Source organism: Tupaia chinensis, unplaced genomic scaffold (assembly GCF_000334495.1).
Source record: "Tupaia chinensis unplaced genomic scaffold, TupChi_1.0 Scaffold145093_1, whole genome shotgun sequence".
Lineage (NCBI taxonomy): Eukaryota > Metazoa > Chordata > Mammalia > Scandentia > Tupaiidae > Tupaia > Tupaia belangeri.
In genome coordinates this window covers 25,131-78,282 of record NW_006204954.1, presented here as the reverse complement: position 1 = coordinate 78,282, position 53,152 = coordinate 25,131, and the positions used below count along the sequence as shown (strand labels likewise).

At 42.1% G+C, this 53,152-nt stretch overlaps 1 protein-coding gene across 3 annotated transcripts; it reads left to right on the top strand.

The window, feature by feature from the left end:
* Positions 1–13,780: 13,780 nt before the first annotated feature.
* CRHBP (corticotropin releasing hormone binding protein) lies at positions 13,781–41,727 on the top strand. 3 transcript variants are annotated; one of them, XM_027767989.1, is made up of 8 exons: positions 13,781–14,042; positions 16,154–16,186; positions 26,852–26,948; positions 27,248–27,405; positions 29,363–29,573; positions 32,134–32,282; positions 36,757–36,874; positions 41,023–41,727. In XM_027767989.1, the coding sequence occupies exons 3-8, from the start codon at positions 26,864–26,866 to the stop codon at positions 41,178–41,180; spliced, it is 879 nt and encodes a 292-aa protein (XP_027623790.1). In that variant the 5' UTR covers positions 13,781–14,042; positions 16,154–16,186; positions 26,852–26,863; the 3' UTR covers positions 41,181–41,727. The 3 variants fall into 3 exon arrangements, with proteins under 3 accessions (XP_027623790.1, XP_027623789.1, XP_006167837.1); XM_027767988.1 differs by having other exon boundaries at positions 16,154–16,207; XM_006167775.3 differs by lacking the exons at positions 13,781–14,042; positions 16,154–16,186 and adding an exon at positions 26,129–26,493.
* The last annotated feature ends 11,425 nt before the right edge of the window (positions 41,728–53,152 follow it).

The following is a 53,152-nucleotide window of genomic DNA, read 5'->3' as shown; positions in this document are numbered from 1 at the left end:
ATATATATATATATATATATATATATATATATATATATATATATAAAATCTTGAATGGGCATTCAGACTCTTAATTTCTCAAATGAGGAAACTAAATTCCAGAAGGTAACAGAGATAGAACCAGGCCAACATTTTCATGCTTTTCTTCCTTCCTTTCCTTTTGAGAGTTAATGATTATTTTGAAATATTTTTATAATTTTCAAGTATAAAATAATACCTTGGCAATATGGCATTGCATATCCTAAAATCAAATATTCTTTATTTGTTAAAAGAAAGTGATGACAGGGCCAGCAGTTAGTATGGAGGTTAAGGCACTGGATTCCCACATGGATGACGGTGGTTAAGCCCTGGACCTGGTGGCTTGAAAATCATGTTGGACATGTGTGCATGCATGTCCAAAATCCTGAGAGGGGGATGGAGGAGAAGGGATTGCAGCATGGCTAACCCGTGGGCATAATTTCTTACTTTCCCTTTCTCCAGCGGGTGTACACACCCTATGGCAAAAAAAAAAAAAAAAAAAAGATGTCAATAATCAATTATCAAATTTCTGCCATATTTGCTTCATTCATCTGTTTCCTTTTAAAGCAAATCCTTGGAATCATTTTATTTTATCCCTTTATGTTCTGCATACCATGTTAAAAATATGGACATTTTCATTGAGAACATATGCATCACCATTATCACACCTTGTAATAATAATTCTATGGTATTATTTTATTATCAAAATAAAATTTTCATGATTGTCTCAAAACATCTCTTCTTGCCTTTGGTTTGTTTGAATCAGGAACTAAACACAGCCCATAAATTACATTTGGTGAAATCCTTTCAACCTCCTTTAACCTTCAGCAGTCCTCTCTCATTTGTCCCTTATGCCCATGTTACAGAAATCAGGTAGCCCTGCAGAAAGTTCTGTATTCTGGATTTGTCTGTTTGCGTCCTTGTTACTTCATGTAATTGGTTTATCGCCTATCGCCCAGGCTTCTGTTCAGTAAAGGTAGCTCTGAAGGACGGATTAGAGTCAAGCTGGAGTCTTGTGAAGGGTATTTCACAGCTGGTGCTGTGCAAACCAAACTGCATGAGGAGGGATAAGGTGCCTGGTTGCCCCTTTTAGAGTATGGTGGGCCCTGTGCTGCCCTGTGTGGGACAGGCTGGAAGGATGAGAGGACAATACCAAGAGAAATGCAAAATACCAATACTTTCCCACCCTTGGTGAGGCTTTCAGCTCAGATTCACCCTCAGGGGTGCAGAAACACACTTGGCTGTGAGACAGAGGAGATTTCTTCACATAGCTCAGCCCACACCACCATTACAGCTCCATCTCCGGCAACCTGTTTTCTGCAGTCTTGTTATTTAATGTCTGTGGGCCAGCAGGGTCAGATGCACTGGAGAGCTTACTGGAATGCAGAAATCTTACCACAGAACTCTCATTTTAACAAAATTGCCCCTGTGATTAGTATGCCCTTTAAAATTTAAGAACAGGTCTATAAGACCCCAGAGAAGTTGATTCGGATGAAGGCAGTTGTATTAGTTATCTGTTACTGTATAGTAAGTTGTCCCAAAATTTAGTAGCTTAAAAATAAACACTTATGATTTCTCCTGTACTTTCTGAGACTTAGAAATCAGGAAAGGCTGGCCCTTGGCCTACCAGTTAAGGGAGCTAGATTCCACATGGCCAACTATGGCTTAAATTTTGGCCTTAGCAGCTTGAAAAACATGCCAGGCATGTGTACATGTATGCGCCAATCTCAATATGTGCTGTCAGCCTGTTCTCTCTTTAACACTCTCTGCTCTCTCATTTTTCTGTTCTAGAGTCTAATTTGTTCCTTTCTGTCTCTGGCTTTTCCCTTTTCAAGACTTACAGTTTTCAACCCAAGGCAATAGAGGCAGTTTCTCAAAATGAAAAGGAAAACTCTTCTCCTTGAAGAATTGCAAACTATTTGGTTTATGCTTTCCTTTTTAAATAAATTTCTATAGTAAACAAAGACTAAGTCTTCTCAGTGTCCTGTAATTTCCTTGTTCCTCTGAATGTTTTATGATGGACTTCCTTGTCTCTGGTGTTAAGATAACATCTTTATCACTCAGTGGTTGGGATAATTGCCTGGATTCTCTCTGACTTGATTCTCTTAGGTGTGCATGATGCAGAGATTTTCCTGGTGTTTCCTTCTCATGCTAATGGTAGTAAGAAAAAGGCATCAACACCCAAAGCGAAGGTGCTGACCCTGTCATTTGTACCACTGAGGCTCGGCCTAACTGGGCTCTGTGTTTAGGCAGATAAGAAGAGCTCAGAAAAATCCTCTCCCTCCCACCTGCAGTTGCCCAAGTGCCCTCATTCAAATCAATCAACACATCTGGGGTGGTGTGTTCTGAACTCCTTCATGGTTACAAGTTAGACTTCCACTACCAAGGACGGACATAACCAGTCTGTTTTGAAAAAAAAAATCATTCACATTAAGAGGCCCAAAGATGTGAACAACCCTTCCAACAGTGGTTTAGGCCCCTGAAGAAAGCTTTTAGAAAATATTGGTTGTTGGAAAAGTCAGGATGTATTCTTACACAGAAAAACAGAAAAAAATACGTGACTTTTCAGACACAATAGAAAAAGAAAATCCAAAGATCATTTTCATGAAGAAAATAATAAGAATTGTAATTTTTAAAAATTTATTTATTCTTTTTAAATTTTATTATTATTTATTCAATGTATTTATTATTCTTCCATTTGACCAGAGAGAGACAGAGAGGGAGAGAAGAAGCGTGAGAAAGCAAGCCACCAGGTCTAGGACTTGAACCGTGGTCGGCCATGTGGGAGTCCAGCACCCCAACCACCACACCATCTGCTGGCCCTGTAATTTGGATATATGCAATACGGGTATAGAAAAGGGAGAGTTAACAGGGTGAGGACAAACATTCACTAAGGCCCAGGTACTGTCTCCACGGTTTACCATATTATGACACTGAATCTTTTCTACAAGCCTGTGAAGAAAGAACTAGTATTCTTCCCTTTACAGGTAAGGAAATGAGGCTCAAAATGGTTAAGCAAATTTCTCAGGCCCCAGTAGCTAATAGATGGAAAAGCAGATTGAATGAGGCATGGCCGACTCTAAGCTGCTCAGTGTGTATGTGTGTTGTTCCCAGCCTGCACCCGAGGGCAGGCTCCATGTCTGGAGTTCTCCTTCCTTTCTCCTTCACCTTATCTCCCTGACACCCAGCTACTGGCCTGGATGGGTCTCCTGAGCATCTTGTGACTACGACCTTCATATGGAATTGGCCTATGACTGGGGCCATTTTAGAGGTATGTGTACTCCACCCACAGTAACACCACTAATTTAATACTGGACTCCAAATATATTTGCTGATTCTGCTAATCAATAAGCTAACTTTTACTGTAACCTTCAAGCAAGTGTATACAAGCCAGACCCCTATGTTGGTGACAGGAATCTCCATTGATTTTTTTTTTTTTTGGAGAGGTTTTTGCCATAGGGCACGTGCGCTTGCCAGACAGACAGAGAGAGCCAGAGAGACAGAAAATGAGAAATCACCCCCCAGGGGGGCTGGCCATGCCGCAATCCCTTCTCCTCCATTCTCCTCTCAGGATCTCGGGCACGCACGCCCATCCACCCGGCGTGAGTTTTAAGCCACTGGGTCCAGGACATGAACCACGGTCAACTACGCGGGAGTCCAGCAACATAGCCATTATGCTAACTGCTGGTCCCGATCTTCCATTGATTTAGGAATGTTTTGTTCTTATTGGTATAAAGCCTGACTCTATGCTCATGATGGTAGGGGCCATTCTCCCCCAGCCATTAGTGGAGCATTATTTCCCCAGTGTAAGTAAACGCATGTCTTCTGCTGGCCCTCTTGGTGTGATCTTTGGAATCAGGGAACATTATGGACAAGCCCTCTCAGATTTGGGGCTCCCTAGAACAACATCCCTGTGCTCTCTGCTGTGAGGCCGTGGGGTCAGGATTGGAGACAGGCTGGCATTGCATGAGTGTTAGCAGACCCATGAGAACTAAAGCAAGAACACCTCCCTTGCTCACATCATCTATATTGATTTCACATATCTGAGTCAGAGCTGCCTGCTTAATTTTGAAACAAAGAGTTTAATTCACTGTCATTTTTACACAGTAGGACATCTATAAATTATAGCTTTTTCATATCCAATTGCAAGGAAACAAGGACCATAACTGGGCCATCAATAATCTCCCCAGTGCAGAGGAGGTGAACACACAAGTTGTAAGATGCCCGGAATTTTGGAACTTCATTGCTTCCTGAGTGATCTTTTACTTGGCAGAATTAAATGTAAGTGTTGCTATGCTTGCGGCTTCAGAGCCCATTTTGAAAATGAGATAATGCATCTTCAAGATGGGAGATAGCATCCTTTGTCCCTTTGGACGTATTTTACATAATAATGGAAGAAGCTTGTTTGGAGAAGGGGTGAGCCAGCAGGGTGATGCTACTTAAAGTGGCTGCTGTCTCTCTGCATTATGGTACAGAAAGTGGCAAACTGTCAAGGCCCCATACAGCTTCCATCTACCCTCTCCAAAGGTAGAAAATTAGTTGAAGACAGTAGCAGCTCAGGCTGGGTGAAAAACAAGGAACTCCTTTCCTAAACAGATGGTGCTTTCTAGGCCTCTGCAAACTCCCAGCATCACTTACTGGGTGAGAAGTTGACTATTTGCTATTAGAGTTTGAACCACAGTAGGAGGAACTTAATGATCAACCTTGTTGAAGGATGTGGCAGAGAGAAAATTACAGGGCCTCAACCATGGAATGAAAGTTCCTTGCCGAACAATAGGCCCAACATGTGGAAAAACACAGAAAAGTTGGTCTTTGGGTTATACAACCACGCTGGGTTTTTATAAGACAGAGAAAAGAGTGGATATAAATGTATATGGTATTATTATTATTTTGCTGGAAAACAGTTCATAAGTGAGGCTTTGATGTGTGTGCATGCGTACATGTGTATGTGTCCCCATGTCACCTGGAAACAGCATTACTATTAATGATGCAGGCAGAGAATGCCAATCCCCTTCTACTTAAGGAAGGAGGTTCAGTTAATAGAAGCTACCAGAAATGGGTAAAAGGAAGGAGATAGGTGTGTATGTGTACTAGATGTGTAGTCATGTAAGAGACAATTGGTCATAAAACCCCCAGTGTATCAGCATCCTGAAATGCTGCTCTCAGCTCCTGGTCTGTGTCTCCTGCAACACGGTAAGGAATTTGCAGTAAAGACATCTTCCATTCCCACCCAGAAGACTTTTTCATCTTTAAAATAAAGAAATCTGAGAGTTAGAAAAGAGCCAGCAAGCTCCAAATCCAGTGTTTCCTATTTTTTCTTCCCAGCAGAGTTATCTGAGGTGCTTGTTAAACACAGATTCCCAGACTCCGTCCTCAACCCCGGCAGCATCTGAGCAGTGGCTAGGATCTCTGCTCAAGCTTCCTGCTTGCTCTCAACCTTGGGTAGATCTGGCAATATGATGACTGCAAGTCCAAATCTTACTGAAGAAGTAACCAAGGTAGACAGGGTGGCTGGCATACCCTAGGCCTTTCACGACACAGTAGAGCCAGGACTGAAGTGCATTATAATCTGATCTCATTTAATTTCCATGGTAAGGAGACACAAACCTCACAATGTGGGTTTTAGAGCCACAGAGTCTAAGGTTTTGTTGCCTAGGGCAGGAGGTGACTGGAACAACTCTCTCCAAGGACCCTCATCCCACCCCCACCCCATTCAATCTGCAGCAAGAAGTTCCTTACTAAGTTCAAATCTCTAAAAAAGTTACTATTACCTAGCTTTAAAAGTTTCGATTAGCTTGTCAGCTGGGGCTACTGTAACCTTACCTTAGGTCATAATTCTTTTTAATACCACCCAGCTCTGTTCTATTGATCGCTGGGTCTGACTCACGGCTGGTATTTCTGAGCAATTGACCATTCTGTCTGAAGTGCAGGATAAAGGCAGGATCCAGGGAGAGGAAGGGCGTTTGCAGTCCTATAATTTCCTGGCATACTGTCCATATGGGAAATGGTGTAGGAGTCCGCTGGTGGAAATATTTCTAAAATACAGCCTGGAAGACTAGAAACCAACACCTAAATCAACTTGTGATTGGCCAGCAGAGAGAGGACAGAGTCTGCAAAGTTAAAGAGCTTCCTCGTCTGAAGAGGAGGAGGCAATGAGATTCAGTGAAGTTCTGTGTAACTACAAAACTGTTAAGACAGTCTCTTACAGACTTAGGTGGTGTCCCTTTGGGTCACCCGAATTTGCAAACTGTGATGAAGAGACAGCTGTAGATTTAGTCCCACATGCACCCAGTGTGTTCCTCAGGCCACCAGATCCCAGACTAACTGCACAGTCAGCCATGTGGGATCCAGCTGTCTCAACTACCAAGTCCCAGAGCTGGCCCTGACAGAATCCTACTTTGTACCTAGAAGAAATAAAATTTCTGGCTGACTATCTCAGTTAATTCTCTCGATAACTCAAAAAAGTAGGTAAGATTCCCAATTCACAGTTTATCCCTAAACACAGGAAGGTGAATAAATTGTCCTTATTGTGCAGCTGCAAAATGGAGGAGTCGTAGCTCAGACCACTATAACAAAACACCACAGGCTAGATGGCTTAAACAGCAGACATTTATTTCTCACGGTTCTGGGAGGCTGGGAAGTCCACGGTGAAGGTATTTGCTTCTTTGGTTCCTGGTGAGGGCTTTTTTCTGGCTCACAGGGGGCTGCCTGATTTCACGAAGATACTAATTTCATCAAGGAACCCCACCTTCATGCCCTCATCTAAACCTAATGGCCTTCCAAAAGCCCCATCTTCAAATATCACACTGGGTATAGGGCTTTGACATACGAATTTGATGAGAACACAAACATCCAGATCATGGTAGTAGGTGTCTTCACTTCCAGCCCTGCAGTGTGTTGAACCAAGGTAGGGAAGGAAGCAGAACTGCTCTAAAAAGGGCCAGATGGGTAGGCCACCTGAGAATATCAGAGTTGCGTTAGGCCACTGTTGGTGGGATCCTGATATCCAGAGGCAAGAGATCACTTTTAAGGGGAAAAAAAAAAAATTGGGGGATTTTCTTTCTTTTTCCTTGGATCTGTTTCAGTCTTCTCTTTGCTTTGAAACAAATAAGCCGCAGTCCATAAAATGTGACACCACGGCAGTATGCACACACACTCACATATGTGAAGAGAGACACAGAAGAACAGGGTAGGATTAGAATCTATAATTGTGGTTACCTTTGGGTGGTGAAGTGATAAGTTATTTTATCTTTTTTTGTGGTTGTTGCTGTTTTTCATCACAGAGTTTGATGGTTTCTTGTTTATATATGTAATTTATACTCCAAATCTTCCCAGTATGTCTTTCACTAGAAGCTGGTTGTTTTCAAAGGTCACTCCTGTTGTGTCTGTGTCTTTCGAAACAACAGGTTGTAAATTCAGACGTTTAATGTTAAACATTTGTTTTTCTCCTCACCTCAAGATATGAGATTAGTCGTTAACTTATTTTTTTCTGTAGACTGTTTTGGTACCCTGTGGGCAAAACCTAAGTAACATAATTTGGTGAAGCTGGAAAATAAGTATTTTTCTGAGCTTTCCCTCAGGCTTCAACAGTGAGATTCGTAAGTCCTTCACTTACAAGACAGAAGTGAAGACCATTTTTGAAGTTCCAGTCAGGAAGATGAAGCCCACTGAGCTGCCCACGCATGTCCGTCCCACAAAGGAATGACTTCATCATAGTCCTTCGCAAAGAAAAAGCTCTTGTTTATTCACCAATATTTTAAGAATTAAAACTAAATGAGGCATGACTAATTTTTTTCTGGTGAGGTTTGGAAAGAAAGATTAAAAAAAAAAACAGGAAAAGAAAAGAAAAGCCTTTAATGATTCTTTATAACATTTAAAGTCTAAACAAAGAGGCTTAGTACCAGTGGGAGTTAAGACTAATTAGAAATCAAAATTATATTCGCTTTATCAATGCTAAGACAAATCCAAGGGAAAACAAAGAGGTGCTTTTGTAATTAAACTTAATTTAGTGTAATAATCTTAGTTCTTGCTGTTTGCAACTGTGGGCTTTTTTTTCCTTAAAAGAATGTTTAAGGATGGATTTTTTTTTTTTAAGAGTTAATAATAAGCTGAGTTTTGTGTAGAACTGAGATAAAGAACCCAAAAAAGGGGAGAGAGGTGAGGATGCCAGCGGTGGTGGGGAGATTTGGAACTTCAGGAAAGGCACCTGATGTCAGGCTGGGTCCCAGCTAAGGGATCCCAATCCTGTTCTCTTCTGGTTGCTAGGCTGGGTGTTTTGTCCAAGGGAGAGCATGGAAAGGGGAATGTTTCTCCTAGTGGGATCTTCCCTGTCAGGAGCAGTGGGGCAGGGAGAAGCCCAAGGGGAAGGAGAGCCTCTTCTAGTAGTTCTAGAATTGAGAGCAATTAGGGAAGACATCTCTGGCCAGCATGAATGCACGTTTGAGAATTGAAAAGCCCCTGAGTAGGCCTCAGCTCATCTGAGGACCCTTGGTATACTACTAACTCCCAGAGCAGCCTGTAAAACGCTGCCCTGCAGGAGAGCTGCTACATGGTGCTGGGGTAGTAGCTGCCATCCACTAAACATCGCATTGCCAGGCCCTGTATTAAGCACTTTCCACATGTCGTTGCACTCAGCATTCACAGCCACCTTAGGAAGCAGGAATTATGATCCCCATCTAAAAAATACAATTTGAACATTTACTCTCCTTTCTTATGGCCACACCTTTATCGTTATTGTGTGAAATACACACGACACACAAATTACCATTTTTAAGTGTACGATTCAGTGGTATTAAGTGCATTCTCAATCACCACTGTCCACGTTCAGAACTTTCTCATGATCCCAAACGAAAACTCTGGACCATTAAACAAATACTGCTCCTCCCATCCCCAAATTTGTTACTAAACTCTAACTGAGTTTATTTGCTTGAACTCCACACACCACTGTAATCATGAGTGAAACTAAGGGAAGTACAGCTTTATTGCCATCCCACAGCAGAGAGAGTGGGTAGCTGATGCTGAAAAGTCTGTCTCCCCAGGAAGTCCCTCCATGCATTTTTAAAGGTGTGGGGTCCCAGGTGCATGATTGGTATGAGAGGACATGGTCATTTCGTGGGCTTTCTAGATTGGTGGAGCCTTCGGTAATCAACCTCTGTTGTGGGAGGGAGCAATCACTGGGTTTCTGGCACTGTTCAGTCCAGGGTCTATGTGCTCACAGCCAGCAATTCCTATCCTGCAAAACATCTTGAAGAATTTAAGTTAAAATCTTATCTTTCTTTCAAGTGGTAGTTCTGGGAATCTTAAAACCCTGACTCACCACCCTGTTACTTAATTACTTAACCAGAATCTGGAATCTTACTTTGGGCTATTAAAATTTAAATAGGTCTTGCAATCCAAGTAGCTTAGAAAGACATTTTACTTTTAGTTCAGCCCTTATTAACTAAAGAGAGAAAAAGAATTATTTAACATTATTTATCCATTTGTTTATTTATTTTAATTTAACCAGAGAGGGACAGAGTGAGAGAGAGAGAAAGTGAGAAAGCAAGCCTTCAGGTCCGGGCAGTGGTCAACCATATGGGAGTCCAGCGCCTTTAACCACCATGCCACCTGCCAGCCCCCAGCCCTTATTAATGTTCAATCTGGGCAATTTCTATTTTTTTAACAGTATGGGAAACTGAAAGCCCAGCTCTTTGAGGATCTTGGCTTGATTTCAAATACTACCTCATGTAAGTGGAATCATAAAATATTTGTCCTACTGTGTCTACCTTATTTCACATAGCATAGTGTTTTCAAGGTTCATCCATGTTATAGTATCCCCATTTTATAGACTAGGAAACTGACACATTAAATAACTTTCTGAGGGCCACAGAGAGAATACGTGATGGAGGAGGAATTCAAATTCAGGGATTCACATTCCAAGGTCCATGCTCTTTTTTTTTTTTTTTTTTTTTTTGAGAGAGATTTTTGTTATACAGCATGAGTGCTCAACAGACAGACAGAGAGAAAGAGAGAGACAGACAGAAAGCAAGAAATCACGCCCCAGGGGGATGGCCACACTGCAATCCCTTCTCCTCCATTCTCCTCTCAGGATGCAACTACAAAAGGATGGTGGCAGGAAAAAATGAGGGCATAGTCACATATTCAAAAGTGATTTCACCAGAAGGGAGATATAAATAGACAAAGGCTATGGTTTGAATGATGGTGCTGCCTCTAGAATTCAGGGTGAAATTTAAAACCCAATGAAATGGTATTAAGAGGTGTGACCTTTGTTGGGTGATTAAGTCATGAGAGTTCATTCAGGAATTGGCCTATCTCCCTCATAAACGGGCTTAAGGTAGAAGAGAATATTCTTTGCCCTTCTGCCATGTGAGGATACATCATTCCTTCCCTCTGGAGGATGCAACGACAAGGCGCCATCTTGGAAGCAGGGTAGCCCTCACTAGACATGGACTCTGCTGGCACCTTGACCTTGAACTTCTCAGCCTTCAGATCAGTGAGAACAATTTTCTATTGCTTATAAATTACCCAGCCTGTGGTATTTCTTTTAACAGCACAAACAGACTAAGACAACAAAACTCCAAAGTTACAAAAGCCATTCTGTTGGCATTTCCTGTAATAATTTCCGGTGTGTCCATCCTACCTATAAATCCTTGTGTGATCTTATGACTTATCCTGTTATGAATTGAGAAGATAAATCTTTTATAGTCATGCCATATTTTCCATTCCCATTTTTATAGTTCATGTCAAAGTGTATGATGCATGAAAAAAACCCTAGCTTATTATCCAGTGCTGCCAAAATTCAGCATCCCAGTGTGGGACAGAAGAAAAGAAAGACACAAAGGAGAGTGAGATACTGGCAAACCAACGCACGATGTAGCCAGAGACACGTCACAATAAGTGTGGGACTGAAAACTCACCTTCAGGAATATTTTCACCTTGAAATCTGGTGATGTGTGGAACAGATGTTTTAATTTACCTAAAATAATTTGCATAATCAATTTAACATGTGGTTTATCAAACCTGCCAAAGAGCAGGTGACAATATGGAATTAATATGATTACTAATTTGACACGTCATTGAGATTCATTTGACCTTTCTTGGTCTTAGAATACCCAGCGGTCTTTACAGACAGGAATAGTGTACCAAGCGATGCCATCTAAAATCTACCATCTTAGCCTCAAAAATAAAGCCACCTCTTTGTTTAGTCTATTCCTTTTCTCATGCATTCTCTCTAAATTGAAAAGAAGGCAATGAGTGAATATCTGGGGATGTATCTGATTCAACGTGTTTATGATTTTTTAAAAAGTAATTGATCTCTCTCTCCTCTGATACTATAAGGGTTCTGCCTTCTTCCTAGTATGTATATACACACACATACATATATGTGCATATATTTTGTGTGTGTGTGTGTATATATATATATATATATGTATATATCCCTGCCCCAGACTCAAAAAAAGATCATGTTGGGACCAGCAGTTAGCGTAATGGCTATGTCGCTGGACTCCCACGTAGTCGACTGTGGTTCGCATCCTCAATCCGGTGGCTTAAAGCTCACGCCGGGCGCGTATGCATGCGTGCCCAAGATCCCGAGAGGAGAACGGAGGAGAAGGGATTGTGGCATGGCCATCCCCCCTGGGGGGTGATTTCTCACTTTCTGTCTCTCTCTGTCTGTCTGGCGAGTGCACACGCCCTATAGCAAAAAAGAAAAAAAAAAAAAAAAAAAGATCATGTTTGCAAAGCTATTGGTTTAAGCTTTAGCCTTAATTAAGTCTAGAGGATTAAAATAAGAGATTTTTTAAATTATGCACCAGTATGATCGTAATAGTGAACTATTAGAAACAATAGAAACATTCATCACTAAGGGGTTGGTTAAATAAAATAATATTTCATGCCAATAAGATGTTATGCATTTAAATGATATGGGAGAAAGTATATATAATGACAGAGAAACGTACTTGTGGTATTGAAAAATAGTGTGTACATTATAATCTAATTTTGCTTCTTTTTCCCCATAGAGCATGTGCGCTCGCCAGAGAGAGACAAAGGGAAAGTGAGAAATACCGTTTAGGGGGTAGAACATGTTGCAATCCCTTCTCCTCCAGTCTCCTTTCAGGATTTCTGGCAAGCATGCACACATGCCTAGTATGAGTTTTCTTTTTTTTTGGAGAGATTTTCACTGTAGGGCTCGTGCGCTCGCCAGACAGACAGAGAGAGACATAGAGACAGAAAGCGAGAAATCACCCCCCAGGGGGGATGGTCACGCCGCAATCCCTTCTCCTCCATTCTCCTCTCGGGATCTTGGGCACGCACGCACACGCGCCCGGCGTGAGTTTTAAGCCACCAGGTCCGGGACACGAACCGCGGTCGACTACGTGGGAGTCCAGCGACATAGCCATTACACTAACTGCTGGTTCCCCCTAGTATGAGTTTTTGAGATGCTATGCCTAGGACTTGAAATATGGTCAGCCATATGGAAATCCAGTGCCTTAACCACTACATCACCTGCTGGCCCATAATATAATTTTTAAAAAATATTATTTATTTAGGGACTAGTAGGTGGTATGGTGGTTAAGATGCTGGACACTCCCACATGGCCAACCATGATTCGAGTCCCAGTCCTGGTGGCTTGTTTTCTCACTTACTCTCTCTCTCCAGTCAAAATAAAATAAAATGAGTAAATAATTTAAATTAAATTAAAAATTATTTATCTACTTTTACTTATCATTATTTTCAATTTTTCTATAGAGCATATGCGCTCATTACAGACAGACAGAAAGTGAGAAACTGAGCCACCAGGTCAGTGGCTGGAACCATGGTTGGCCATGTGGGAACCAGCACCTCAACCACCATGTCACCTGCTTGTCCCCATAATCTAATTTATATACGGACAATTATGCATATATCAAAATCTTAAAGGAGGGTTGTATCTACATGGTAGGTTAAAGGGTGGCTTTTTTTTTTTTATTTATCTCTATTTTTAAAAATGTTTCTATCATAAGCAAATTTTTTTTTGTATATTGGAGAAAAAATTGATTTTTAAAAGACTTATTTAATTTTATTTATTTTTATTATTTAAAAATTTTTCATAGGGCATGTACACTCACTAGAGAGAGATGAGAGTGAAAGAGAGAGTGAGGGAAATTGAGAAGGCAAGCAGCCAGGTCTGAGACTTGAACTGTGGTTCCTTGAACTGTGGTCGGTCACGTGAGAGTCCAGCACCTCAACCTGCATGCCACCTGCAGGCCCTGGAAAAACTGACTTTTAAAAAATATCATTGGGGGACCAGCAGGTGGCTCAGTGGTTAAGGTGCTGGACACTCCCACATGGCTGACCACAGTTCGAGTCTCGGACATGGTGGTTTCATTTCTCACTTTCCCTCTCTCTCTTTCTCTGTGTCTCTCTCTGGCCAAATTAAAATACATGAATGAATAAATAAAATTAAATAAGTAATTCTTTTTTAAAAAATTAAAAAAAACAAACTTAAAAAAATATCATTGGGAAGTGAAGCTGGTAGTTTGAACACAAGTTCTTACAAATGGCTTATCGCGTGCGCACACACACACCCATGAAGGAGACAACAGCAAGTATATTTTGAATGCTGGAAAACAAATGTGACACAGTAACTGGTTTGGAAGCTAGAGAGCCTAATCTGAAGGCAGCAGAGGGGAGAGATATGAACAGAGTACCATACGCTGCAGCATCCTGGCAGGATTCTGGGAGGGCGCGGGGGCCAGAATGAGGAGTGCTGGTGAAAACCACCTGAGGATCTTCTGGATCTCGAGATATAGCTCTCCTTGGGTGTCATTCCTCAGCCTTAAGCTCTCATTTCTCACCTGGTGGAAGTTTGCAGGTTCATTCTCTAGAGGGATTCTTTCTACAACGTACACCAGACACAGCTGAAAGTCTGAGCACCAAGCCCAAACACACGTAATCATATGCACAGCAGATCCTGGCTGCAGACCCCTCCCGGACCTTTCCGCTTGACTCCAGAACACCAGCAGGCAGACTCTTACCCTACCCAGGTAAAAAAGATTTCTTCATAAAGGCTATATCTTTTTTCTTTTTCTTTCTTTCTTTCTTCCTTCCTTCCTTCCTTTCTTCTTTCTTTCTTTCTTTTTCTTTCTTTCTCTTTCTTTCTTTCTTTTTCTTTCTTTCTCTTTCTTTCTTTCTTTTTCTTTCTTTCTCTTTCTTTCTTTCTTTTTCTTTCTTTCTCTTTCTTTCTTTCTTTTTCTTTCTTTCTCTTTCTTTCTTTCTTTTTCTTTCTTTCTCTTTCTTTCTTTCTTTTTCTTTCTTTCTCTTTCTTTCTTTCTTTTTCTTTCTTTCTCTTTCTTTCTTTCTTTTTCTTTCTTTCTCTTTCTTTCTTTCTTTTTCTTTCTTTCTCTTTCTTTCTTTCTTTTTCTTTCTTTCTCTTTCTTTCTTTCTTTTTCTTTCTTTCTCTTTCTTTCTTTCTTTTCCTTGCTACTTTTTTTTTTCCAGAGGTTTTCACCATAGGGCATTTGTGCTAGCCAGAAAGACACAGAAAGACAGAGAGAGACAGAGAGATAGAAAGCAAGAAATCACCCCCCCCGGGGGGGGATGGTCGCAAGGCTGCATTTATGCTTGCTCCTCAAGAGTTCAAAATTAAACAATGTTTCGCTGAGACATATACACAGACCATCTAACCAAAAGAAAAGTGAAGGATGAATACCGTTGCTTTCTGGGATGGAGGAAGAGATGCAGCTGAGGCAGAACTTGGCAAAATTCTATTTCTTATTTTTTCAGAATTATTTAATTATTTATTTTATTTCTTCTTATTATTTTTAAATTTCAACAGTGAGAGAGAGAGAGATAGGGAAAATGAGAAAGCAAGCTGCCAGGTTTGGGACTCGAATCGCAGGTGGCCATGTGGGAGTCCAGCACCCTTTATCACCATGCTACCTGCTGGCCCCAAGTTCTATTTCTTTTATGAAACAGTTATAAGGCTGGCAGGTGGCACGGTGGTTAAGGCTCTGGACACTCCCACATGGCTAACCGTGGTTCCAGTCCTGGACCTGGTAGCTTGCTTTCTCACTTTCCTTTTCTCCGTGTATCTGTCTTTCTCTGGTCAAATTAAAATAAATGAATGAATGAATAAATAAAATTAAATGATTCAAAAAAAGAGAAATGGAGTGATAACAAAATGGATAGTAATGTATTTTATTATTTTTAAACTATGTATGTACATTCTATGCCCTCTTCTCTATGTAGCATGCATTTTGCAATTCAGAGAGTTGATGTACCTTGGGAAGGGAGCGCTAGGACGAAGGCTAGGAAAGGTAGCTCTAGACCTTCCCTCCCTGGGTAGGTTTCCTCCCTTTCTTCTTTTCACTCCTTTTCTATTTCTCCTATGCTTTAATTTTCTCTTTCTTTTTCTAATTTCCTCTTGTCATACCTTAGATCTCTCAGTCAGAGCTCATGAGTACAAAAGCTAATTACTGCTTTTCAGGATTTTCAAAGGTATTACACACTTTTCCCCTGTAATTGTATCCCCAATATTTTAAAAAGAAGCATAATTTATGTATATGAGTATATAATAAAATATGCAGATCTTAACTGCACATTCTGGGAAGTTTTTTGCTTTTGCCTTGTTTTGTTTTGTTTTTAGGTTTATGCCACAGAACACATGTGCTTGCTGGAGACAGACAGGGAAAGTGAGAAGTCAGCTCCGGTGGAGAACAGGAGTGGCTGCACCACAGTTCCTTCTCTATTCTCCCTCAAGAGTGGGCATGCATGCACACAGCCAGCATGATTTTTTTCTTTTTCTTTTTCTTTTTCTTTTTTTTTTTTTTGGAGAGGTTTTTGCTATAGGGTGCATGTGCTCGCCAGAAAGACAGAGACAGAAAGTGAGAAATCACCCCCCAGGGGGGATGGCCACGCCACAATCACTTCTCCTCCATTCTCCTCTTGGGATCTTGGGCACACACACAACTGGTGTAAGTTTAAGTCACTGGGTCCAGGACTCAAACCACAGTCGACTACATGGGAATCCAACAACATAGCCATTATGCCAGCTGCTGGTCCCAACCCAGCATAATTTTCAAGCAGCCGGGTCTAGGACTTGAACCTTGGTCAGCTATGTGGGGATCCAGTGCCTAAATCACCATTCTTCCTGCAGGCCCCAGCAAGTTTTGGCATATGAATACATCATGTAAGTACCACATCAATCAAGGTATGGAACATTTCTATCTCCCCAAGAAGTTTCCCTGTGCCCAGTCAATCCCCCGCCCATGGGGACCAGCAGTTAGCGTAATGGCTATGTCGCTGGACTCTCACGTAGTCGACCACGGTTCGCGTCCCGGACCTGGTGGTTTAAAACTCATGCCGGGCGCGTGTGCGTGTGTGCCCAAGATCCTGAGAGGAGAATGGAGGAGAAGGGATTGCGGCGTGGCCATCCCCCTTGCAGGGTGATTTCTCGCTTTCTGTCTCTATGTCTCTCTCTGTCTGTCTGGTGAGCGTATGCGCCCTATAGCGAAAACCTCTCAAAAAAAAAAAAAAAATCCCCTGTCCATGGAGGCAACCCCTGTTCTGATTTTGGTCACTGTGAAGTTCTGGTCTAGACTTTATAGTATTAGAATTATGCAGCATAGAACCAACAGCTGATATAATGGTTACGTTGCTGGATTTCCATAATTCAGGTCCTGGATCTGGCAACTCATGCCAGGTGCTGGGACCAGCAGTTAGCATAATGGCTATGTCACTGGACTCCCATGTAGTCCACCGCGGTTCGAGTCTCGGACTCAGTGGCTTAAACTCACGCTGGGCGGGTGTGCATGTGTGCCCAAGATCCTGAGAGGAGAATGGAGGAGAAGGGATTGTGGCATGGCTATCCCCCCCCGGGGGGTGTTTTCTCACTTTCTCTCTCTCTCTCTCTCTCTCTCTCTCTGTCTTTCTGGTGAGTGCACACGCCCTATAGCAAAAAAAAAGAAAAAAAAACAAAAAACTCTCCAAAAAAAAAAAATAAATAACCCACTCATTCCAAGTGCATGTGCATGCATGCCCCAAATCCTGAGAGGAGAATGGAGGATAAGGAATTGCAGCATGGCCATCCCCAGTGGGGAGGGTGATTTCTCACTTTCTGTCTCTCTGGCAATCACACACACCCTATAATAAAGATATCTCTCTCCCTCTAAAAATGAAAAAAAAAAAAGGAATTATGCAGCATGTATTCCTATTGTGTTTCTTTTTTTCTGAACATAAAACCAAAGGAATAAAAGCTCTAAACAGAAGAAAAAGGGGAAGGATCGACAACTACGGAGAGGTCAAGGAACAGTTAAAATGATCAGTAAAAATTAGGAGTAGCTTAAATGAGACAAGCGTTTGCAGCATGGTGGAGGTAGAAGCCAGAGAGAAAGGAGGAGCAAATGGTACAATAATACGTGAGTAGAAGGAAGAAGCAATGGCAGGTCTGGGAAATTTTGGAGATAAAGCTTCTTGTCTTGCCTGGCGAATATGGAATACATTCTGATACTGGAAAGCCCACATTTGGATGCTTACCTTAAACATAGGGACTTTAGGACTTTAGTTTATTATTATTATTATTATTATTATTATTGGAGAGGTTTTTTGCTATAGGGCGAGTGTGCTCGCCAGACAGACTGAGAGAGACAGAGAGACAGAAAGCGAGAAATCACCCCCCAGGAGGGATGGCCACGCCACAATCCCTTCTCCTCCATTCTCCTCTCGGGATCTGGAGCACGCATGCACTTGCGCCCAGTGTGAATTTTAAGCCACTGAGTCCACGACGCGAACCGTGGTCGACTATGTGAGAGTCCAGAGACATAGCCATTATGCTAACTGCTGGTCCCAGGACTTTAGTTTATTATTAACAGACTGTTTTTAGAATAGTTGCAGATTTACAAAAACAAAAAACAATATTCCAGAGCAGACACTTCAGCATTCTCATACACCTCACACTGCTTTCTTTATTGTTAACAAGAGTAGAGTATATTTATTGCAATTAATGAACCAAGGTTGATACATTCTTCTTTCAAGTGTGTTTCCTGAAAGAGAGAAAGAATGAGAGAGAGAGAGAGACACCTTCAGCAGGGCCTTCCTATTGCAAACCGCTCTCCAGCCTTGCAATTAGGGTCACGGCGCGCCCGGGTGCCCGGCGAGCTGAGGCAGACCCAGACCGCAGACCTGGAGCTCTCCCATGTGGTCTTCCACATAGCACAGCAGCACCCTTACTGCCGCGCCATCACGCTCAGCCGTGACATGTTACTATGAACTAAAGTCCATAACTGATTTTTTTTTTTTAAGTCTTTGTCTAATGTTCTTATTCCGTTCCAAATCCCATCCAAGATACTACATTACATTTTACTTGTCCTGTCTTCTTAGGCTGCTCTGGGCTGTGACGTTTTTGATGACCTTGTTCTTGATGTCCCTTGTGTTGAGGAGCGTAGGTCAGGTGTGTTGTAGGGTGCCCCTCTACTGCGGTCTGTCTGATGTGCTGCTCACAGTTAGATTTGGTTATGGGTTTATGAGAACAGAAACCCAGAGGCAAAGTGCCATTGTCATCACATCAAATCAAGGATACACACCATCAAAGTGATTTGTGATTTGTGACTGCTGATGTTAGTCTGGATCTGGCTGAGATAGGTGGTCAGCCTTTCACTGTAAAGCTGTTCCCTTTTGTGCTGGCCCCCAGCCCCTTCCCACACTACACTCTGAAAGGAGGGGAGTTGGAGCCAGCAGGTGGCCAGATTCCAGATGGCCAGCTGTTTGGTTCAAATCTCAGACCTGGTGACTTCAAAAACACACTGGGCAGGACTGGCAGGTTGCATGGTGGCTAAAGGTGCTGGATTCCCATGGTTCAAGTCCTGGACCTGGTGACTTGCTCTCTCACTTTCCCTTTCTCTTGCTCTCTGTATCTCTCTGGTCAAATTAAAACAATGATAACAACAAATAAAATTAATTAAATAAATAAATAATTTAAAAAATACACACTAGGCATGTGTGCATGCCCCTAATCCCAAGAGCACTGTGGTGTGGCCATCCCCCCAGGGGGGTGATTTCTTGCTTTATCTCTCTCTGTTTCTCTCTGGTGAGTGCACTGGCCCTGCAGCAGACAAAACAAAGCAAAAAGAGTGGGAAGTTATGCCTCCTTCCACATAAATCAGGATATTAACATAAATTATTTGGGGTTCTTCTGCACGGGAGATTTGTCTCTTCCCCACTTATTAATTTGTTCAAGCATTTATTTAAGTAAGTATAGACTTATGGAAATTTGTATACTGAGCTATAATCAATATTATTAATACTTTATTTACATATCTATTGTTCAGATTATTCCAATTTTGGCTATTGATAGCTCTTTCAGTTGGTTCTGGGTATGTACTTTTTTTTTTTTAATTTACCTGAAAGTGATTGCACTTGCTGGAGACAGAGAGAGAGAGAGAGAGAGAGAGAGCAAGCACCCCCCCCACACACATACTCCATGAGGCATAGTCATACCATAATTCCTTCTCCATTTCACCCTCGTTTCAGGATTTTAGGCATTCATGCACACATGCCTGGTGTGATTTTCTTTTTAACTCTAAAGTTGTCTAGTGTTTTGGTCAGCTTTCACACAATGAGACAAAACCATGAATGAGATCTACAATAAAACAATTATATTGGCAAAAAATGGATTCCTTCAATGTTAGAAGACCTTGGTCCCCTAAGTGACTTAGAGAAGAAACTTACTCTGTTTACACAGTCATAAAGATTAGAAATGTAAAAAGGTCGGCACTGGAAAGGGAATAGTGCGTATTGGTCTTTCACACACAGTCCCAACACCAGCTGGCGTGGGCTTGCTGGCGGCAGGGCTGAGGTGACGGGACTGGTTAGCATCTGCCCTCCAGCCATTTCTCTGCCCATCTGAGATGAGCTTGGGACCAGCCAGCTTGTTTTCACAGATGTTGACTCAGTCTAGCAGGAGAGAGCTGGACACCAAGTCACTCCTCACAGACAGTGATTCAGCTCAAGGCTTCATAGACCAAGGCTGTCATACAGACGAGGTGCTTGGGGATCTCTGAGGCAAAGCCACAGAAAAATGTTGAAGACTAGAAATGGAGTGGGCTTGTATTCGCTATCTATTCCTGAATAACACATTGCTCATAACTTCATGGCTTAAAACCCAACTGTCATGTATTCTCTCTCATGGTGCCTGTGGGTTGAGTATAGGAAGTACTCAATGGGTTGGTTCTGGCTTGGGGTCTCTCATGATTACACAAACAGATAGTGACTGAAACTGAGGTCACCCCAAGGACTTCATTATTCATGTCTAGTACCTGGGCTGGAGTGATCCAAACATGAGGAGACTGGAACAGCTGGGGTTCCCAGGCAACCCCTATATCTCCATGAGGTCTCTCTATGTGGTCTCTCCAGCATGGCAGCTTCATGGTAGCTGCACTTCTTACACAGTGACTCACGTCGAAAGAGAGAGAGAGAGAACTCCAGGTTGAAGGCATAGTGTCCTTTCAGCTTAGTCTCAGAAATCACATGGTGTCCCTTAGCCAACTCATTAGAAACGCATCAGTAAAATCAGCCCATATTCTAGGGAAAGCGAACTAGACTCCAATTTTTTGTGAGAAGAGTGTCAGAAAATTTGCAGACTAGTTTTAAAAACCACTGCATGGGACCAGCAGTTGGTGTAATAGCTATGTCGCTGGACTCCCATGTAGTCGACTGCAGTGCAAGTCCTGGACCCGGTGCCTTAAACTCACACTGGGGGCGTGTGCATGTGTGCCCAAGGTCCCAAGAGGAGAATGGAGGAGAAGGGATTGAGGTGTGCCCATCCCCCCTGGGGGGTGATTTCTCATTTTCTATCTCTGTCTCACTCTGTCTTTCTGGCGAGCGCACACACCCTATAGCAAAAACCTCTCAAAAAAAAAGTTAATAAAACACTAGATGACCTTAGAGAAGTGATGGCCCCTGGGGCTGGGTGTCTTCCTCTTGCCTCTCTCTTCTGCTTCCTCTCCCCCCTGCTCTGTGCTCAGGAGGCTCAGGAGGCCTCCTCTATGCGGCTTCCCTGCACACACTCCACACCTTTGTACACAGTCCTTTCACTGAACTCTCCTCAAACTAGCCAGTGTGAGATGTCGTCTGTTGGTGCTGTGATCCTGAGAGTCACTCTCTCCTTCATCTTGGAGAGGAGGGATGAGGTCTCTGACCTGCCCAGGTTTCCTGCCAGTGGCCCAGAGCTTGGGACCCCTAATCCAGAGCCCTTTGTGTCCACTCTACTAGCCAGTGTATAAGGCCTGATTACTCTCATGGGGTGTCTTACACACACACACACACACACACACACACACACACACACGTTACCTCCACAGTTAAGGCTGAGTCACAAGGAGGCCTGAGGCAAAAGTCCCTGGTATTTATGGTATCTTTATTTAAGAATTTAATATTTTGTCTACATGGATTTTTGGCACTAATTTTAACTTCATAATGTATCACATTAGAATATCACATATCATGGTTTTTTGGCACATCCTTGATAATCGTGTGCCAGGTTAAGTGCCCTCCTTGCCCTGTCCCTGCAGCTCCCTTCCCACCTGCCTCCCTGCACTCTGTGGAGGTGACTGAAGTCTTTTCAGCATAACCCCAGGAACCGTTTCTCGGTACCTCCTGAGCTCCCCTTCTCTCCTGCGGCTTTACCATTACTCTTATTGCTGGCCTTAATGGTGAGTATTCTTTCATTTGTAACTAAGGGCTTTAAAGGCCACCAGGAAGTGCCAGGTGTGTGTGTGTCCTGGGTGCTGAGGGAGGTGGAGCAGAGGCAGGAAGTAACTTGAAGTTTACTTTGGAGGTGGAAGACAGACATTAAAGGTTAGGATGATGGTCAGGCAGTGGCATAGCAGGAACACAACTGGATCCACATGGGCAAAGTCCTGGCTTCATGTCCTGATGGGGACTTCCCTGAGCAGGCCGGACATGCACATGCACAATGACTGAGACTGGGAGTGGATTATGGTGGGAAGATGCATATCTTGCTGAAGAAATAAATGAGCAAACTTTAAAAATATTAGAATAAAGTACAACAAACTTTTCAAACCACATATAAAATACTATGAGTATATACAACCAAATATGTTGCTCTGAGTTTGTTCAAGAAGGAAAGAGAGAAGAAAAGATGGGAAGAAAGGAGAGAGGGAGGGCTGCAGAGGGAAGGGCCGGCTGTCACTGGCGGGGGTCCCATGCAAGAGAAGGAAGGAGGCAGCAGAGATAACGAAGCAACGCCTAGCTTGCCGTTTTCTCCTTGCTGTCCTTGTTTAGAACCTCTCGTGTCACTCCCCATAGCTGGCAGGCTTTTCTCCTTTAAATCTATTCTAAGATACTAAGGAAAATGACCCTTTACACGACTCTTTACACTTCATTTCTCCTCCACCAGGGCACAGGCTGGTGTGTGTGCTGATGCACGTCACTACTACCTAATGACAGACACACCAGCGGTTCTGGACCCGGCTGTACTTTTCCTTTTGACTCAGGCAGTGAGGGGAGTTAAATGGCACTTCATTATAATCTCCTGGTGAGATGTTAGTCACGGCATATTTTAGCTTAAGCCTGAAGGAAGTTGAGGTGACAATGTCAGTCCAAAGTCAAAAAAGCCATTGAACAAACATGAACCATCCCCAATCTCCTTTACAGTTATCGATCGGTAGGCATCTTGCTTTGGGTTGTGCCATCTCACTTTTGGCTGCTAGTCTAGACATGTTTAAGACCCAGGGTACAATTTTGGGGGATTAATTTTCTGTTGTCTTCAAAGAAGTATTGACTACCCAGGTTGGATTTTTGGTGAAGTGTGCATGAGCTTGCCAGAGAGAGACAGAGAGAGAAGCAGAGAAAGAGGGAGCGCCACAACCCCTTCTCCTCCATCTTCCCATCTTGTTGGGATTTGGGACACACACATACGTGAGTCTGGTGTGCTTTGCGAGCAGCTGGGGCCAAGATTTGAACTGCACAGTGGGGCCATGTGGGATCTGGGTCCTTTAACCAATAAACCACAGAACTGGCCCGAGAAATCTTTTTAGTCTGGGATTTGTTTCCATGCAGTGTGATAATCTGGGCAGATCATTAAACCTCTCACGTTTTTCTCCCATCATCCTTCTTTGGAAACCTTCTCACCAAATTCCTACTTCCTTATTCCTTGTGTTCTTAGGCCTTGTTATATTTGTTAGCTTCTTCCTTCTTGATCTTGAACACATCCAAAAACTAAATTTTATGTATTAAAAATGGTTTCTTAATAGATAAATGGCCAAATTCAGGTCACCAGATGATGTAGAGGTTAAGGCACTGGATCCCACATGGCCACCTTCGATGTTTGAGCTCCCTGAGCTTGAAAAACATGTTGGGTACATTTGCATGTGTGCCTGAAATCCCGAGAGGAGAATGGAGAAGGGATTGTGGCATGACCATCCCCAGGGGGGTGATTTCTCATTTTATCTCTCCCTGTCTCTATCTGTCTCTGTCTGGTGAGTACATGCATCCTATAGCAAAAACTGCATAAAAAAGACCAAAATAATTTTTTACAAAAGTAGAAAAACCTAAAATTCATATGAAACCATGAAGAACTCTAAAGAGCCAAACCAATCTTGAGAAAGAAGAACAAAGCAAGAGGCATCACACTTCCTGATTTCAAAATATGTTGTAATTAAAACAGCGGGGTACTGGCATGAAAATACATGTAATTAAAACAGCGGGGTACTGGCATGAAGATAAAAATATAGATCAGATGAGCAGACTAAGATCCTAGAAATCAATCCACACATATATGTTCAGTTCGTGTTCAACAAGGGTGCCAAGCATACACAATGGATGAAAAGATAATCTCTTCAACAAATGATGTTGGGAAAATTGAACATCCACCTGCAAAAGTCTGAAACTGAACCATTCTATTACACCATACGCAGAAACAGACTTAAACGTAAAACTTGAAACTGTCAAACTGCTAGAAGAAAACAGAAAAAAGCTTCATGGCACTGTTCTTGGCAATCATTTTATGAATATGATACCAAAATTATAGGCAACAGAACAGAAAGTAAGCAAATGGACTTTATAAAATGAAAAAGCTTCTGCACAGCTGAGGAAGCAATCAACAGAATTAAATGGTAACCTATGAAAATAAGGTAGATAGTTGCAAAGCATATTTCTGATAAGGAGTTAATTTTTTTTTTTTTGGAGAGGTTTTTGCTATAGAGCGTGTGCACTCACAGGAAAATGAGAAATCACCCCCCCCAGGAGGGATGGCCACGCCGCAATCCCTTCTCCATTCTCCTCTCGGGATCTTGGGCACGCACGCACATGTCCATTGTGTGAATTTTACATGACTGGATCCAGGATTCAAACCACTATTGACTATGTGGGAGTCCAGTGACATAACCATTACATCATCTGCTGGTCCCTGACCTGATGAGTTTGAAGCCAAGCAAATTTGGGTTAAGCCATTTGTTTTTGCCTTCTGTTATTCCTCTCAGATTTATTTACACCCATTTCAAAATTTAGTTATCTAACATCCCTGCAATGGGGAGGTGGACATGGAGGCCAGTTCTCATGACTTTTGGGTGCTCTTCTTTCTCACATTCTCTGTTCTGTGCACTGTTTACAAAGTAGGACTGGGATAGGAAGGCCTCCTGATTGAACAGCACAAATGCAGCCTTACCAGAGCTCAGCATTGTCTTGAATATGTTGATATCAAATTCTGAGACTACTAGGCAAATTTCTTTTTAATTTTTAGTATCTTAAAACTAAAAGTAGGTTCAACCATTGTGGTGTAGGTGGTAGCCTGTTAACGTGCGGTGCTGGAAGCCATATGGTGACCACGGTTTGAATTCCTGGCTGGGTCAGCCTCCAACATATGCATGGTGTGGGAGTGCCTAAGATTGAGTACTGGAAGAAGTGGATTGCTGGTGGCATGGTGGTTAAGGGCGCTGGACTCCAACATGGCCAACCACGGTTTGAGTCTCAGACCTGGCAGCTTGCTTCTTCACTTTCCCTCTCTTTCTTTCTCTCATTCTGTCCCTCTCTGGTCAAATTTAAATAAATAAATAAATAAATGTAAATAAAATAATTCTTAAAAAAAAAAGTGGATTGCAGAGTGATCAAATCCAGTGGAGAATGTGTCTCTTTTTTCTTTTTGTCTCTGCCTTTCCTCTCATGCATATGTACACATGTGTTCATGATCTCTCATAAATAAAGAACAATAAACAGATTTTAAAGCCCTAAAATTATAACCATTGCCTTCAGGTAAAACTCTGTCTTATGGTCTCACTATTTGTATAATTCGATGAAAATGCTTAGTGCATGGACTGGAGAGAGAGAGGAAAAGCCGAAAGTGGAACATCCCCCATATTTTTCACAGTCTTGGACACAAAGAAGAAGCAGTTCTCTTTTCCCCTAATCAGCAAAAGAAAGCTTATACTAAACTTACTTCTGCACCCTCAGTCCCTGATTCCTGTAAATTTGCTGGTGGACGGTTAAAATAATAAAGCTTCCCAGCAGTCCTTCTAGCAGAGTGTTAAAGTAATCCAGGTATTTGAAGGCACGAAATGACCCAACTTAATCTCTCAGTGGTTCAGATGTAGTTACCTGGACCAGGAGTGTGCACACGGTGTAAATATTCAGGTCAAGTGACAGAGCTCAGCTGAAATCCAGAAGTCCAGACTCCAGATTTAGCTTTCCATGGAGGAAATGCTTTTAGAAACAGGACCAGGTTAAAGCAGAGATTAAGGGACCAGAAGAAAGCGTGAAATTGCGTTGCTGCAGCATTCTGCAGACTCAGACTTGGACTTCTGTTCAGCTTCTCTTTGGAGATAAAAATTCCTCAAATTCTTATCAAGAGCATGAGCAATTGCATGAGTTCTATGCTCTTTGACACTTGCCAGAATGATCCCATCCAAGGTTATGTGACAATGCTACGTGAGGGATACAGGATGTATTTGGGTATTTTACGTGTGTAACTTTATCATTTTACTTCACAAAACCCCAAACTCCCCAAGTGCCTACAGGAGAGTCTAACGTAGAATTTGACAGGTCAAGTAAAATGCCGTCCTTTACGTCCTTGCCTCATTCTTTGTTCAGCACTTCAATCCACTACGTTGTAGTGACTGAAATGGTTTGGGGTGAATAATGCTGGACCACGCTGCAAATTTGTGACTGAGAGCTGGACCCTCGTCATCGCCACGTACTTTGTCACTGAGGCAGGGTAACCCATGGTTACTGAACTCCATCCGCTAAGGCGCAGGGAGTTTCCCCTCCCCACTGCTCTATAAAAGAAACCCAGCAAAGGGACCCTACCAGCTTTTAGCTCTCAGCCTGGGCGAAGGTGTGGGAAGGAAAGCCCAAGACCGCTGGGGCCGCTGAGCAGACAATACCAGCTGCAGCGGCAAAGTCAGCATGTCACCCAACTTCAAACTTCAGTGCCACTTCATTCTGATCTTCCTCACGGCTCTGAGAGGGGAGAGCCGGTACCTCGAGGTGAGCCAGCCCTGGACTGACCTCTTAACACCCTCCTGGTATGAGTGTTCAGGTTGTCTCTGCGCTCAGCCTGTTTGGGATGCGCTCCTTCTTCCCTCTCTGTTGGGTACTCTCTTTCCTAGTTACCCCTAGACCCAGCTTCCTCCCTGACCCAGAGCACCCTGGAGTGCCTGCTTTCCTCTGGCTGTTGGGGACACTCTGATCCGATGGCAGGAGTCTAAGACTTTCCGGTCTTCTCTGGACACTGACCCCCCCGCTCTTCATTCGCTTTGCTGGGTGGCAGGGAGGGTTCTCGGCTCTGACCCCCTTTCTTTTTCACCCCTGGAACTATTCCGGACTGGCACGTTTTCCCTGCCAGCTTCGGGAAGCGATGGACTACGACCCTTTCCTGCTCCTCAGCGCCAACCTGAAGCGGGAGCTGGTGGAGGAGCAGCAGCCGTACCGCCGCGCTCTGCGTAAGTCGGGCTGCAGGGTTCGCGCCCAGGAGAGCCAGGGAGCTGGGAGGCTGGGGCTCCGCACCGAGGGCTGGAGGCTCGCTGGCATCGCCGGGAAGGGACTGGCCAGGACCAGAGGCGCGTTTCCCTTTCGTAAGGATCTGACCCTGGAGGCCCGCAGAGGGAGTGGAGGTGGGGGATAGAGATGGGGTGATGCGCCCCGGGATGCAATCCGGGAATGGGGCGCGTGGAGAGCGGCTGTCCGAGGCCAGCGCCGCGGCGGCTGTAGCTCAGGACCCCGGCCCCGTGCCCTCCCCCAGGGTGCTTGGACATGCTGAGCCTCCCGGGTCAGTTCACCTTCACCGCAGACCAGCCGCAGCTGCACTGCGCCGCCTTCTTCATCGGTGAGCCCGAGGAGTTCATCCCCATCCACTACGACCTGGTCTCCATCGACTGCCAGGGCGGGGACTTCCTGAAGGTGAGGCACTCAGGCACCGCCAGCCACCGCCGGAGGGTGTGGGGTGCGGAGGGCGCGGAAGGTTGGAAAGGGCTGGGGTGCTGCGCCCAGCACGGACAGCGGCTGACGACGCTGACCCTCCGCTGGTGTTTGGGGCGGAGAGGCGCTTTCGGGGACCCCCACGTGGCAGGAATTCACCCCAACACCAAGACCTCTCCCCACTTCCCCGCACCTTGGTAAGGCTGGTTGGTGTCTCTGGAAGCGGCAATGGTATAAATCCCCTTCTATGCGCTTGGGAGGCCCTGGGAACTTCTAAAGACGAACTTGCAGCGCGAAACACTGTGATGCAATCGGTGGCAGGTGAACTACGACAAAAACCAACTACCACAACCGCTGGAGTCCACTCGGAGGCCGGGCCTGATGCGAAAGCCTGCCCCGCACGTCCGAGAAGGGAGCTCCTCTCTTTGGTCCCACCCTGGGCAGAGCTGTTCCCAGCGAGGCCAGGCGCAAGGGCAGTCTTCAGGCCTGGGTGATCAGATTTCAGATCTGTAGCAATGGCGGCTGGGAGGAATGCTGAGGGGGTTTCTAGGGTGAGACAGGTGGGAAGGAGGTGAAGCCCTCCACCTCACAGCATCCTCACTTCTAGTCCGTCTTGGTCTCCGAAAGCTAACAGGTCAGTTAGGAGGGTGGATAGAGCTCTACTGTCCAGCTAAGTACTAACGATGATGGGATCAGCAGTTGGCGTAATGGCTATGTCGCTGGACTCCCACGTAGTCGACTGCGGTTCGAGTCCCGGACCTGGTAGCTTAAACTCACGCCGGGTGCGTGTGCATGCGTGCCCATGATCCCAAGAGGAGAATGGAGGAGAAGAGATTGTGGCGTGGCCATGCCCCCCGGGGGGTGATTTCTCGCTTACTGTCTCTCTGTCTCTGTCTGTCTGGCGCCCTATATAGCAAAAACCTCTCCAAAAAAAAAAAAAATACTAATCATTACACTTCGAATGCAGAAATAATTCTGGAACCTATCAGAGGCATTAGAAATAATTTATAACTGTTGGGAATTTTAATAACGTGGACTAGATCAAACTCATTAACTGGAGACCTGTGGTGACTTTGACAGTAAATGGCTGTTGAACCCTTGACCCTGACCCACTGTCTAACTACAAGTTTTAATAAATGAAGGAAAAAGTCCCAAGTTGCTTCCCAAGGGTTATTCCTGACTGTTGAAGCAGTTTTTAATATATTTTTAGAATTATTTAATTTAATTATTATCATTATTTAATTTGACCAGAGAGACAGAAAGAGAGAAAGCAATCCACCAGGTCTGGGATTGAACCATGGCCCGTCATGTGGGAATTCAGTGCCTTAACAGACCTGCTGGGCCCAGCTCTTAATATGTTAATGTAACAGGATAGAAGAGGAGAAAGAAAGAAAAAGGAAAAAGGAAAAGAAAGAGAGAAGGAAAATAGGTGTATATAACTATTGGCAGGTAGTTACTGCTCCAGTTTTTTCTTTGCCATCTGTTTTTGAAATATTTTGTTTATAGTTCAATGACTAGAAGAAAGAGAGGCATTAAGAAAACCCAAGTTATGTTTCTGTAAAATTCTTTTGAAGGCAGGATGTAGAAAATTTGACCAAGATAAAAATGTATAATGCCTGTAGTTTCATTTACTGAGTTTGGTAAAATGACAAAATAAAGCACATGGAAACTTATTTACTTTGGAAACTTTAAGGCTTATACAGAAAAAAAAGCATCAACTAATATTATTATTTGCAAACAACTCTCACTGTCAAAATATATGCAAATGAAAAGCAAACAGGCAGGGGAGTGCAGGCTGACAAGTCCTCACTTCCAATTGAAAGCCCTTTACTGAATAACCGTCTCCCCCTTCTCAACACACCCATGATTTCAGGAGATGATGGAAGTGACCATCTCTGTCTGTACTTTATTTATTCATTTATTTATTTATTATTTGAAGGTATTTGATGGTTGGATTCTCAAGGGAGAGAAGTTTCCCAGTTCTGAAGACCACCCTCTCCCCACAACTGAGCGGTACATAGATTTCTGTGAGAATGGTCTTAACAGAAGGAGCATCAGATCCTCCCAGAATGTGGCCATGATCTTCTTCCGGGTCCATAAACCAGGAAATGGATTCACGATAACCATAAAGACAGACCCTAACCTCTTTCGTAAGTGGGTTTCCTGTATTCTCCAAAAGCAGGGCTTGGGGGTCAAAAGTGCCTTTCTTTTGTTCTTTTCTTTTTTTTCTTTCAAGAGAGCTATGCTCTAGGGCATGTGCACTCGCTGGAGAGACAGAGAGAGACAGAGAAACAGAAAGTGAGAAATCCCCCCCCTAGGGGGTCTGGCGAAACTGCAGTCCCTTCTCCTCCATTCTCCTCTCCTTGGACACACATGCACAGAAACCCGGCATGAGTTTAAGCCGCTGAGACCAGGACTCAAACCATGGTAGACTACGTGGGAGTCTAGTGACATAACCATTGCCACATCTGCTGGTTCCCAAAACTGTTTTTCAAAAGTAGTATTCTCAGGGCCAGCAGGTGGTGTAGTGGATTAAGGTGCTGGACTCCCATATGGCCAACTGTGGGTCTAGTTCGACCAGTAGCTTGAAACATGCCAGGTGCATGTGTGTGCATGCCCAACACCCTGAAAGGAGAACAAAGGAGAAGGAATTGCAGTGTGGCCATCAGCCTGAGGGATAACTTCTCACTTTCTCTTCCTGTCTCTGGTGAGTGCACGCACCTGATAGCAAAAATATCTCTTAAAAAAATATTAAGTAGTAATTTCATACAAAATTAAGAAACTTGAACTGAGGCCCAGCTACAGCTGCAGGCAGTAGAGAGCTCTTGTGCGGTACTGGAGCCATGTAGGAGGCTCAGGTTCAGATTCACGGTCAACCTGAACATGTCCGGAGGACCTGTACACACTCACTATATTGACCGGCTAGGTGGTAGATCAGGAGAGGATCACAGCATGATGAAGCCCTGTCAGGGGTACACTTATTCCCTTTGTGAAAAAGGACAGAGGGGAGGACCAGCAGTTAGCGTTATGGCTATGTCGCTGGACTCCCACATAGTTGACCGTGGTTTGCGTCCCGGACCTGATGGCTTAAAACTCACGCCGGGCGCGTGTGCGTGCGTGCCCAAGATCCCGAGAAGAAAATGGAGAAGAAGGGATTGCGGCATGGCCATCCCCCCTAGGGTGTGATTTCTCGCTTTCTGTCTCTCTGTCTCTCTGTCTGGCGAGCGCACATGCCCTGTAGCAAAAAACTCTCAAAAAAAAAAAAAAAAAAAAAAAAAAAAGGACAGAGGGGAGAAAGGAGGGATGAATCAAACAAAAAAACCCAGATATTTTTAATATTCTACCTTTACTAAAAGAAAAGAAGGGAAAGAAATTTGAACTGAGGAGTGACTTGAATGGAAATTCTTTTATAATTAGAAATTACCAAAGTATATTTTCTATTCATTATTCTGAAAAATCAAACCACAATTTTTTATTTATTTCCCAGGCTAGGTAGTATATTAATTTATGGTGGATACAAGTCTGTTATCATTAATAATCAGCAAACATTTCTAATAAATAATAGTAGGTAATTTAAGCCTACTGTCTTTCTAGTTTTCTGAGTTTATTTCTGAGTCAATATTATGACTCCTTTTTTCTTAAGATAAAATTATTTACTTTATTGGGACCAGCAGTTGGTGTAATGGCTATGTCACTGGACTCCCATGTAGTGAACTGTGGTTCAAGTCCTAGACCCAGTGGCTTAAACTCACACCAGGCGCATGTGTGTGCAAGATCCCGAGAGGACAATGGAGGAGAAGAGATTGAGGCATAGCCATCCCCTCAGGGAGTGATTTCTCACTTTCTGTCTCTCTGTCTCTCTCTGCCTTTCTGGCAAGTGCATGAGCCCTATAGCAAAAACCTCTCTCAAAAAAAAAATTGTTTTACTTTATTATCTAAAAAAATAACATTATGGCTCCAAATACTATCAGTGGAGTCTCCCGATAGGTTTTAATTCTGGCCTCACCTTCAAGACTTGATTCTTCTATTATAGATTCTTAACCAGAATAGGTCCTGAAAACTAAGCCCTAGTTAATGGGCATGTTCTTAGAGCTACTACCAGCTAGTATTGGTTGTTTGGTTATGACTTATGTCTTGTGATTATTATAAACAAGTTATTAAGATTAGAAGCTCCAGAGTCTGGCAGGTGCCATGGTGGTTGGGGCTCTGGATTCCCACATGGCTGACCACAGTTTGAGTCCCAAACCTGGTGACTTACTCTCTCACTTCCCCTCTCTGTCCCTCTCTCTGGTCAAAAATTAAATAAATAAATAAATAAATACACAAAGTTGAATAAATAATTCTTAAAAAAAAAAAAAAAAAGATTAGAAGCTTCCTCACAGCCCACAGCCTCCTGACAATGTCCATATATAACTGATGATTTTTATTCTACAACTCCTTCCCATCTCCAAATTGTCTTTGTGGTATATGTAGAGTCCACAGAAAAAAATGAAATTAAAATATGAGTTTATTTTAGTCTTCCCCCAAAAGACATCCATAATTTTCCCTAATATGCTATTTTCCATGAACTTTTTGAAGATCGTTCGTATACTCTCTTCTCTGGCACGAGGTCCTAGACCATCAATGGGGGCCTAAGATAAGAATACAATATATTCCTAGAAGAACCAGCAAACTATGAAGACAAATGTGATTTTTTTCTTTCCTACAAAGCCTGCAATGTCATTTCTCAGACCCCAAATGGGAGGTTTACCCTGGTAGTTCCACATCAGCATCGAAACTGCAGCTTCTCCATCATTTATCCCGTGGTGATCAAAATATCTGATCTCACCCTTGGACACTTCAACGGTCTTCAGTTAAAGGTGAGTTTCTTACTTGTTTCCCAATCATTTGTAAGGCCACAACTTTCTCAGAGCCAAAGCTCATCCAAGGCAGGCCTGGACTTAGCAAAGCGGAGTAGCCTGTCCCTCCAACTGGCTATCGCATCTCATTTGTGCGTGCCCTTGCTGCCTAACTAAACCCCTCTTCTATTTTGGTAGTGCTGCAAGTGACGTGCTCAGGTGCCCATGCCAACTCCTTGAATGCTTCTCTTGTGTTAGAGAAACATTTTCAATCGGTGAAGTTGCAATCTATAATTACAATTGAACTCTCTTGTACTTGCTTCTTTTACAAAAATTCTCTCCTAGCAGAACCTCGGGTGAGTCATCTCTGCACAGCTGGTTTTCTGATTATTGGAATTTTCTTTTGACACGAAGGAAGTATCTCATCGACAGAACTCTGTTATGAAGGAATGCTAACGATAGCATAAAATACTAAATTGGATTTTTATATCACAAAATATCATAAAGGTTTGAAGAGTATTTTGCATTATATTTAATTCAATACACTTGGCCTCAAAAAATATTAGCTGAGAATCCCTATCAACTTGTTTTCAGATGAACTCCTGTATGGACGTTAAAATTAATGCAGAACTTTACTTGCATGTCAACTTCTTCCCTTGAGTCATCCTCATTTCCTTTTACTTTCTCATTGCCGAGGTGAAGATTACTCATGTATTTGCTGGTATCAAAGATAGTCACAGTTACTAATCAGACAGATGTTAGTGAAAACCAAATAAACAGGACCAGGACTGGAAAAAGAAGTACATCCAATTTCCTTTAATCCCTGAATTCATAGACCGATGCCTATTTTTTCCCCCAGTTGTACCTTAGTGGAAGAATAATCTTTTGATAAGGACGACATTGGATGTCTTTGGTGTAGCCTCATGGGCTTGATATTGTTTGTATGTCATCCTTGGTGACTAGATGAGAGGTGTGACAGCAGATTGGGAGATCTGTACTTCAATTATTGAGGCTCTAAGGAGGATTCTTGGTGTTTCCGCCCTAACAACCCAGGGCCTACAGTGTTCTAGGTAATCTATCTCTTTGCAACATAGTTATCATGCACAAGATATTATTCTAGACGCCAGAAATCAGCACAGAACAAGACTGGTCCTGCTCACAGGGAATCTGCACCTAGTGGGATGAGACAGGCAGAATTATCATGTACTTCAAATGGTGCGCGTGGTACAGAAAATGCAGCAGGCTGTGATGGACAGTGACTGAGAACACTGGGATGGAGTGAGGGGCAGGAGCTATTTGAGATCATATAGTCAGGAAAGAATTGTTTGAGGAGACATTGAAAGTGAGACTGGGAGCCAGTCCCCAGCATAGCAGTGAAGCTCTGTGCATAGGGGACTGGATCCCATATGGCTGACCAATGGACTCATTCCAGGATTGGATTTGCTGCGTTCCAGAATGGAAAGAAGGTAAGGTAGAGGAGAGTGGTATAGAGTAGCGTCAGGAAGATGGACAGGGCACAGTTTCGAGAGCTCTGCAGCTCACATTAGGGAGTTTAAATTTATTCCAAGTGCAGTGGGAAACCCCTACCAGGCTCAGGCAGGAAAATAACTGGTCTACTTTACACGGTCTAAAGCTCATTCTGGCTTCTACACGATGAACGCCATAACCATAACAGCTGACGGGACCATTCCACTCCTTTCAGTTTCTTCTGATTATTATTAATGTGCCTATCAAGATGACTTTCTTACATAAAATACCCAGCTTTCTTTTATGTTGGAAGGTGAATTCTACCCATATAACTTCAGTTTTGCACGTGGAGCCAGTGTGACGATTTTACGTGTGGTACAAGGAGTCTAGGTACTACTTTGCAACATTGTTGTAATCTAGGCAAGAGGTGATAGCGTCTAAAGACCTCAACGAAGAACTTAAGGGGATCACTATTGAGAATGTAGGACTATAAGACCCAGAGAAGTCTTATTATTTTTTTTTAATTTTATTTATTTATTTAAATTTGACCAGAGAAGGACATAATGAGAGAGAAAGAGTGAGGAAGAGGGAAAGTAAGAAAGCAAACCACCAGGTCCAGGACTCGAACCATGGTTGGCTATGTGAGAGTTCAGTGCCCTTAACCACCATGCCACCTGCCAGCCCTGAGAGGTCTTATTTTTAAAGAATTATTTTATTTAACTTTATCTATTTATTTACTTATTTATCTTAATTTGACCAGAAAGGGACAGGGTGAAAGAGTAAGAAAGAGAGAGGGAAAGTGGGAAAGCAAGCTGCCAGGTCTGGGTCTCAAACCAAGGTCAGTCATGTGGAAGTCCAGTACCCTTAACCACCAGCCTTTCCTACAACTCACTTACTGCCATTGTTTATAAGAAAAGCTGAATGGCTAGGAAAGAGGAGAGAAAATCCACAGAATACCAAGAAATAGGTGCACCCAACTTCTGTGTTTCTTTGTTTTGTTCCCCTCATTTTAGTTCCAACTTCTTTATTTCTCATATCTTTCTCCCAAGCCTGCCTTTTTCTCTTCAGCACCACCTGCTGAAATTTGGAATCTGCAAAACCAAGTGGAAAGTTTAGTCTTAAGAGATATTCCTGGTGGACATCCTCCACTCAAGGGATAGGCAATTTCCTTCACCCCTAAACAGCTTACTTAGAGCTCAGTACAAGAACATGAAGCCCTATACACAGTGGGGCTAATTAAGACTCTATTTCATCATTTGATGAAATTACGTGTAAAGAATCTACATAAACCAGAACCCAACACTTAGTAGGCCCTTTAAAAATATGTATCTTCTCCTACTTCTCTTCTTTAGTCAAACAATTGCCATCCTAATACTATTTTCTATTTTTTTTTTCAGTTTCTTGTATTTATTTATTTATTTAGATTTGCTACAGGGCACTTACACTCACTAGGATGGGGGAGGGTATTGAGGAAGCACCCACCAGGGGGATGGCACACCACAATCCCTTCTCCTCTGTTTTCCCCTTGAGATTCTGGGCACGCATGGACACAGGTGCATGTTCCTCAAGCTGCGGAGTCCAGGATGAGAATTCTGCAGTTAGCCATGTGGATTCTGCCACCCCCAACCACCACGCCACCAGCTGTCCCTATTCTAGTTGTAGTTCAGTGTTCTAGATATCTGAACATGTGTGCTTATATGTATGTGCATGTATGTTTAAAGTTTTCTTTTTAGATTTGATTTTTATGTTTTGGGATCAATCTAGTTAACTTGCGAGCACCCTGTCTCACAGGTATGTGTGGGTCACCCACTGATGGAATAGTTTAAGCAGCTAGATCCCGGATGGCTAACTGAGTAGTTTGAGTTCCAGACCCAGCAGGTTAAAGAACACTGGGTTGTGCATGCATGCCCAAAATCCAGAGAGGAAAATGGACAAGAAAAGATTGTGGCATTTGAGGGAATGATTTCTCACTTTCTCTCTCTCTCTGGTGAGCCACACATACCTGATAGCAAAAGTAACCCCAAAAAGTACATATTAAGAATTTTAAAGACAGTGACAGTGCAACATCAAACCAAGTCCAGGGCTCTTGTGAGCATGGGCTCCATTTGGCTACACAGGGTCATGCCCAGGAAGCCAGCCCTGGTCACAGAAGATGGGTGGCCTGAAGAACAGCATTTGGGACCGAGGTCAGGTGCTTTGTCTATGCGGCAAGCTGAGTGAGGCACAGGAAAAGGTGGTTCCAGGGAATCAAGAAAAATCTTATAATCAATTCATCTTTTGAATGGCTTAAAAAATGTGTTTTAATTGAAAAGAACAACTTGGGTCAGCTGGTGGTGTGGTGGTTAAGGTGACTCGATCCCACATGGTGACTGCATGGTTCTGTCCCAGACCCAGTGGGATGAAAAAATAGACCAGGAGTGTGTGTGTGTGTGTGTGTGTCCAGAATCTCAAAAGGAGAAATGGAGGAGACTGTGGTGTGACCACCCCTGGGGGTGCTTTCTCACTTTCTCTCCATCTTTTTCTCTTTTGTGAGTGTATGCACTCTCTAGCAAAAAGAAAAAGAAAAAAAATGGAGAAAGAGTAGCTAACTTGGGTCCCAAATCAAGGTTTTACCCTTTCTTTAATGCAGATATTTGACTTTAACTCTGACTGCATGCATTAAGACATACAAATAATTTAGTGTGTATGTCCAAATGATCTGAAAGGCAAAGCATTTTCAAGTTCGATTTTCATATTCCTTATATGGAGTTGACAGATTCCCATTTCATCATTCTAGTCCTGGAGCTTAAGAAAAAAAATGCACACACATTTTTAAAAAATGATTACTCAACTGATTTAGAAAAGCAACTCTTATGATTTTTTTTCTTTCAAATGTCGTTTAATTTCCGGAGTCCCAGATGTTAAATTAAATGGCATTGGCAGGATGCTGAGAGCTGATTGAGTGAATTCACGGATCTGTCATGGGTCAAATGGTTTGACTTCCACAACTGATTTAAATGTATCTTTCTCTGCTGCATTATCCTCCTAGAAATCCTCAGCAGGTTGTGGGGGAATAGGAGACTTTGTGGAATTGCTGGGAGGAACTGGTCTGGACCCTTCCAAGATGATGCCTTTAGCTGATCTCTGCTATCCCTTCCATGGTCCTGGTGAGACATTTCTTTGACTATTATTTGTGTACCTATTAAGATTATTTCCTTAAATAAAAAACCTCCGATTTTTTAGGTGTCATCCAAGAAACTTCATGTTTGCACATTGAGCTAGAAGAAGGATTTTACTTTGGAGCCTATGTATAGTATCAAATCTATTATTGGAATTGTTGACATTAGGCAATGTATCTATGAAATGAGAAGGATAATTATTTAAGGTTAGACTCTTAAGTAAAACTATGAAAAAGATGAAGTTTTTTCATTCCATGCCTCATCCATCTTCTTGGGGGTTCCTGCTTTCCTTCTCTAGAGACTAAAAGGTTTATCTACCGAATGAAAAACTTATGGTTCAGACAGATGTATCATCGGTTAGTAATAACATGTGTGTGTGTGTTTGCTTATGTGTATGTGTGTGTGTATAATTCATAGCAAACGAGTGTTAAGCTCATGTCACAACGAAGTAATAAGCTTTATGAGAAATTCTCAGAACTGCTGGATGTCCCCAACTTCTAGCAGGTACACCAGCCTCACAGAGACCCCTGCGAGGCAGAAGTAAATTCTGAAATCTGAAGGTGGGCGCCAGTAATAAAGACTGGCTTAGTCCACAGCGTGGCGAGCCGAACTTGATCTCCTTTATCGGAGACCAGTGAGGATTTTCCCATTTGATTAAGCTCAAGTTGGGTGTGGATGTGGGGTGTGCGGGTGGGGGAGACCACTGACCTCATGTCCAAACTAATCAATGAAGTCCAGGGGAAGAGGGAAAAGTATTACAGGTAAAACGTGTCTATAAACATCACTCCCAAAGCTATACTTCAGCTGCAGTAATCTTAGGTTATCTTTAAAGAAACAAAAGTAAAACAGAAAAGAAAGAACACCGGTCTCTAATCTCATAGTTAATGTGCACTTTCTGAGCTAATGCTGGGACCTTAATAAACAAAACAAAACAAAATCTCAGAAACAGAATGAATAGAGTCAGGTAAGCACTAAGGCCTGATATGTATTTCCCCTCCCCTTGAAATATACCTGTATTAAAAATATCAGATGAGGGACCAGCAGCTGGCGCAATGGCTATGTCGTTGAACTCCCATGTGGTCGACCACAGTTTGAGTCCTGGACCCATTGGCATTCTCATGCCAGGTGCATGTGCGTGCGTGCCCAAGGTCCAGAGGGGTGAAGGGATTGCGGCATAGCAATCCCCCCCTCATCCCCCAGGAGTGATTTCTTACTTTCTATCTCTCTGTCTCCCTCATATATATATATATATCAGATGAGATTTAAGGCAGGACTGGGCTCAAGACAAGCTTTCTAATAAAGGTAAAGGCAAAAGATTTCTAAAATCCCACTTTGAAAACCAGAGGATTCTTTTTTGTAATTTGACATTCGAGCCCTGGTTTAACCATCGGTGCATGCACCATCTCTAGCCCTTCTAAGGCATGAATTGTCTCCAGGCTAAGCCTTGGATAGCACCTTTCAGAAGATGTACTTGTGTTGGATAAGAAGATTGAGACTAAAGAACACTCCTACCTTAAAATTTAGAAAATTGGACCAGCTGGTGGTATGGTGGTTAAGGCAGCTGGATTCCACATGGCCAACTGAATGATTAAAATCCCAGATCCAGCAGCTTGGAAAACACACCGGCATGCATATGTGTGTGCCCAAAATCCTTAAAGGAGGGACAAGTAGAGGAAAAGAGATCGAGGTATGACCATCCCCCATGAGGGACTACGTTCTCACATGCTTTTTTATTTTTGTTTCTCTCTAATGAGTGCACTGCCCTCTGGAAAAAAAAAAAAAAAAAGAATGGCCTTCTAAACAAAGTTAATAACAAAGTTAATCTTCCTAGTAGAAGCCTAACTGATTCCCTGGTACTTACCTTAAAATAACGATAAGGACTAGTCTCATGCCTAGTGGTTAAGGGAACTGGATCCTATAGTTAAACCATGGTTGACCACGATTTAAATCCCAGCCTGGTGGCTTGAAAAACACACCAGGTGTATGTGTGTACATGTCCCAAATCTTGACAGAATAGAGAAATAGAGGAGAAGGGATTGTGGCATGACCACACCCATTGGGGAAGTGTTTTCTCTCCCTCCCCATCTCTCTGGCAATTAAGAAAAATATAATAATTACAAGGTTTTATACTTACTATGCATTTCAATGGATTTTTACTGTAATAACTCTATTGAACAGTTTTGCTTCATTTTATTTGTTCATCTTTGCTCTATGTACATGCCTGCCAGAGAGACAGAGAGAGAGAGAGAGAGAGAGGAAAAGTGGGACATTATCCACCAAAGGGGATTGCCATGCCACAATCTTTTCACTTCTATTCTCCTCTCAAAAATTTGGGCGCACATGCACCTGATGTGTTTTTCAAGATGCTGGGCTGTGACTTGAATTGCACAGTCAGCCATGTGGGATCCAGTCGCCTTAACAACAATGCCACCGCAGGCCCTGTTTTGCTTCAGTTAAGCCCAGGTACATGTTTGTAAAGTATCTGTTACACAATGTTAACTTTTCTTGGAATTAGAAACATATTAAGAAGACAAAGTGAAGAAAGAAAAGAAAAAAAATTAAAATGATAGGAAGATAAATATTGTCTCAGGAGCTAGCTTGAAACTGGAGAAAGAAAAATAGTTGTTTTTTTTTTTTTTTAAATAGAAATGTTTTTGCTATAAGGCATGTGTGTGTGCTTGCTGGACAGACAGAGACAGAGAGGCAGAAGGTGAGAGATCACCCCCTCCTCAGGAGGAATAGCTGATCCCTTCTCCTCCAGTCTCCTCTCGAGATCTTGGGCATGCATGCACATGCACCCAGTGTGAGTTTTAAACCACAGGATATGGGACTCAAATAATGGTTGACTATGTGGGAATCTAGTGACATAACGATTATACCATCTACTGCTCCTCAAATAAAGTAAATTTTAATAAAAAATAAGATCTATATATAAATGCTCAGGCACACATACACTAGGAGAGATATAAAAGTCAGATGCTTACTCAAATAATTAATAGTATTGGATTGAAGAGAAGTAGGGAATCTCAAAACCCATCCTATGTAAGAAGTACAGAAAAGATGAGAGAAAAAAAACACAGGTTGATAATAGAACCCAAAGTAGTATATTCATTGTACATCTATACCATGAAAATGCTTTTTTTTTTTTTTTGAGAGAGATTTTGCTGTGGGGTGTGTACACTTGCCAGAGAGACAGAAGGCGAAAAATCACCCCTCAGAGGGGTTGGCCATACCATAATTCCTTCTTCTCCGTTCTCCTCTTGGGATCTTGGGCATGAATGCACATGTACCTGGTGTGAGTTTCAAGCTGCAGGATCTGGTACTCCAACTGCAGCTGACTACAGGAGAATCCAGTAATGTAACCATTACTCCATTTGCTGGCCCTGAAAAAGATTTTTTTATATCTAAAACAGTGATTATCTAAACAGTGATGATCTAGATTATCTAAATGATAAGCAGGTGATGGAGAGGGTCTACATAAATGTCCACCAGTTCTTTCCTTTCTCTAGCCCCTGCCTTGCAGTGCCACCTGCAGCCCCAGTTATTGTCACAACCAAAAACCGCCCCATAATTTACCTGCCTGTTTCTAGAGGGTGTTACTGTCCCCACCAAGAGCATGGAACTCAAGCCATGGTGCAGAGCAGACATATGTTTGCCTTCGCCAGCACTGGCCACCCACGCCTCATGGGCAGCATGTGAAGAAGCCAGAAGACATCTACTTGCCTCTTTTCAGCCAGTTTTATGTGGCTAACAGTGCTCTCACACATGGGAAGAGAGGCTAAGTTCAATTTCACTATTATATTATATCGGGTCATCAGAAAAGTCGTAACATTTTTCTATGCAAAAATGCGTCATGACTTTTCTGATGACTCAATATTACAATGGTATATAATAGATATGTAATATAGAATCATAATTAATATTTAAAACATATAGATGTATATATATTATATAATAGATATTATAACTATATATTTTAATAAAAATGAAAATAAAAATGTATCTCCTGATATCAGATGCATAGTTTGAGCACATGAGAAGACAATATATTATCTTGCTTTTACTGCATTTAGATTTTTTAACAGTCATCAGAAATGTAATTTCTAACTTATGGACATTTTTTTAATCAATTATAGCCCAAATGAAAATCAGCTGTGATAACACTGTGGTGCGCATGGTCTCCAGTGGAAAACATATAAATCGTGTGACTTTTGAGTACCATCAGCTGGAACCATATGAACTGGAAAACCCAAATGGAAACAGTATCCAGGAATTCTGTTTGTCTAGCCTTTGAATAACCAACCCAGTGATGTATGTGCTGCTAACTAAATGAGCTTTTAATGGCTATTGTATATGATGTCATTGATCAGCTAGTTGAAAACCTCTCACACCAATCAGTATTCCCAGCCTCGAGCACACACCTGAGTGTGCACACACACACACACACGCATTAATTTTTGTATTTTGCTCCTTTTTTGTTTGCAATATATAAATGAACATAAAACAGAAAATAAGCTCCTATTTGGTGGGGGAAAGTTTTAAATGAAGATGTATTAATAGTTCCTTGACTTCTTACAAATGATTTGGTAAGATAAGCGCAAAGCAATGTACAACAAAAAATTGTATCTCAAGGGAAAATACTACAACGAAGATACTACTAAAAGGTGGCATTCACATCAATTTTGTAAAGGAAAAGAGTTTAAACTCTTGTGATACCAAAATAGTTGTATCTTTTGTTCATTTTCTGTGTATTATTCTATTTTCCTAAATAATAGTTGTAGCTATTATTTATTGATTTGTAACAACCTGTTTTTAACACAACTTAGCATGGAAGTCTTCCATCCACAAATATAAACATGGATAAATATATTCAGAATGTTGGCAACTTTGTGATTTATTTGCTTTCCTAAGTAGTCCCCTCTCTCTCATCACCATCAGAAAACCAAATGGTAACATAAATGGTTTTAGACTTCTTAGAGCAAGTAGACCCTGGACCACTGGAGTAGACTTATTCAGAACAAGGTAGAATTGCAGTGTCTGCATAAGTGACACTAACTGATTGGTCCTGGTAGGGAGATAGGGTGTGAAGACTGATTTTCCACTATCCTACAAGAAAATTTAGAATACATGTGTTTGTCTTACTTTTCAACAAAGATAGCAAGGACCTTACAACTCTCATAGATAAAATTCGTGGAACTCTTGAGTACAGGCACTTCTTTGGCACAGAAGGTAGTGACTGAACCTTGTCCATGTTTGGCTGGAGACTAAGCATATGGTATGCAAAAGACATGTTGGAGCAGAAAATGAAGTTCTATACAACAAAGGATACACCCCTCTTTACTTTGAGCTCATGGATGGAAGCTTCAAACTCTGCCATAACTAATGACCTCATTACAATTCCTGAAACATATCTAATATAAAGTTCATTAGTATATACCAGGCCCTGTAAGGGTACTCCTGCCCCAGCCTCCCAGCTAACTGAGACTAGACGCATGCACCGCCAGGCCTTACCTGGTTCCCATGTACCTCTGCTCACAGCTGAGCCCTATCTTTAGGCTCTGCAGTGCTCTAGGACCAAGACTGACCTTGGGCAAGAGGAATGTGAATGCTCTTGTCTAATGCAGTGGTCACGAATGAGTCATCTCATAAATAATCTGTCTTGACCACTCTTGTGCCTCATTTCCCATTTCTTTATCTTCCCAGATCTTCATTACTTCATTCTAGCTCTTGCTTGTCCTTAGTCTTACCTGTCTCTTCCTCCTAGGTCTTCCTAAATGCTAATTAAGCGACTTGAATTCTATTCTGAGCATATTTTCTCACAGGATTTATGTCACTGTGAATGGCTCATCTTCTGGATATTTTCTACCTTCTATAAACCTGCTTCTGCCTCTGTCTCATAGACTGCAAGCAGTCTTGAAAAGTTTCATGAAAATGTGTATTAAGGAAAAACTATGGTTTAATTTCAACTTTTTTTGTGTGTATCAAGTGAACTTGTACCCTAATTCTATTTTCCACAAATTTCTATTTTCCTCTAATATTGTATATGGAATGCCTCAATCTCCCCATGGCATAAATCACACTTTTTTCTAATATCTAAAGCAACAAGTCTTTTTCACCCCAACTGCTTCCTGGTGCTGTTGATTCATTCAAATGGGTGGGGTAGAAATGCTAAGTGTTCACAAAAACTCATTTCTTCTATTTCCCAAGTGTATAGCTAGACTATATCTTCCAATGTCCCTTATAGTTAGGTTTGGTCATGTGACCGAATTCTGACTGAAGGAATGTGGATAAAATGATGTCCACCTCATGAGTTCTGTCACACTTCTACTCCTTCCCCATCTACTGGCTAGACACAGAGGCTCTAGCAAAGAACTCCAAGGCCATACAGGAAGACAAAGCCATAGGTTGCAAGAAGCCTGGATCCCTGAAGGACCACATGGAAGGCTATCTCCTGACCAGGAATGTCCACATTGGACTATGTGCTAATGAGAAATAAACTTTTATTTAAGACTGAGACAAATTTATGAACATTGAATGTTACTATATTTCATACAATGGGCCTATATAAATAAAATTCTCAACTATTCTTAATTTTTTCTATCTGGTTTTGCTATAATTATCCAGACAGACCTGACCTGACTCTCCTCCAAGAAAAATCCCTCAAATACACAACGTGATCTCAGGAACTCCAAGCTTTAAGTGATGTAACCCTACTCAACTTTTCTACACCCCTTAAGTAGAATAGTCATCCTTAGCCCCTTTTGAAAATCTAATAGAAACTATAGGTCATCTTCCAGGAAAGAAAAAAATGCCCATATACAAAAATACCCATGAGTTCAATGATCTGTGAGACCCGAAGGACTGCAGGTAAGTACCTCTGCTCTAGGCTTTAGTTATAGATAAAAGTCAGTTTTACATTAGTCTTCTTCATTGAGTTGCCCTCTCTTCAATATTGGTTAAAAATATTCATTACTTAACTTGACTGCAAAACAGAGTCACAATAGCAACTTTATCTTTCTGCTTCTATATTTTGCTATCTCATTTTGCCTCTTATTAGGTGAATTTTTCTTTATCTGCTGTGTAGTATTTTTTCCTTGAGGAGCAAATACACTTGACTCAGAACAAATTTCTGTGACAAAGATTTTTTCCAGATCTCTCAACCTCAAATATTCATTTCTTGCTATTTAATGAGGAGCCAATACTGCCAGACTTTGTTTACAAAATATAATCTTCATGAAAGAAAAATAAAAACTGTATGGAAATGATTTACTATCAGGCAGTTTGTTTATGTGCTCAAAAATACGTTCAACAGAGAGTTACGGGAAGGAGATCCTGTTACAGGGTAATCGTATGAAATTATATCTGAATACACGCTCACCTGTGCAGTGGAGTGTTTCAGAAAAGAGAAGCATTTTGGTGTTCAAATAAGAGGTCGAATGGTCTGTGTTCTAATGGCTCTTTTGTAATGATTACCACCCACTTTTGTCCTTGCATTTAAAAGAGTTTTATTCAGTTTGTTGAGACAAACTGCAGAAAAAAGTAACAGAGATAAGAGAGAGGAAATTATGGGTGAGAGAAAAAAAAAAAGGCTTGGTTAGAAGGATTGAAGACATGAAAATTAAGGCGTCTAAAATGGACTCCAGGTTTTGCTTTTGGTAACAACTGTGTACTCAACCCCTCTATAGCTAAAAAACTGAAAACAAGAAGTGTTTTGTTTCTCAGGGGAAAGATTGAATGTCAACACTAAGTTATAAAGTTGGATGGTTAGACACAGCCCTCATCTTTGCAGCTGGAAGGATTATCAGATCTTAGGGGTTCCTAGTGAGAAGATGGACTCCCCCTGCTAGCTCCCTTCCCTTTCTCAGGTTTCTGAAGTATAAGAAAATATGTCCCATGTTATCAATGGTTCAGATGTAATTCAACCAGGCAAATCCACAAAGTAACCATCTGCCCCTGTGGTATGATGTGAGGATGGCAAAAGGCCCACTTGACTAAAAATATGGCCCTCCACTGAAATTCCTACCCTAACAAGCATTTTCCTTTGTGTTTTTCTTTTTAAAATGTATATTAATTAAACGAATAATTCATTAGTACCTTATTTTTTAATTTATTATTTTTTGAGAGATTTTTACTATAGGGCATTTGTGCTCACCAGAGAGGCAGAAAGTGAGAAGTCACCTCTCAGGGGGGATGGTTGCACTGCAATCCCTTCTCCTCCATTTTCCCCTCAGGATTTTGGGCATGCATGCACATGCACCTGGCGTGAATTTTAAGTCACCATGACCGGGACTTGAACTGTGGTCAAGTACATGGGAGTTCAGCAATGTAACCATTACGCCATCTGCTGGACCCCATTAGTACTTTATTGTTTTGTTTTGTTTTGCTTTGTTTTGTTTTCTGGTAGAGGTTTTTGCTATAGGGCACGTGCGCTTGCCAGAAAGACAGAGAGACAGAGAGATAGAAAGTTAGAAATCGCCCCCCCAGAGGGGATGGTCACATCACAATCCCTTTTCCTCCATTCTCCTCTTGGGATCTTGGGCATGCATGCACACGCGCCTGGCATGAGTTTAAGCCACTGGATCTGGGACTCGAACCGTGGTCAACTACATGGGAGTTCAGCGACATAGCCATTACACTAACTACTGGTCCCAGTACTTTATTGTTTTAAAGATTCAGAACACACAGGGATAACTAGTTAATGAGTTAACATACAAATTTGTTCGGCTGTAGAGATGTTCATTGTGACATGACAGACTTGACAAGAAATTCTGAATAAAGGTAAGACCAATGAGTGAAATTAATAGTTGGGAGAAACTGAAAAGGAAACATCCAGCTGGGTGTTCCATTAAAGCTACCGGGGAGGCCAGCAAGGTAACCACTGTGTGTTTGTGGGAGTGAAAAGAAAGCTTCCTGTGGAGTTGGGGGCAAGGGGTTGTCAAAGACAAACTTTGTGTACTTCCTTAGTTTTGCCAACTTGGTCATTGCAACCTTGCCTGATTGGAATGAGTGGGACCACAGAATGGATAAGAGAGTTTTAGAAGTAGGTCTAGACCTAAGTATAGACATCACAATGGAAGGAAAGAACAGAGATGTCAGGAACCAGATGTATGGCCGAGTTCTTATTCAAACACTAACCAGACCTTGAGCAAGTCGTGGCACCTCTCTGGGCATGAACTTCCTCGCATGTAGAATGTACCATGAAGACCTACATTGAATGTGCTAAAGGGCCAAGCACCAATCTAGGCACATGATCAATATGATTGTCCCTTTCCTGGAAAAGTTGTTATCAGGCGAGTCTTTGCTCATATAATTTCATCTCACATGCTATTTTTAAAAGTTTATGGGTAGAGGCCAGCACATAGTGTGGTTAAAGTGCGGGATTCCCACATGGCCGACTGCAGTTCGAATCCTGGTCCTAGTGTCTTGAAAATCATGCCAGGCAAGTGTGAGCATGTGCCCCAAATCCTGAGCACAGAAGGTATTATGGTGTGTCCATCCCCCATGGGGTGTGATTTCTCACTTTTCCTCTCTCTGTGCCTTATGTTAAAACAAAATAAAAGTTTGGGGGCTAGCCAGTGGTTAAGACATCTAGATCTCACATGGCCAGCTCCATCGTTCAAGTCCTTCACCCTTGGACTAAGAGACATTCTGGGCATGTGTCCATGCATGTCCAAAAATTCTAAAAGGAGGGAAAAAAATGGAAGACCAGGGTTGCAGCATCACCATCTCCCACATACGCACACACACATAGGGTGCACACACCCTTTGGCAGAGTTCAAAAATAAAGTTTGATATTTAAAAGGAATAGAGGCGACTCCTTCAAGTAATGAGAATTTATTTGGTAAGAAGAGAATAGTGTTTTTGTTTTTTAATAACATTATATTGCTATATACTTTTTTCCCCTTGAAATGGCCTTAGCTCTGCAGTAAATACTCATCAATTCAGTAAAGTAGGGTGGTCCATTTGCAAGGTTAATAAAATAGTAGATGAACCTTGCCAGCAGCTCAGCGAAAGCCAGACCATCCATGCATCACATCTGGGCTTATTGACAGAGGCCTCAATGATTCTTCTTCCCTCTCTTGGCCTTCCCAGTGAAAAACAACCAGTGCTGATATTGAGTGCCCCGTAAGGGACTCTGAAACACTAACCCCAGGGTAAAGACAGGAGGGGGTGTGGCAGCTATAACTTTCTGTTAAGGCTGTAGGTTTAGAAACAAAACAAAACAAAAACCCATCCCTAAGATCAACAGACAAAGAAAATAGCTTTTCTCGTCATTTAAGTTATAATGAAAGCCAACACTTACTGAAACTTAGTGTGTTGCTTGCACTGTTACACAATTTGCCGTACGTTAGAACATGTGAAGTCATCTCCTCTGCACGGATAGGCAAACCGAAGCACAGAGCAGGAAGGAAATCCCCAGGCAGGAAGCACGGAGCCAGGACTCAGGCCTCAGCGATTGGACTTCAGAGCTCCAGCTTCGCATCACTGCTGTGCTGCCTGCTGGAGACCGTGCTGGAATCCAGTATGAAGCGCCCCCCTCATAGAAGGTTTCTAACAGCATGGCAGTGACATAGAAAGCATTCTGGTCCTTACTCCTTTGTCAAAATTTATCGTTGGGGGAATCAGCAGTTAGTGTAATGGCTATGTCGCTAGACTCCCACATAGTCGACCGCGGTTCGCGTCCCTAACCCGGTGGCTTAAAACTCACGCCAGATGTGTGTGCGTGTGTGCCAAAGATCCCGAGAGGAGAATGGAGGAGAAGGGATTGCAGCGTGACCATCCCCCCTGGGGGGTGATTTCTCGCTTTCTGTCTCTATGTCTCTCTCTGTCTGTCTGTCGCGCACATGCGCCCTATAGCGAAAAAACTCTCAACAAAAATTATCATTCAATGCATCTGACAATATTATAACGAATTAATCTGAACTCCAACTGTTGGAATGGCCAAATGTGATGACTCGTATTACGTGTCAACTAGTTAGGCCACGATGCCCAGATATTTGGTCAAACACTCTTCTGGACATGGCTGTGAAGGTAATCTTAAAGAAGAAATGAACATTTTAATGAGTGGATTTTTTTTTTTAAGTTTTTTGCCATAGGGCACATGTACTCGCCAGAGAGACAGTGAGAGGGAATGTGAGAAATCATCCCTTGGCAGGGATGGGGCAGGGGGGTAGGGGGGTAGGTGGGGATGCTGCAATCCCTTCTCCTCCATTCAATAAGTAGACTTTGAGTAAAGCAAATTACCCTCTACAATGTGGATGGGCCTCTTCTAATCAGCTGAAGGCTTTAAAAGAAAAAAGATGGCAGTCCTCCAAGGAAGAGGAACATTTGGTTCTGTTTCTCCAGAGAACCCTGACCATTATACCAAATACTACTGATTGTTATTGTCTGAAAAACTTTCCCTTGTACTCAGCTGTAATGGAAGTAAAACTGCTGCTAAATCCCTATTGACCTAAGACGGGGCCAAGGAGATCGCCTCCTGTTTTCTTTCTCCACACAGTCTTGTGTTACCCACGATCGAACTGACTTTCACATACAGAAGCACAGAAGAGCAAAGGAGTGGACACTAACAGGCCCATTAGCACTGTCATGCCAGCCAGGTTCATTTTTGTATGACCTTAAGAGAAATTCTTGATGACATGTGGCTCTTAATCTTTCCAGGAACTTTTTTAAATTTTCTTTTTGGTTGATCCTTCTTGTCTTTTTTTTTTTTTTATTTAGAGCATACCTCCATCCTGGGACGTCATCTTTTCTGCTCTGGGAAGGAGGTATTCAGTATGTCGTTCCTCTTCCTTTTTAGCATCTTCCCCACATCACACTCCCCCCCACACACACACACACACTTCACTTAATTGAGGACCAGCTGCTGAAGATGGCAAGAGACAGAATAAAACCCAATGCTTGACCAAATAAAATATCTTGGCAAAAAGTGTCCAAAATAAAAGTGGCCGTGAGATGTCATTGTCTCATTTTTAGGAGGAACTAAGAAACAGCCGACACTTACACAGAAACTTGAGAATTTGCCTACACGAATTCCAAGCACTAGTTTATTTATAACCCACGCTAATTAAATGTTATCACTTAACATTCATGATTAACAAAGGTTTTCTGACTATTGTCAAATCTCAAGTGAAAGGCTTTTAGCTTCCTCATTTCTTCTCAATGAAACCAATTTGGAAATCTCTTTCAAAGCAAAGTCTTTAATTGGAAAGCATTCCCTCATGCATGAATGAGTAATATGTCTCCTCAGGTCATTGATAGGATGTGCTTAGAATAAGGATGAAACTCCAGGGTGGTGGGTGGTGATCTATTCAGAATAGCAGACACATCTGGAATGTTCCTATATAACAAGACAAGAGCAGAACATTATGGAGCAGAAAAAACTCAGATAATTACTTTTTTTTAAATATAAGAAATGAAGAAAAGAGTCATTAAAAATAATGCTCAATGAATGACTTCAACAGTTGATTGGACACATAATATGAAAAATTAGTTCTGAAACAAAAGTTAGGAGATCTGGACGATAGAATGAGATGCGCGTACATCTGAGTGGGCCACTAGTCTAGGATATTAGGAGTTTTGTTAGTTCTCATTACAAAAAACTAATACTCTCAGATACCTTTTAGGTTTTCAAAATAATTCTCTTGAAAATTACTATCTAAAAAGGTGATATGCTTATAGATGCTGTGAAGACCTGTTTTTTGTTTTGTTTTGCTTTGTTTTTCCCCCCCAACTTGCCAAAGGATGCTTGGGCTTGTGGAGAGAGGGAAAGTGAAAAGTCACCCCCTAAGGGATTGTTATGCCATAATCCCGTCTCCATTTCTTCCTCCTTTCAGGATTTTGGCCATGTATGCACATACAGTTGGGTGTTTAAGCTGCTGGGTCTGGAATTTCAACTGCACAGTCAGCCATGTGAGATCTAGTCACCTTATCCATGCCACTGGCTGGTCCAATCGCTCTTATTAATTGAATGAATGTTCGTAAACAAAATTAGTAATTAAAGGTAACACTTCTCAGACCTGATCTATCTGCTAATTTCCCTTGCAGTCATTTTGTTTTGTTTGTTATTCTTAAATAATCTTATAAAATACTTCAACTCCTCAGTTCATTTCTTTATTATACAGATTTTAATTTAATTGATATTCTAATCTTACCCTAACAAATTATTTTATTCTCATAATTGCCTTCATCTCTAATAATAATATCAAATGTGTATTATATACTAAGTACTGTAAAATGATTTATGTATATTATCTTATTTAATGTACTAACAATCCAGATTAGCAGATGGTAATATTTTCCTCATTTTACAAATGAAAGAAGAAAGAGGTTAAGATGTTTGCCCAAAGTAATACAGCTATACATTCATAAAGGAAAACAATTGCCCTTTGTTTTTCAAGTTTAAGTCATTGTAAGAGTGACTCATCTCATTCCTAATGATAAGTCATTATTTTATATTGCATGTTTTACCATTGCTTCTTTCTTCTTCCATTACAACCTATCTATTTCTGGGAAAAAATATTTAGGTAATTTAATTAGTTCACTTTTATTACGTTCTGTTCAGTGGAAGTATCTGTGTAATTTCTTTAATTTTTCATGTCATTATAACTGTGGGACCGGACTTGTGTTATTTCATATATCTTCTAAGAATAAGAAAAATCCTTCAAACTTGATGCTTTAGAACAGGGGTCCTCAACCCCTTGGGCGGGACCAGTGCCAGTTGGCTGTTCATTGAAGACTGGGGCTCAGATTAGTTTCAATCCTCTGAACTAAGGGAATTGGGCAGTGTGCAGGTGGTGGGGCAGCAAATGAGGCTCCATCTGGATTTGTAGCCACAGCCACTCCCCATCATTTGCATTGCTGCCTGGGTTCTGGCTTCTGTCAGATCAGCCCTGGTATTGGATTCTCATGGGAGTGAGGACCCTATTGTGTGTGGTTTCATTTTATGTTACAATGTGGTAGTGGTGGAAATGGGGTACATGGTGGATTTGGTATGCTTGGGTCATCCTAGAAACAACACCCTCCTTCTTCCCACCCTCCACTTTCTCACCCCCTCCACTCCTCATCCATGGAGGGATTGTCTCCCATGAAGCCAGTTCTTGGTGCTGGGAAGGTTGAGGACCACTGGTCTAGAGTCAAAATATTGATCCTGAGGTCAAGGTTTAGACAAGAAATTCATTGCTCTTATGGGTGAGAGGCAACAATCTCCTCCAGAATTCAGGCTGAAATGAAAGGATTGCTTTTGTGCTTTTGTTTGGCAGAGTGTTTTGGTGGTATTGCTACACCGCCTTCTCTGGTGCTGCTGAAACATGGCACCAGATTCACAAATGCGAGTCTCTGGGTGCTAAGGTGAGATAAATGCTAAGAAACCCCCACTGGATAAACTGTTTCTTTCCCACTTTTTGTAGGAATCTTAACAGGCCACCAAGGCTATTGAAAACAAGTGGTTCTTTGGAAGAGAAACCTTTTGTGGGCACTGATGGCTATAGTATCATTTAAAGAGAGTCTGTATTTGTCAGTGCATCTTAAACTTTAATTTGACTATGGGTCACCTTGGAGTCCCATGAAAGAATAGATTCTGATTCTAGGAAGGGATCTGAGACCCTGCATTTCTAACAGGAAATGCTAATGCTACTGGTACATGAATCATAAACATAAACAGACCTGTATGGAGGAAGGAGAGAGGCTTTCAATATAGCTAGCTGCTGCTTGGTTTATTTGTTTTTGCTTTTCTTGAAAGCTTGTGCTAAATAATAAAATCTACCTCACCTTCTTTCCACCTTGTCACTTGTGTTTGGAGCAACACAATAGAAGGAGCAAGTTGTGACTTGTGAACAGGAGACACATTAATAAAAGAAAGCTCCACTGGGAGAACTGAGGGCCAGCCTGTTGCCATGACACCAGGTTAATGACACTGAGCTGGAAGAGCAGATTTTCCCTAGAGTAGTTATCAAGTGACACCATCTTAATTACCCATTGAAAAGACTGCACTGTTTCCAGCAAACAATTATTTCCTGATCAATATCCTTGTCTTGTTAAGTATACTTGCTGGCCATTTATAACCAAACAGTTGATGTACTTTTCCTGAGAAGAATTACCTTCTCAGCTACCTTAACTCATCAGCAGCCTCAACTCACATCACACACAAAATCTACATTTAGCTATTTTGAATGGTTTGAAACTCCTCAATATTTGTTATGTGTTGGTCAGTTTTAACTATAGATGAAGAAATAAGAAAGGCACACAACTTCTGTTCTAGCAATTTGCTTTATGTTTATGGCTAAGGCCTCAACTCAGGGGAAGAGAAGATGGTCTCAGGTCCTCTCTGAGGCTTCTGTTCTTACCTCACCTTCCTGTCACTCTTCACTTTTCCAAAGTGCTTTACTTTTGGTTGTTGCCTGGAAGACTTATAAATGGCTTTCCCACCTGACACTGGGTAAAGAGGCCTCATGAGACCTGTCCTTCCTGATACCCCTTTCCCTGGTTTGGAAAGGCCATATAGTTCTCACTTCCCCTCATGGTTCTCTTTCATTTCCCTCTGTTACATTATCCCACAAAGCAGAAAATGTAATTGACACAAGTAGTGGGTTGAATAGTGTCCTCTCAAAATTAATGTCTACTTGGAAACCCAGAATGTGAACTTATTTGAAATAGAGTCTTTACAGATGTGATTGTTAAGAAGAGATCACACTGGGTTAGGGGAGCCTTAAATCCAATCATTGGTGTTCTTGTGAGAGAAGAAGACACAGTCATAGAGAAGTTATGAAGAGGAGAAGGCCATGTGGTGATGTTGAGAGCAGCCAAGCTGAGCAAACATGGTAACCTTTAGATGCATGCAAAAATGAGCTTCTGTGAGCTTCATTTGCATGGCTATGAAGGAATTTGCATACAAAAATGCTATCTGCCTATCGTTGTCTATACCTGATACCAATAACAGTTTATCGTATTTTCCCCAAAAAGATCATAGACATTACATGGTGCCAGTCATTTTTGCATCTTAGATGATTATACCCAAAAGCAACTGGCTTTGCATTCCATTTCCTCTTCCTCCATTTTCTGCCCTTTAAAAGAATAAACCTGAGGCTGGTTCTTGGTTGTGGCTTTTCTCATTCAGAAAAGTCAGGCCCACCCTATCCTTACTTTTCTATACTGTGCATTTTTGTGTGTTTATTTTACATTTATTTCTAATCCACAGCCTCCCCACATAGAATTCGTGTTGAGTTGTGCAGGTCCTGGCAAATGGCACCCAAATGTGTGGCCTGACTA

Excerpts from the sequence above, each read along its gene's own strand:
- CRHBP (XM_006167775.3), top strand. The coding sequence starts at position 26,413 with ATGTCACCCAACTTCAAACTTCAGTGCCACTTCATTCTGATCTTCCTC. Across the intron at positions 27,406-29,362 it reads AGGGCGGGGACTTCCTGAAG|GTATTTGATGGTTGGATTCT; the intron begins GTGAGGCACTCA and ends TATTATTTGAAG. Across the intron at positions 36,875-41,022 it reads CTATCCCTTCCATGGTCCTG|CCCAAATGAAAATCAGCTGT; the intron begins GTGAGACATTTC and ends AATCAATTATAG.